At 30.8% G+C, this 72,089-nt stretch overlaps 3 protein-coding genes and 1 long non-coding RNA gene across 5 annotated transcripts; all 4 read left to right on the top strand.

The window, feature by feature from the left end:
• Positions 1 to 6,370: 6,370 nt before the first annotated feature.
• On the top strand, positions 6,371 to 11,314 carry LOC7470527 (uncharacterized). Its single transcript, XM_052447176.1, is given in 12 exon segments — positions 6,371 to 6,538; positions 6,618 to 6,737; positions 6,825 to 6,890; positions 7,002 to 7,181; positions 7,272 to 7,385; positions 9,216 to 9,287; positions 9,752 to 9,835; positions 9,957 to 10,057; positions 10,128 to 10,186; positions 10,189 to 10,240; positions 10,338 to 10,455; positions 10,661 to 11,314. Coding segments are annotated over 12 exon segments (1,419 nt in total). The 5' UTR covers positions 6,371 to 6,457; the 3' UTR covers positions 11,033 to 11,314.
• A 6,626-nt stretch (positions 11,315 to 17,940) lies between these two features.
• On the top strand, positions 17,941 to 23,196 carry LOC18094898 (uncharacterized). 2 transcript variants are annotated; one of them, XR_002981913.2, is made up of 3 exons: positions 17,941 to 18,840; positions 21,918 to 22,118; positions 22,607 to 23,196. XR_002981913.2 is itself a non-coding variant. In XM_006369282.3 (2 exons), the coding sequence occupies exons 1-2, from the start codon at positions 18,187 to 18,189 to the stop codon at positions 22,691 to 22,693; spliced, it is 741 nt and encodes a 246-aa protein (XP_006369344.3). In that variant the 5' UTR covers positions 17,944 to 18,186; the 3' UTR covers positions 22,694 to 23,196. The 2 variants fall into 2 exon arrangements, 1 of the variants encoding a protein (XP_006369344.3); XM_006369282.3 differs by lacking the exon at positions 21,918 to 22,118 and having other exon boundaries at positions 17,944 to 18,840.
• Positions 23,197 to 49,786: 26,590 nt separating this feature from the next.
• Positions 49,787 to 55,639, top strand: LOC7470529 (COP9 signalosome complex subunit 8). The gene is made up of 5 exons (XM_002298157.4): positions 49,787 to 49,991; positions 50,068 to 50,153; positions 50,237 to 50,418; positions 51,866 to 51,973; positions 55,364 to 55,639. Exons 1-5 carry the CDS (start codon positions 49,908 to 49,910, stop codon positions 55,501 to 55,503), a joined length of 600 nt encoding a protein of 199 aa, XP_002298193.1. The 5' UTR covers positions 49,787 to 49,907; the 3' UTR covers positions 55,504 to 55,639.
• Positions 51,982 to 54,139, top strand: LOC112326602 (uncharacterized). Its single transcript, XR_002980347.2, has 2 exons — positions 51,982 to 53,528; positions 53,665 to 54,139. It is a non-coding gene; the product is annotated as an uncharacterized LOC112326602 (long non-coding RNA).
• Positions 55,640 to 72,089: the final 16,450 nt, after the last annotated feature.

Raw genomic sequence — 72,089 nt, 5'->3', positions numbered from 1 at the left:
AATGTTATAGTGGGTGAAGAGAAAAAAAAAATGGGTTCTTGGATTTCCTCACCAAAATTCATCTAGATTGGAGTTGTTTTGAGGTATAAGAAGGTTTCTCCTCCTTTAATTTTATTTTTATGTTATATATTTGACTTTTTCTAATTTGTAGTAGATGTTAAGAGATAGTTAGGTTATGTGATATTGAAAATTGATGATAAAGATATTAATTAGGGCAAGATTTTGTGATGTTCTTATGAAAATGTTAATTGATGATGAAAATGTTAATTAGGTGGTGGTTGTTGTTGTTATGTGTTAATTGGAAATTAATGATGGAATTGTTAATTATGGCATTATTTTGTATTGTTGTTGTTATAGGAATTTTAATTGATGATGGAAATGTTAATTCTTAAAATAACCTAATGAAATAAATAATTTTAATACACAACTTATATTACGTCCTTTTATTCTGTAATAATTTTACCAGAAAATGATTATCTTAAAGAAGGGATTCCACTTCTGCTGTCCAAAGTGGATGAGCTTAGATCAATATCATATGCATTAGGTTTCTCTTTATGATCAACATCTAAATTTACATCACGATCACTAACACCACCAACACTACTGTTGGTTGAACCAGTAGTAGCAATACATCTATTTGAACCAACAATACCTATTTTTTATTTTTTTTCTCTACATCTCCAAAATATAACACAAGTTAATTCTCAATTTCAGTGCAATAAACTCATATGACATCTCACAATATGCAATGGTTAAATGCATGCATTTTTTCTCCTAATTAATAACAATGTAGAAATAATGAACAATATGCAATTGGTCTCATCATTAATTGACATCTCTATCATTAATTGACATTCTCATACAAACAACAACACAAAATCATGCTCTAATTAATGTTTTCATCGTCAATTTTCAATAAACACATAACAACAAACACAAATATCAAATTAATATTTTCATCATCAAATTAACATTTACATCATCAATTTCTAATTAACATATAACAACAACCAAATTAATATTTTCATAATCAATTAAAATTAATAAAAATAATTGACTTTGTGAATTTGTTTTCATTTTTACAAATATTAAAGTTGTGTGTTTTGCCACATGTGTGATGAAATCATCATTTGAGAAACTACTATTTTAATGGAGTCAGCTTCAAGATTATACTGAATAGATAAATATGGTAGATGGTTGGTGGAGACTGGTTAAGGTAAGATAAAATATATTTATTGAGTTAGTATATAGTTTTTTTTTTAAAAAAAACTAATAAATGTATGAATTGACAATGTTGGGAAAATTTTGGTGGGAAAGGGAAAACGAGGGGGTGTTCAAAAAAGTATGAGAAAACCACAACATAATTAGATAAGTATCAAACAATTAGCAAATTTTATATTTGAAATTATAATCCTAAATTTCCTAATCTTATATACATTTAATAAATTTTTGTGTACCAGACCGCGTGATTTGTGGTAATGATGCCCATAAATATACAAAAAAAGAGTCGGTTATGATGACATTGTGGTATGAAAAAAGTATAGATCAAGTCATGTCATAGAGGATAATTGGGTAAAGTTTCAAGAATTTGTGGCATAAAAAAACTTTAAAAGGTGCTTGTGACTCCGATCATAGAGTCAAAATAAAAGAGCACAAGGTTCGATGAGCAAGTACACCGATGAATCACTTTCATTTGTTAACATGCAAAACATGTGGTAATAATTTTTTTTCTTTAATTTTTAATTTATTGTTTATTTGTTAGAATTTTTTACAACTTATTTATTTTACAGGGACAACAGCTTGTATGTCAGTCTTCTCTGATAGAGTTATATAAGAAAACTTGTATAAGGAAGACAGGTAAGGGGAAAGAGGTGAAGAAGTTTATATATAGCAGAGTGGAAACATTGTAATTTTTTTTTAAATTCTCATAATTTTCTAAATTTTTTTAATTATAATTGACTTGATTTTGGTTTTTTAGAAAACATATAACGCCGTAATGATTGAAAAATACAGAGAAGACATTTCCACTCATCCTCTTTATGATTCTTAGTTGTGGTTAGAGGTAGGAGTAATTGATAGACCTGATAGAAATTAGATTTATAGAGTTTATTTATATGAGATAAATTGCCACATCAATCTTTATAAAAAAAATATGTATGATTTGTTTTATATATATATATATATATATATATATATATATATATATATATATATTGTTCTAAAAGGAAAACTAATAAAATGTTTCTTTTTTTTATTTCTTTTTTATTTTTTATTTTATGATTTTTGTACTCCCTTTTCTTGTTAATTCTAAGTTGTATTTCTTTCTCTTTAATCATTAATTTAATTTCAATTATTTTTAAGAATACAAATGTTATTTTTCATGATTCATTGAAAACAACTAAGGAAATCATCAGTTCATTTCTATTGAATTTGAAAAAAAAATAAAAATAAAAACCAACCAAAACAAATTGGAAAAAAATCTTATTTTAATTCTTAAAAACCAAATTTGAAAAAAAAGTTTTTTTTTCCAAAAATATAAATAATTACCAACTAGTTGTCAAAAGTTTTGCAAAAACAAGTAAATTGGTTTTTGAAAATTGTGATGATATTTGTTTGTGATGCTTTTTTCAATTAAAAAAACCTTACAATAATTAAGTTTTTTTGTCTAAAAATTTAAAAATCAAAATAGAAAATAAAATCCAGAAATAACACCAATAAATAATACCAAACAATTCCTAAAATTTCCTAACAAGGTTCTAGGCAAAACCCCACTAGATCCAAGCTTTTCCAAGGCTAGCAATTAAGCTAAAACTTTTAGGATAGGTCATCGAGCATATTTGTAGAGATATGCTTAAATCAGATAATTTGTAAGGAGAAAATATCTTTGAAGACTATTTGTAGTGTGTTTGTGAAAACTAAAGAAGAAATAAATTTGAATGTTGTGAAAGAATGTAGGTTTGTGTGTTGAATGAGTTATCTTGCTTACATAAATGGAAGGAAGAATATAATAAGGCATATTTAGCCTAGTTTAAGGGTAATTATACGGAATAATAACCTCTAATGAGTGATAATATTCTATTTGGGATAAAAGACCTTGTCACAATTTTCCACTAAACCTAACCATATATAATATGACAATCGTTATTGCATGGACTCACTTGTGAAGGGATGATGCATTGACCATACAGATGAGTGGCCTTTAGATGGAATTGGAGTAGGTATTCTTGGACACAAGGCTTTACGGACAAAAAAAGACTCAGACTCTCGAACCTATTTTGAGGGCACCAGGGTGCTTTGATAGATTGGTGTTCTTTGATGTTGTGTCTGCTAGACCATTTTGGGCCTTCTTGTAGACCATGTCTCCTTCTTATACCCAAACATAAGCTTATATTTGGGTAAAGGATGCTAGATAAGACGATCCATTGAGCTTATAGGTTAGGTCTTCTAATGACGCCCTCAATTTAGGCCTAATAGTGAGGTTGTTAAATTTGACATGTCATCTCCAAATAGAAGCAAATTAATCAAACATAGAATTATAAACTAATGAATTATAAGTTAATTTTATTTATTTATGTGTTTTTAGATCGAACTATAAATAATTTGTTTTCAAGGGTAACTATATACCAAATTTCTTTTTAAAAAAATGTTTAGAAATGGGCATTTTGCTATAGCCCGAGCATTGTTTAAAAAGACATAAATCGTTGTTGATTGCATTGTTTCCCTACAACACAATCTTCAAAATTTTAACTTAATCCCTGAAATTTTCATAAAATCTCAATTTGATCCTTAAAGTTTTTTTATTTTTGCATTTTCTTTATCCTTGTAGTTTTATATCTTTATGTTTCGATCTTAAAACCAAGGTTGTCAAAAATGCATTTTTGATACGGCACGAAAAATACAAAATAAACTCGGATCGTAAAATTGTAAGGAAATTTTTTTTATGATTCCTAGGAGAAAATTTTGTTTTGAGCTGGACATTTACTCTTAAAAAATGAGATACCATACATGCCTGGTTATTTCCACACCAACCAAACAGGCCCTTAGTGTTCTTGTTCCAACAACCACACCTATTCAAAGAGAAAAAAATCAAAGATCTAGAAAAGTCAAGAGTTTACAGTCTTCCTTTTCTTTTACAGCCATGTAATCTACTTTATTTTGACTGCCCCAAATCCGGGCTCTTTTGTTGACATCCATATAATTATTATCTTTCAATGATAATAATTAAAAAAAAAAAGATGAAGAAGAAGCATGCATGTCTTATTCTTTCTCAATAGTAATAGTTTTAGTGCGAAGGAAAAAAAATTGGTGATGCATATGAATTAATTATTTCTTCAATGAACATTTCTTTCCTACGCAAATGGCAACTGGTACACCTGATCAAGTGCCAACAAAAATTTGGACAAATTAGCATGGAAATTTTAAAAAATAGATGATTTAACACAACAACAAATCTTTCTTTGCCTTTGGTTACAAGATTGGCCTCCTCTATCCAGCTTAGGAGAAGAGAGAGGGAGAGAAGAACAGCACATGATGCTCTTTCTCTTCAACATGGCAGAGCAGAGCAAGTACAGAAAGCCACTGGTTTGGTATAAAAAGGTCTAAAAACCATGGGTTTGGCGACTTAAGAACCACCATTTCCACACCAACCATTACCATCCCATTATCACGAAGGAAAAAAAAAAACTCTCAAAAATCAAATCCATCAGCATCACCAAATCCCACATCATAAGATTCAGCATCAGACACCATGTTTGCAATAAAAAGCCCATTCCAAATTTATTCTTCTCTGATGATTGATGCACTTACACTGGTGGTGGGTGGGTGGCTGGGTGCCCATGAACATGTGGATTTACCATTGCCAGCTAAATCTAAAAGCTTGATAACAAGATGTAGATGGTTTTCTGCAAGTGGGATTTGGGGGCAAAATTGAAGTTGGAAATGAAAAGAGAAGAAGAAAGAGATCCAAAATAATGAAAAGATATCGTCTATCAGATTAGGACACAAACATGCAAAGATTGCAAAAACCCAATTTTGTCAATCTCGGTAAACTTGGTCGGAGTTTACCGAGTTTGACCAATTTTAACTGAATTTGACCGAGTTTGCTGATTTTTGAGTTTTTTTACCCGATTTCACACGTTATATCTGTGTTGACTCGTAAAATCGTATGATTTTACGAGTTAATTTGCGAGTTTGACAACCATGCCTAAAACTTTATTTTCTTCATGTTTTAATCACAGAATATTGAAAGAGGAAAGATAAAGTGACTAAAAAAGGATATAAAAGAGAAAGAATTAGCCGACCACATTCATGCTAAAAAAAAGATAAATCTTAATGTTAAATGATTCGTTTTGGATAAGGAAGTTCAATTTAAGTGGTTTTGACCTCTAACCATGCCATAAAAAATATATCAAGGCCTAAAAGTTTTTTTTATTTGATTTGATGTTCAATTTTTAAAGTGATTAAATGGTGTTTTAAGATTGAAAATGAGGTTATTAAAGTTATTATAACTTTTAGGGATATTTTCATATGAAAACAAGTTAAAAAATGAGTTTAAAAGGTCTGAAAACTCAATACCTGTTTTTTTCGATCACCGACGATGATAGAAAAATATACTAATAAATGGTATGTCATTTCCCCAAGTAGACAACATATGATCCATCCATTTCAAAAAATAAAGTTAGGCACGCAAGCCTAGTTTTTCATGTTCACATACATGATTTTTCTTTTTGAACCAAACCTATGAACCTATCATTCTAGGCCCAGGCACGCCTATCCTTTTTTTTTTTAAAAAAAATGGCCTTTCACCTTTTGTTTTTTATTTTTATAAATATAATAAAATGTGATTTAAATAAGATTATTAAAATGATACATAAAAAATAATTTGAATATGACATTATTTTAAAATAAGATCAGAGTTTTTTTGTAATAATATTAACAATTATTTTATAAATAATTATATATAAACCTCGAATTATTGATTTGTTTTTCATACAATCAAATAAAAATAACAACAGAGACATTATTTTTTATTTCATGGTTGAAAATTACTTTGTATATCATACATAATAAGTTTCTATATTAAGAACCAAGCTTCTAATATAAAAATCATTGTTTTATATTTCAAATTAGATGAGAACCATTATAGGATAAAAGCATTACATTTTCTCCACAAAATGGAGAAAAAATGGTTAAGTTGTTTAGAATTTTAAATAAATAAATAAAATCATTGTTGAGAATGTTTTAAATCCTTTAACTTGGAAAAAGCTGGCAACCCCTTGGGTTTTTTAAAATCATAAATTAAAAAAACAATAGTACAGGGACTAAATGTATATAAAATAAATAGTAGAGGCACGAGATTACATGAAAAGAAGAAAAAAAAACCCTCCCGAAGGCGAAACAAAGCAAGGGTTTGTAGAGGCAGGCAGCCTTCAGCTCCTTCTTTACTCTTTGAATTTCAATGGGTAGTAGCAGTGCTGTAGAGAAAACGGAGAACGAGCTCCAACGAGAGATCGATGAGCTCCATCGCCAGCAACGCCAGGTCATCTCCTTCACCTTTTCCTTTATCAAAACCACTTGTACCTTTATGTACAGCTAATTACATGCCCAAAATCTTGTAGATTTCGGAGCGCCTTCGTGATCCTCGGGGACTTCGAAGGGGAGGCTTTTCCTCCGCCGCCGCCGCCGCCCCTCGAAACTTCGCTTCTAACGGTGCTCGTCATCGCGGCTTTGTTCGACCGGTATTCTTATTCTTTCTGTTCAACGAGTTTTTTATTTGTTGGTTTTATTTATTTATTTATTTATTTTCTTGAGTGGTTGGGTTTTAGGCTGATAGGAACGAGGCAGAAGATCAACCTCCTGCGAAAAGGCGACTTTTATCTGCTGTTGTTAAGGTAGACCCGAAACCATATACATTGCCTATGTATATATTTGGTCATGTTCTTGGATTCTATCGTGTCGAAACTTTCTTAGAATTGAAACTTTCTTGCAATCCGGGATTGAAGGTGGAGGAGGATGGAGAGATCATTGAGGATCCTGCCAGAGCAGAGGATGTGAAGAAGCAGCAATTGGCTGAGGAAGGAAATGTTGACCCTGCTAAAGGGACTCTGGCTGATGGAAAGCCTGCCATGTTAAGGCAAAGTGGTTGGTCTAGGAGAGATGTCAATCAAAGAGCAGTGAAGAGGGTAAATGTGGAGTCTTGTCTTGTTGTGGAGGGTGTTTCTGTGGGTTCGACTCGTAATTCTTTCGTTTTGTTATGATTGTTTTCTTTCTAGGTGGTTGAAACTCCAGTGATTGAGCCTGTTCCAAGGGTGTTACCCAAGAATCAGGATCCAAGCTTGGTTAGCAGAAACAAAAGAATGCTGGGGCAACTCTTAGGTACTCTTGAGGTATGTGTAAGCTAGCTCCTTGCCTTCTGTTACTTCCATGGATTTTGACTGAAATGACCAGAGTGGAGCTTAATTGCGTTGTTTTTTGTTTTTTTTTTCCATGACTTGAATTTTGTTACGTAATTTTTTTTTATCAATAAAAACTTTAATCTTCCGAAAGATCTCATATCTAACTAATGGTCAAAGTGAGTAATTTTTTACTATTTGAGTAATTAATATGGGTATTGAATAAAAAATCAACTTTTGATAGCAGATAAACACTATGGTATGTGCATAGGAAAAAAGGAAAAATAACATTCTTTATGGGACTGGGAGCATCTCTGGGGATGATGTGTTTTTTCAATATAAAAGGCAAGACATCATTAGATAGATGATAGCCCACAAGAGATTACACTGGAGATGTAGGGTTTTTTGTGTTTTATACAGTACTTGTGATTGCGCTAATTTTATTGCTTGTGGGGTTGCCATAGGTTAGTGAACAGCATATATTTGCTAGAATAAGCAAGCGCTCCTAAATTTTTTCTAAACAAACTCTATCCCTAAAAATTTAAAGGTTGAGTTTGAGTTAGTGGTGGAAATTGTAGATCTTGATACTTAATCTCTTGAAAAGTTCAATCTGCTAGTTTCTCAAGTCTTTGGCCTTTAATAATACTCACATGAGTTGAATGTTAAACCAAAGGAAGAAGAGAAGGAAGCTAGGGATTTGAAAAAACCTGAAGCTGAATAAGGTAGAGGGAGTGCTGGGTTATGCACACAGTTAACTAAAATGTTGTGCGATGTTTTGTGTTGTGGTATTAGCATGGGGACGAGGTATGCACTTGCATTAATTTATGGTATGTGGGCATTGGACTTACTTTGTGTGTTGGTTTGGATTGTGATAAGCTTTGGAGCACCTATTTGGCTCATTTTTAAGTGTTGAAGTTCATACTAAACAAGTCTTTCAGATGTATTTGTGATTTTTTTTTTGAGACTTTGAGTGTGACACACAAGGCAGTGTGTCAAGTGTTTAGTTGTTGGAAGTGCAAAAGTAAGTAATGTGTGGAAGCTGCCATCAGTATTTATTTCTCCTTGCCCTTAAAAAAAGAAAAACGAAATCCAGATTGCCAATTTGGTTGATACCAAACACAAATTTACCATGAATCGATCCAGATCATGGTTTTCCCGGGGGAGCTTGATCCCAGTAACAATGGATCTAGGAATCTTATGATAGGACCAACTAAAACTCCCATAACTAGCAACCTTTTGAAGAGTTATTAGGAGATATACATCTGAAATTCTTAGCTTAAAAATGTGTTGTCTCATTGAGGAATCCCTGAAATTTAATCCTATAATATTTATAATAAATATAAACAGGAACTTGCTTGTAATGAATAGCAAAACAAGATAAAAATGAGAGTAATTTTATGGTGTTTAGGGAGTAACTAGTGGTATCATTTTAGTTACTCCCTAGGATCCACTTTAAAATAGATAGATAGATAGATAGATACAAGGAGAAGAGATAAATCTTAAGTGGAGATATTCTTATCACTTTTAATGGGTTATGAATTTTATTCTCTCCTCCTTGTATCCATCTCTTTTTTTAAAGTGGGCTCTAGAGAGTAACTAATAGGATACCACTAGTTACACCCTGCACCATAATTGTTTTCTAAAAATGACACTCTTTTATTTACCCATGTCATCAAGATTTATAATACTCTTTTAATTTTTGCCAAAATATTTTTTTAGAATGTTTGGATTAGCATATCTGTTATTATTTTCTTCTTTCTTTATGTGTGGTCCATTATTACTTATTTTCTTCTCTATTTTTGGTATTGTTTGAAACGGCTTCAGAAATTCAGGAAAGAAGATATGAAACTTTCAGGCACTGAAGCATTTATACAAAGGTCAAATGCCTTGCAAAGAGTGAGTATATCTGCTCTTATCAATCCAGCATTTCTGTTCCTTTTTGAATCATTTTTATGTAAACTAAACCTTAATCTAGATGAATACTTTCCTCTGTTATTTCATTCTCTCTTAAAAATCTGAAAGTCATTTTTGACATATTACAAGTCTTTCTTGGAGGGAAGCTCAAACAAAGAAAAGCAGATCTCATAGTTAGAGATTGTATCATGGGATACAGCTCTTTGGCACCTCATAGAATGACTATTAGGTCCATGGTTTTGTTGCTGTGAGACTCTGGAAGTTTCCAAAGTATGCATGCATGACATTTGATTTTTTCCCCTTTTTTCTAGTGTGGTAAGGCTTCTTTTTTTTTTTTTGTCGTGTTTCAAACTATATTTTTCAAAGTCCTTTTTGGTCCTGCTAGAGACAATTTTTAATATGTTGAGATTTAACTGGTTTTGTCTGATAATTGAATGTCTTCTCAGGCTGAACAAAAAGCACGTGAAGAAAGTGAAAGGCTGAGGCAACAAGAGCGTGAACAAATTGCTGAACAGAGGAAGAAAGATCTGGTTTGTTCTTATATTGATAGATTGTACCTTGTATAGGAAAAGCCTTTAATTGTTCTTCTTTTTCTCTGCATGCAGAAACAAATGATATTTTCTCTCTTTTATTGTACTTTTACTTTATCAGACTCTCAGAGCGCGTATTGCTGCAAAGGCTGAAGAAAAGAAGTTGGAATTGCTGTTTATTCGCTGGAGTGAGCACCACAAAAAACTTAGCAATTTTATAAGGTACACACACCATCCATTTGACATAAGCTCTTGTTCTCTGTTGCTAACTTCTCCCAGTTAAGCATTCTTTTTTTAATGTTTTCCTGTGTATTGTTCTTCTGCTGCAGGTTATTTTTAACTTTGGTCCAAAAGTGTCCATATTCACAATTTTATTGAGACGAAGATAAGTTTCTGTTCAAGTGCATAGTAGTAGTATTGAAGGAACTGGGCCAGCGAATCTTTACTGCATCTTTGCAGGATCTTAGGGGAATTATGTTGTAGTTTTCCGATAACTTTCAACTCACTTTGATTGCTTGTGGGATCTGTTTTTCAGGACCAAGGCAGAACCTCCGATTTATTATCTGTTTAAAAAGCCGTTGGAAAAAGATGCCACCTTACTTGACCAGCAAAGAGAACAGGTGAGTTGACTGCGACTTTCCCGGTCCCTCAGCCTATTGATTTATGGAGAAAGATTTGGATGATAATGTTACAATTCCAACAATGATCTTCTCCAAATTATACGATTATGTGATCTGTAGATCTTAAACCGGGGGTTGAGATTTGGATTTGAAATTATGGACTATTCCCTTGAGATTTGTTTGATCTGAATTCTCTGTTCATCAGGCATTTTTAGAATGGAAAGCTGCTAGGAGAGAGGAATTATCTGAATATCAGAAGCAGATTGGGGATCAGCATCTTGGCTATGTGGAAAAGGAGTTGGAGAGGTGGCAAAATGCAAGAAAAGCGAGGAGAGCGAACAATGATGCGAACTTGCAAGAAACAATGGACAAAGAACTGGATACCCACAGGCTTGAGCATGGTCCCAAGACAAGAAAGATACCTGGTGGAAGCAACAATGAAGACGAGGATGACGTGGAGGATATCAATGTCGGGGAGGATGACTTGATGGATGATGTTCTGGTGGTTGATGATAACAGCAGGAGGGTTGATGAGGTAGCCCAGCCTGAACCCAATGATACCAGCCCCCCCTCCTAATCAGTAATGATTTAAGGCATCATGTTGCGTTCCTTATATCAGGTTATTCTGTTGCTTAGTCTTTTTTGCTCTGTATTTACTTGCTTTGGACTGGCTGTCACATTGTTTATTTCTCTCGTTAATGTTAGATCGTCATGGTTTTTTTTTGTATTAGGATAGACTGGTTCTCTTGTTTCCCTTTTGATATTGTACTACCCGTGTCTCTAGAAATGGTCATTTTATTTGGTGTATTTTCTACAATCATCAATGCGAAGCTGTAGATGAATAATTGCATGCGGTAAACCTGGATTTGAATTGACTAGTTTTTTTTCCCTTCCGAAGAGCAAAGGGCTTACCTTGAAGCTTTAAAGTTATCTTTCTTTTTCCCTCCTTCCACTTTCTCCTCTCCCAAAACGTTCGTTAGAATTTTCCATGATCATCTGATATCAAAGTTGTCTGAACTGATAAGGGTCTATTTTGGTTTAATTTTCCATGATCATCTGATATCAAAGTTGTCTGAACTGATAAGGGTCTATTTTGGTTTAATTTTCCATGATCATCTGATATCAAAGTTGTCTGAACTGATATGGGTCTATTTTGGTATAGTGTTTGGATTACTAGATTGTCAGGTCAAAACAATACCATTTTGTTCTTTAAAAAATTTGTTTTTATCGACTCAGTACGGGAGACAGTTAGGATAGGATTGGTTAGACTAATATCAAAACTAGTATAGTTTAAAACCTAGAGATAGATTTCAGGGTTGTATATTTATGCCTAGAATTTAATTACTATATCTGATATTTAGTGACCAGGGCTTGGAACTAAATTGATTCCAAAAAAAAAAAAACTTAAACACAAAAATAATCATTTATAACAAGAGAGAGGATATATATATATATTTGTATTTTTGTGGCATTTCTGTTATTCTGTCAACAGTTTGAGTTGAAAATGGACAATTTGACCACGTGGATCCATGTGAACCGCCTTCTTTCGGCGTTACCCAAAACTTTTCTTGCACTTTTATGCTGCTACAGCCTAGCTTCATTCTACATGAGGGGAAGAAAAAGTCAAATCTTCTTTTCTGAAGTTTTCAGTATTTGGTCTCTTGTCAATGTGCAAGCAGGAAGCAACTAAAATACTATGACCTAGTTTAGATTATACTTGATCGGGCCAAAATTGTTTTTTGACAAAAAAGAGATACTTAGAGTTGTAAATGTGTTTTACAGAAGAAAAAGCCGTCAATCGAGGTCTGTTATAGACCTGATTAAGTTAAATAAATTGAAATTGATATTATTTAATTAGAAGATGAAAAAAAAGAAGACAATGAACCTAAATGGATTGAATTAAATTTTTTTTTTTTTTATCATAATAGCTTGAACAAAAAGAATGCTTACTAAAAGAAAAAAAAATGACATAAGTTTTTAGTCAATTCAATGTAAAATGATGGAAAAAAAAATTTACTCGATTCAACTCAAATTAACATATGAAATCTTCAAACGAAGTCATGATAGCGTAATAGAAAGCAAATAAAAAAAAAGTAAAGTCTCAGTCCCCAACAAATCAAATATAAAATAATGAAATTGAAAAAAAAAATTAATTAATAAAAAGAATAAAAAAACCCAGCAAACCCAAATAAGCATATCAAATCTAGCACTCCAGATCATGTGAATGAGATAATCCAATAGAAGACAAAAATGAAATAATTTAATAATTTAATATAAGATAAAACGAGAAAAAACTATGAAGCTCAATTGTAAAACCAACTCGATGTTGAAGGCCAAAATTAAAAAATTAAAAAAAAACCCAAAAAAACTCGAGTTAGATCGAGTTAACTCACTAAACTCATGATTTATGTTATGAGATTAGGATTATAGTTTTTTTTCTAAAATCTTCTTAAGCTACCGAGTCAACAAATTGATGTGATATTAATTAGAGTTTTTCTTAATAGCGACACACACATCTTCTCTTTTCTAGGTGAGTTAATTAGTTCTTTTCTTTTTTTTTTGCTCCGGTTAAGCTTGTGAATTGAATTATAATTTTTTTAACTAAAGAAAATGTTCATCAAGAAACAATTTAATATTGGTATTAAATTGAATCCAATAAGTCAATCTTGAATTCTCTTGACCTAACTCATTGTCCAACCCTAGTTTTAAATTAATCCTATAAGAGTTGTCCTGACATAATCCAGTAGATTTGATAGATTAAAAAACAACCCGGATGATTAGTAAAAACGTGGTTTGACTTTAAAAACCTTTTCAAGATGACACATTTGTTTTTAATATTAATATGACGATATATTGTATTGACTTAAACTTTACGGCTTAACTCATTAAACCCGCAATCTAGATCATGGACTTCATTGGGTTTCACAACTTTTTTTTTAACTATTTTTTGCTTAAAAATATGATAACAAAAACAAATACTCGTAGAATTGAGTATTAACCAAATATTATGATATTTGTTTGAGACTTCAATAATCTCATAGAAAGCAAAGCAAAAATAAATTCAAAATTAACCAAATGTTGAAAGTTGAAATTGATAAAAAAAAAAAAACATAGAGCCTAAAAGGATATAATAAAAAAAATGGAAGATAATTTTAAAAAACAAAACTATTTGACATTATTATTAAACAAGATCCAACAAGTTAACTTTAAAACCTTCCGACTCGACTTCTTGTTTAGCCCAAGTTTAAAATTAACTCGTATGAGAGTTGACTTTACATGATCTAGTTGACTTGACAAGTTTATAGGCAACTCGATCGATTGGTAAAAGCATAAAATTAGAAGAAAAAATTTGGAAGACATAAATTAAAAAAGAAAAAAATTTGAAGAATTGAAAGAAAAATTAAGGTGGTTCATTGTTCATGTAAAACAGTGAAGCACTATAATAGTATAATAATTCTCAAACATTATCTTATGGTGTGGTGTTAATTAGGCTTTCAAAAATTCAATTTCAATATGGTTACTTTTATATAACCATGAATGAGATTATTGGTTGTGATAAATAATCACAAATGAGAATATCATTTGGATTTAAAACAGTTAATGGAAAGCACAATTATGTTATTAACCAAAATTCTAAACTATCCTAACTTCAAATTTATCCTTAAATCAAACTATAAACTACCATAACTCCAACTTAACCCTAAAATAAAGCCTAAATTAATCCTAAATCAAGCTTTAAAGTACCATAACTCTAAGGTAACCACAAACAAAACCTACACACTATCTTAACTTTAAATTAACCCTAAATAAAATCTCTAATCTCAATTTCCAAACCCTAAAATCCAATCTCTAACCATAAACACTAACCCTAACCTTAAGCCTAAATTATAAAATCCAAAACTAGAAACCCGTAATTTGAGGAAATTAAACCCCAAAATCTAAAATCACAAACTCCAAACCTATAATCCCTAACCTTAAACCTCAAATTCTAAAATCTTAAATTCTAATATCTAAACCCCAGGCCTATAAACCTTAAACTTAAACCTCAAATGAGTGTAATTCAAAACTCTAAATCTCAAATTCTAAATTCTAACATCCAAATCCTAAGCTCATGTCCTAAACTTAAACTCAAATGAGTGTTGATTTAAAACCCCAAACCCATATTACAATATGGTGGTGAATAAAGTAAACGATGTAAGAGAAAATTCAATAAGAAATTCGGTAATTGATGTTGTTTTTGTTCGTTAATTATAATAGAAATTTGGTGGTAATATTTTAACATTGTTTTTGTTCATTAATTATAACAGTAATTCATGCAATATTTTAATGCTGTTTTATTTGTTAATTATAAAGATAATTGATGATGGCAATAACAGAACATAAAAATGTGTCTTTTTTAACCTGTAAATGCCTTATTTGAAATTATAAACAACTTATTTACGATGTTCACATGTTCATCTGTAAATTAACAATTTAAACTCTGCTAATCCAAATTAAATATGAAAATTCCTAATGTGTAAGACAATATTAAAAACAACATGATAATTGGCTAAAATAGTATTATGAAAGTAAGAAAAAAGAACATAACTAAATTATACACAACAAAATTCTTCTCTCAACAAATATTCGAGTCTATTTATGTCTGCGATGACGAGCGGATGGGCCAGCCTCCATATGTTTATGTGGTGTTATCCTCCGAGACAACATCATCTATATATAATGTCTTTTCTAACAGCTCAAGTGTAGTACGACATATGTTGAATAAAAAAAGACGCATAATAATAAGTAAGTCGATCATCATCTTTGAGATCATGAAGATCAATCATGAGACGTCGACCATCATATAACAACTGACCTACTTAATATTCAACAAAAATGATTATTAATCCATAAATAAAATGTTTTGGTTATCATATATTACATATACAAAGTAACAAATACTTATAGCATTTTGAATATGATGTGCATGTGGCTCGTACTCTATCTCCTTGCGTGGAGAAACCTGTGTTGGATTTAGTGTAATGGTTCAACGTGTTATACCCAGGAACTAGTCCATGTATTTCTCATTAGAAATTAAATGATGCACCTCCCTAAAGATCTCATCTCTTTATGCATCTCATATCGGTGGATCATCCAATTGTAATCTGCATGCCTGCCTAAACGACTAATGGCATGCATCTTATTGGTTGTATATATGTCATATAAAATGTGTTGCTGAAAGCTAAATTATAGCATCACACGATCTGGAAAATACATCTTAATAAGCTCAAAAAACACGAAAGGACCATTGTTGTCTATAAATACATGGCTATTGTGCATATAATAAGAGTAACTAACAGATCGTCTTCTAAATAAAGATTTCACACAATCTATTTCAACATCAATAATGTAATTATTCCCAACATCAACAATGCAATTATTTTCTAATATCAACTTATTTTAACATAAAAAATAAAATTTATCATAACATTATTATACAACAACAATGCAATTATTTTTCAACGTTTTCCAACATCAACCTATTTTAACATAAATAATGCAATTTATCTCAATATTCTCAAACATCAATAATGCAACTAAGATTTTCCAACAACAACCTATTTCACATAAACAAAGCAATTTATCATAACATTTTTAAACATCAACCTATTTTAACATTGACAATGCAATTTATCCCAACAATTTCCACAACAACCAACTTTAACATCAACAATGTCATTTTTTATAACATACCTTATTAGACTGTTGTCTATCTAACTACTATGATAAAATGACAGAATATGGGTTGTATTATTTTCAAAGTACATACTCTCACACCATCTAATAATAAAGAACCGATGAACTTATTAAATAATGTTACAATAAAAATTATTTTTAATTTGAATATTACATTATAAACAACATATTACATATATCATAATGAAAGTTTTAACTCTACCTCTAAAACCTAAATAGACATATCAGGTTTCGTCTTAATTTGGTGACACTCCAAGTGGAAATGCTCTCATGACCATAGTTGTATCACAAAAAAAATAGTGATTAGTAACTAACTCAAACATTGCTAGAAAATACAAATACAAAAGACTTTGTATATTGTTTAACTTGTAAAAGAAATAAACATCCTCCAACTTGCTTTGTTTTTCCCAAGCTTGCTTGACATAGGTACTTATATAAATATGAAATGATGCCTGAACCCCAACTATATAGTTGAATAGAGTTAAATTTCTCCATTGGTGGTAGGTAGAACAAGGGCACACATGTCCCACTGAAATCCATGAAGAGTATGTTGCCAAACCTATGAAGTATGTAGGCTCTAGCATACTTGCGTAATAGAATAAGGGCTTAAAATCCACACAAGATCAATCAATATGTAAATTGCACTATTAGGCCATATTAATATACCATCATAGGATCTCATCATCAAAATAAACAAGTAATTCAGAGAAATTATCATAAAGTTGTCTCATATATAAAGTGTTCCTCTTAAATATTTCAAGAAGGGTTGCTCGTCCAAACACACGCTCATATAGAGTGATCTTATTTTGAATACCCATGACAGTAAATGTTTGCCTATTGCTTGATCTTGTGTGGAAACAACAATGTCATGTAATATAAGTATCATCTCACCTACTTGAAGATGTAAGGTATAAGTCTCTCATCTCCATCTCTCAATAAATGCACTAAGCAAGTTATGATCCATCTTGATATGCTCCAGAAAAGTAATTTAATACAAACTCGTTTGCATGATGACCGAATCACAAGATCTGGAAGCAACATCAACTTATGGAACTGATTATACATCTTACACATATCTTGCAAAATAAAAAAAATTAAATGTATTAACACGAGTTATATGATATCAAGTGAATATGTTATTATAATTAGCATAATATTTTTAATTTGTTGTGATATAATTCTATATGGCCTCTAATTTATGCAACTCCTGTAATTATAGAATAAATTATGTGAACCTACCTAGAAACACCAGTAAAGATCCATTATATGTTCCAAATGGTCCAATGACTCAGTCTAAGACAAAAACATTGAACACATTGGTTTTGAAGATTTCAACCAAGTCAGAATTGAAAGGTCTATTGAAGTATCGAGAGAAGGCCTAATATATCTTATCTATGTGCAAAAGAAGCCTAATACAACCTTATTTGAACTAGTACACCTTAAAAACAACATAAATAACTATGTATTCTTTTATTTCTAGAATTAATGTACCGTAAGAAAAGCTATAAATATCTTGTTTGGCAAGGAAGTGCATTGAGATTGTACCGGCATTTTACAAGTAAAAACATCAGAAATAGTATTTTTATCGCGTTGCCAATCAATCGATATCTAAGAGGCCATTTGTTTTTTCTGGCCAAGCTTCACTTCATCAGAAAATGATCACAAGTTTTGACTTTTTAAAAGAAATTATTTATTTTTAGTTTTTTTTAATATAATAATATTAAAAATATCTTTTTTAAAATATAATTTCTACCGCAAGAAAGACTAATGTCGTATCTCACTCCATCTCTCTTCCCTTTCCTCAAAAGCAAAGCAGAGCAACAGCAACGAAGTGTAGAAACCATAAGCTAGAAAAAGAAGATATTTATAAAACCAGAGTAGAGAGAAGAAGATCGAGAAGAAAACTGAGCTTCTTCTTTTTCTTCTTCTTCTTATTTATTATTATTATTTTTTTATCAAAATAGCTACAAAAGAGAAGAGGAGAAGAGAAAAAGAATGCCACCCAACAGTAATCTCAGTAGTGGTGAGAACCCAACAACAAGACCACCGCCTTCAAACCAAAACCACCACCACCTATGCTACCCAACAACAACAAGAACAACGTCGTCGTCGTCCTCACCCTCCTTCAGAGGCTGCTGTTGCTGCCTCGTCCTCCTCTTCTCCCTCCTTGCCCTCCTAATTCTAGCCGTTTTCCTCGTCATAATGCTGGCAGTCAAACCCAAGAAACCCCAGTTCGATCTCCAACAGGTTGGAGTCCAGTACATGGGCATATCCGCACCCAATCCATCCGCCTCTCCGGACCCCACAAGCACCACCACACCAGCCTCCGCCTCTCTTTCTTTAACCATTAACATGCTGTTCACCGCTGTTAACCCAAATAAGGTAGGGATCAGGTACGGGGAGTCCAGTTTTACTGTCATGTACAGTGGGATTCCTTTGGGGAAGGCTTTAGTGCCTGGGTTTTATCAGGAAGCTCACAGTCAGAGACAGGTGGAGGCCACCATATCCGTTGATCGATATAGCTTGATGCAAGCTTATGCTTCTGATTTGATCAGAGATGCCTCCTTGAATGATCGTGTGGAGCTCAGAGTTCTCGGTCAAGTCGGTGCTAAGATCCGCGTTCTAGACTTCGATTCCCCTGGTGTTCAGGTCAGTCCACTTTTTATTATTAATATTTATATACCCAAAAAAAAGGAAGAAAAAAACTCCCCTCGTTTATGCATGGGTATATGAGTAATTGACTCTTTTTTAGCATTACCTGAAATAAAAAGATTGTCTGAGTATTTTTGGTAATTGAATTTTCTTAGAATTACATGAGATAAATTTTTTTTTTAAAAAAAGGATGCTGACATTATTAATTCATCTCGCGGACAATTTAGTCAGAATCCATAGGCAATCGGTGGCATGTATCCCATAACACTTGGGGATGAGACAATTTTTTGGGCTCAATATCTTAAGATTATTTACGGAATATTTTTATGTAAGAAATAGTTATCTTCTAATATCTATATTTAAGTGTATAAAAAATAAAAAATAATCTTTTTACACCCGAATGTGTATAAAAAGCTTTTTAAAAGCATATTATATTTCTATTTTATTAATATTATTTAGAAAAAATAACTTTTCAATTCCTTTATTCCATTAAAACGACAAAGTTCAAGGAGTGTTAATACTCTATAAACCACTCATGTAAAATGTTCACTTTTTTTTACTCTCCAAACTTATATATTTTAGTTTTTAGAGCATTAATCACACAAAAATAAAAACAAACACTCTAGTTCTTAGAATTTAAGGTTATTTTTTTATTTAGTAACATTCTATTTAAAATTTCTAATTTTTTTATTGAAGGGTTTTTAAGTCCTACCAATAAGGATTGTTTTTCGGGTATTAAAATTTATACTATCAGTTTCATACTTCATAGGCTATTTATACTATCAGTTTCATACTTCATAGGCTAAAGAGAAGGAAATATTGACATTGACATTTGATTAATCATTGTCCAAACATCAAATAATTACTTTCTTGAGCATATAGGTTTTGGGATATCATCACTAAGATTAATGTCATTAAACATTACCCCAATGGTATATTATGACTAATAATTAACTTTTTAGTTTTTAGAGGGAAATTTTATAAAAATTATGAAACTTTAAAGGATTGTTTATAACTCTAGGAGGAGGATGGCGCTATCTTTGAGCCCTGCCTTTATTGCCAAAGCAATTTAAAGGATCATTCAATAATTCTTGGTCCTTTGCTAGTGCGTGCTTTTTAATGGCTTAGGAAACTACTTACGTACTTGGATGCTTCTATATTATATAAAACAGTAAAGGGTATGAGTTTTTCATTGTGTACACATTATTTTTCATCTTTCACATTTTACTGTAAACTTATTGTTTAAAAATCACTTTTTTTCTTTAATTTGGTTTTCAAATTGATTTTACGCAATTGCATCTTTTTTTGGCCCAAATTCAAGGGTAATTAAGTCAAATTTATTGACTAAAAATAAAATTAAAAGACAAAGAATCAAAGTAGAAAAGACACCACAAATAGATGATGATTTCAAAGTTCACACAAAAAGTTTAATTTAGTCCTTATACTTTAAACATTATGCATATTCAGTTTAGTCTCTTAATATGTTTTCAATTCAATTTTGGTATAAAAATTTATTTTTGTTATTTTTTAGTTTCTGATTTGAGAGAGGAGAGAAAGAGGTTGTTGAATCCCACGGTAGAGAAAGAAGAATGTCGTCGACATTGATTTTAACCACCTAAACTATCGAGCTTTGCGTTAAATGGTTTCATTTGATGAGGAGAGTTCATATTAAGTGTTTTCTTTACCTTGAAAGTTCCTAAAGAAAACGTATATGAACTCTAGAAGATTTTTTGTTCCAAGTTAATTTCGGGTCTTGGAATGGCTTTTTAGGTTTCTTTAAGGTCATAGATAGGTTTATCAAGGCTTCTACGGTGTTTTCTAGATGTTTCAAGTCAAAAAAGAGTTGAGATAGTTTTTTAAGTAAAAAAAAACCTTTAGCTCTAATTCTACAGCCACCACAATGGCTAAAATCTGAACAAAATCAAACAATGTGTTGTTGGCCTCAGCAAGCGACGTGTTATTTGATTTATTTTTTTTTTCTAAAAAAAACACGTCATTCGCCCTATCTACAATAAAAAGAAATAAAGGTCCAAACATGTGGGCTCTACCAAAATGGGCAAGGTGGGACAATGCTTGATCTTTTCACTTTTATTTTCTATTTTTTTAAGTTAATGCTTTTTATATGCTTTTTGTTTTTTTAAAAATTATTTATATTTAAATTAATAACTTCTCTCTATTTTATTTTGTTTATATAACCTCTTTTAAATAATAGTTATTTTTAGTTATTTTGTATATATTTAAATTTTGAAGATATTTTTCTTATTCATCTATGTATAGATGAAATTTATTTTTGAAAATAAAAAAAATATTTATTTTTAAATAATATTTCTAATATGTTGCCTTACTTGGTATTTTTTTTCTTTTATTTTATTCAACTAATTTAATTTGTGTATTTATTTTTATTATTATTTGATTGAATAAAAAAATATTTTAATAAAAAAAATTAGCAAACACTACCAGGTAAGTGTCTCATCTTGTCAGATTAAATACTTTGATTCACACTTGTCTCTTTATTTTTTATAGTTTTATTTTTTGTTATTATTTATGACTTTTTTCTTCATTTATTAATATACATATTTCATTGATTTTTATTTAGAATTGTTTTAACTACAAAAATACATCAAAAAAGCCTATATACATAGAAAGTTTTTATAGAAAAAAATATCTGATCCGTGACAAAGCTTGGATTAAATAGCTACTATGTTGCCATTACTTGTGTTAAAAAATCAGGATGCTACCTAAATTTTTTATGGTAGGATTTAGTTACTATTTCAAAACAAGAAAAGATAAAAACAATTGGAATAAAAAGGGATATGTATTGTTTTTAAATAACAAAAATCTCATTATATAACTATCTTAAAAATGTATTTATTTTTATGTATTTGTTTTTATTAATTATTATATTCATTATGAAGCCAAAACTGGTTTAAAGTGAATAAATGCCTTGAAAAAAAATTATAAATAAGATCAAAATCATAAATTTTAAAATATTTAAAAAATATTTTTATTTTTATTTTTATTTTTTATGTACGTTTTGACAAGTGGGGTATTAAGCTATATTCATTTGTCCACAGTTAACTTCGTGCGCACGGGTGAAAGAAATTACTTTTCGGTTTCCTTTACAAGTTTAGTTCATGTTTAACTGTGGATATCACCTCCCAGCAACAATTAGCATGTGAACTTGTAATGGTTGGCTGGAATGTTTTAGGGTCCCCTTTTCTTGTCGTTTTGGAGGTATGCTGTGTGAAGAGCTCTATTATAGTGGGGCATGTCAGGTAGCAATCACATCTTCTACCTCCTCTGTTATAGTGAAACTGCTGTTGCTTCTGTTTCTGCGTTTGCTGTGGGGTATAATTACCGCGTGGATGTGTCTTGTCTGGCTTGAATTTCTGGGTTGCATTTTGGTTTTATTATACATGTCTCTTTGAAATATCAAGCTTGGCTTTTTGACAAAATGAACAAAAGCAACAGTCCAACGTGCATTGCTAGCCTCGATCATCTTTTCCCACATCATAATCACTTTTTGCTCTCCATTTTCGTAATCACTTTTTGCCGGTGGCATATTGTTCTGTTCGCCTCATTCATTAAACTCCACGGCTGATTCAGGGTGGCCGATGAAGAACTCTCGACTTAGTCAAAATCCAATTTGATTTAAAAAAAAAAACTCAACACTGTTGTTTTAATTTTTTCTTGTTTTGATTATCCCATGTTTTAGTAACTTTGATCAACAAGGTGAAGATCTAATTTGAGTTGGAATGTGCAGGTATCAGTGGATTGTGCAATAGTGATAAGTCCAAGAAAACAGTCTCTTACTTACAAGCAGTGTGGATTCGATGGATTGAATGTTTGAAGGTCCACAAAAAGATCTATTTTTTCTTTCATTTTCTCCCGCAATAAACAAGAACAGAGAGAGGAAAAAGGGGAACGCTACACTTGTGAAAATGGGAGACCAAAAGGTTTTCCCAAGATTTTGCTGAATATTATATAGTATTATTATTTTTGCTTCATTGTGAAGGAAAGATTAAGATACTGGCTGTGTGTAAAGTGCCACAACAGTTGCCCTCTTCGCACCCTCTCTTCCCCCCTGAGATATGGTGGCCGATCAAGCACTGGACATCCTCTCAGTTAATAAACTGTGTCAGGACTCCATACGTTGATGTGACACAGCACAATTCCGGCACCATTAATTCTTGCCCTAGTTGCTTGGCTTTATCTATCAATTCCTCTTGAGTGATGTGTGGTCCATTTTCATCCACTCTGTAAATTAATGTCCGATTAAGGTAGTGATAGGATGTTATTTGATTATTAGTATCCCTTTAGTCAATTTTATAGATACAAGATGACATGCCCGTGCGCTGTCGCGAGTTTATAAAACAAATATATTTGATAGTGTTATAATTGTGAACCAGCACTAGATAAGTAATAAAAACTAAAGGTATAATGGAGCCAATATTTCATGATGGGAAAAAAAGTTGTGTTGGTGATCAAAAACTTAGAGACTGAACAAAACGATTGTTTTCGCCATATTTTTTAAAAATTACAAAGCTAAATTCTCTACCGACTTAACATTAAAAAAAAACCAACAAAGATAATCTTGGAAGGAAAAAAACCCATGAGGAAAAACTTTGTAGAAATTGACAATGTTTTGTGAGGAAAACTATAGTGCTTTCTCCAATAAAATCGATAAAGACAATTTTAGAAAAAATCATAAAAAAAACTATTTAGAGAAATACTGTAGCAATTCACAGTGTTTTATGAGAAAAACTACAACGCTTTCCTCATATGATTTAGCTTTATTGTAATTATAATTCTTAACCAACTCAATATTAAAAAAAATCGACAAATATAATTTTGAAAAAAATCATAAAAAAATCATATAGGAAAACACTGCAACAATTCATAGTGTTTTAAAGAAAAAAATTACAAAGCTAAATTCTCAATAAGTTCAATATTAAAAAAATAAAATCGACAGATACAATTTTAGGAAAAACAATAACAAAAAAAACAGGGAAAAAAAACCATGTTGGAAACATTGTAGCAATTCACAATGTTTTGTGATGAAAGCTACAGTGCTTCCCACATGATTTAGCCTTATTTGCAATGACTTGTAATTGTAATTCTCAACCAGCTCAATATTAAAAAAATAAAATTGACAAAGATAATTTTGAAAAAATTATAAGAAAAAAAAAACCATGTTGAGAGACACTTTAGCAATCCATAGTGTTTTGTGAGGAAAGCTACAATGTTTTCTTTACATGATTAAGCTTTATTACAAAGTTAAATTCTAACCAGCTCAATATTAAAAAAGTAAAATCGACAAAGATAATTTTGAAAAAAAATAAAACAAAAAAAGGGGGAAAGTTGGAAAAAAGGAAAGTAATTTTGAAAAAAAAAAAGAAAAAAGGGGAAATTTGAAAAAAAAAAAAAGATGAAAAAAAAACGAAAAAAAAGAGAGGAACTCACTGTAGATTACTATTGTAATCCACAATACATTGGGTGTGCAATTCCTCACACCCTTTAGCTTATTACTTAATTGTAATTCCTAACCAGCTTAATATCAAAAAAATAAAATTGACAAAGATAATTTTTGAAAAAAACAAAAAAAAAACTATGTGGGAAAAAACATTGTAGCAATCCACAGTAATTTGCGAGGAAAGCTACAATGCTTCCCTCACATATTGTAACTGTAATTTTTAACCAGCTCAATATTAAAAAATAAAATTGAAAAAGATAATTTTGGAGAAAATCATAAAAAAACAAACAAAAAAAAAACCTTGTGGAGAAAAACTGTAGCAATCAACAATGTTTTAAATAAAAAAATTACAAAACTAAATTCTCAATCAGCTTAATATTGAAAAAATAAAATCGATAAATATAATTTTAAAAAATAAAAGAATAAAATAGAAAAATCATGTGGAAAAACACTGTAGCAATCCACAGTATTTTAAAGGAAAAAAAATTACAAAGCAAAATTTTTAACCAGCTCAATGTTAAAAAACTAAAATTGATAAAGATAATTTTGGAAAAAAAAACAAACAAGAAAAAGGGAAAAAGGGGGAAAAAGTGCAAAAAAAATAAAGTGAAAAAAAAATGAAAAAGTGCAAAAAAAAAAAAGAGAGAGAGAAAAGCATTGTGGATTATTGTTGTAATCCACAGTGATTTTGGTGTGGGGAACAGTGATTCCCCCACACCATTTAGAGTACTGTTAATAAAGTGTTGTTGAACAAGTTATTAATATATTGATAATTTTGAATAATTAAAACAAATACAAGGATAAAATGGCACTAATTTGTTTTAAGAAAAAGAAATGGTTTGTGTGTGCATTGCATTAGATTGATGGCTGGCTTGCTCGATTAAATAAAATTTATTTTTAATGTAAAAATAATGTTTAGTTGTTGTTATTGTGACTCGGGTCATAGATCTGATTGGATTCAATAAGTTGGTTTATTCAACCACGTGATTAAATTGTTAGTGAATATACCATGTAGTCAATTAATTAGTTACACGTAGCACTGATTTTATTCATGCAGAATATATTTATTATTAATAAAGACTTTCTTTATCTTTAATATTCATTTGTATTTGATTAATTGATTTAATGTTTAATTAATGAGTTTAGAGTAAAGATAAAGTCCACATGACAAAAATGCTTTGTAAAGAAAATTATAAAGTTGTTATAATTATGAGATTCTTATTGCATCAAAGCATTGTTCCTAAATGTTCTTGATCAATGTTCTATTAAGATTAGATATTAATTAGAGTTGTTGAGACCGATATATATTATATTTCTTTTTTATGAAAGGAATCGGTTACTCTCATAAACTGAAGCATGAGGGATACCTGAAACTAATATATATATGCTTGTTAGATGACATGTATACTAAATTGACCCGCAAGAAAATTCCATATGGAGGGATCACCTATGTCTATGGAAAGACTCTCATGATAGTTGTGTAAGTGATCCTTAGACTTGATATCATTAAGATATCTTATATAGGGAGTGTTATGTTTTGATCCTAATCACATGTTGTTCTAATTAAGGGTAACAAACGAGCAGATATTAGGTATAACATAAAACATGAAGGCATTTGAGTAAACAAGATATGATTCATCATCCTAGATGAATTAAAAAAAAAAACAATCCATCTATTGTTAAATAGTATTGATTGTGAAATCCTTGGCCAATGTGGAATGAGTTTTGAAAAGAGTTACAGAATCTTATTCAAAGAGTCAATGAACATAATGTTGAGAACTAAAATGAGTTAACAAAGCAGACATACTTCATGCTATAATGTTTAAATAGGAACATTCATGATGAATGGATAATAATTACACCGAAAAACTAGTCATTAAAAGTTTAAGTCAAACCACTTATGAATTTCTTAATATTTAAGGGATTATGAAAAATTACAAGACACATTGCAGGATTTGTTTGAACTAAGACCATGACTTCCATAACTTTGTCTGAATATGAGAAAAAATTTGAGATAATGCAACTAGCTGAGGGGAATTGCCCAAGGACCAAGGCCAGGGAATTACCGTACATAACTAAAGTGCATTGTTCTGTAAATAATATGAAGAAAATTGGGTCAGTTATGGGTTATATGAATGAAACTCGTTTTGAAAGGATGTATATGAGGATCGCCCATCTAATAAGGATTCTAGTATAAATTTCAGCAATCAAAGCCCTATTGTATTTCTAGGACCCAAATTACAGATGTTTCACCTTCTAAGACATTGACTATTGAGGAGTATGCTCAGATTTTGAATTTCCCAAATAGCCCTTATAAGGTTTATTTCAGACAAAGAATTGGAGACACAGCTGTTGAAATCACTAAATTGTTACATTTAAACAAAATTGGCCAATATAGAACAACTGGTGAAGTTTTAAGTGAAAGCTTATTGAAACTAGGTTGAAGAAAAATAAAGATAAGGGGAAATTATGAGATGAAAGATACCAAGCAGTTTCCTTTGCCATCTCTGGGTTAGTGTTTTTTTCGATCAGAAGATACTTGGATTACCAGTGTTGAAGCCACTAATGCTTTTATTGAATATGAGCAAACAAAAAGCAACCATACTATAACCATCTTGGCTGAGACTTTCTTGTCACTGAACCATTATAGATTATATGGAAGGTGTGCAATGAGATGTTGTATTCCTTTATTATTCATATGAGTGGTAGGCCATTTGGAAACTCTGAGAAAGGGTTTCAATAATTTCTAGTGGTTTAACATGAGGTCTTTAAAGCTTGTTGTGAGTGAAGATTGGAGTAACTTGGATGAAAAAGCATGGGTAAAGAAATATCAGGTTATCCTTCATAGTAATTTCATATGGAAATCCCATTGGGTAGGAAACTCCTCTTATATCATGAATTGCGAAGATAAAGCATAAGTCTCACTAATTGGACTATCTGGTTATATTAGTTATTCACTTTCATTGGTTGCTAGACGGTTTGGAAATAACTATTTGTCTTTATTCAACATGTATCAAAAACTTGAGGTTTAACTGAATACATTGGGTTGTTCAAGGATTCTGATTCTTTAGCTGAATTAGAAGTTATCAAACAAGATTGGAGGCAACTTATACTGGTTTACAGAGGTGAAGAAGAGGTTGAATTCCTAGTTAGTTCTAATTATTTAGTTTGGAGAAACAATGGGTTATCCATAGTATTTGATAGCTTTAAAGTACAATGCCCAATAATAGTTGACAAAGCTAGACCATCTGTCACCGAAGAACCTAAAAGAAAGAGAATTAGTAATGAAGAGGAGCTACAAGATGAACTAGATAAGCTATCAAATAATTATTAGTGAATGGCAAGACATAACCAAAAGTATAAGAAAACTAACTTATTGATGAGGATAAGATAAATGCTTTTTTGAACCAACAATTATAAGAAAATGGTGAAAAGATAGTTGTCTTAATGTAAGACCTGGAACTAGGAAAGAGCAACCAAGTAATGATTAGTGAATGGCAAGACATAACCAAGAAGTTTAAGGAGATTGCATAAGGGATCCAAAAACAGTTGAAAAAAAGGGTGACCAAAAAGGGTGACCAAGTATGATGATTTGGTGAGAAAACATGTGATGATGTAAAAAGAACTAGTTACTCTGAAAATGGCTTCCAATGGCAAAGTAAGTGCTGACAAACTGATTGCTTCTTTAACAAAATAAAAGAGATAATAGTATAAGAACAGGTTGATCAATCTCAGCATTAAAGTATAAAGATGATTATGAGCTCAGTATTTGGCTCAACCTGATGATGAAAGATAAGTTAGAAAAGCAATTGAATCAGACATGAGGATTTACCAAGATAGAACAAATTCCCTAAGAAAACGAGTTATCATGGTTCAATTTAAGTTAGAAATCCAAGATGAGGAATTAAAGAATCTGAAAGGGCAATATCTAAAGACTGAGGAAAAGCTTAGTAAACTAAGAATGACAAGATTACACCAATACATTTGATGTCTAGATGAACACAAAGATAGTTGAACTTAATATTGAGTAAGAAGAACTTCAAAGGGCTAGAGACTAAATCTAATAAATGGAAAGGGAAATTTAGATACTAAATAGAAACAACGAGTCACTAGCCACAAGCAATAGTGTGTTGCTTCAAGACAATACTTTATTCCATTGCAAAATAGAACAGACAAATAGGTTAATTGATAAGGTGGCTCGATAGGCAAATGAACTGTAAGTGAAGGCCTCTTTAATTAACAACAGTGTTAGCAGATACCAGGAATACTTGAACGATGTTTCAGCCTTAATTAGAAAACCAATATGTGTATTGCTTTTGAGGATAAATAAAAACGTATAGGAATCTTATCTCTCCGCATATAAAAAAACTCATCTCCATATGTAAGAACTATTTGTCTTTATTGAATGAAAAGGGCTTAGATTGGGCCCTTTTATATTGTACTCTCTAGCATGTATGTGATCTAACCGAGATGAGAACTTGGAAAAAGATCTCTTTAGATTTATTAGACTATGGATTTTGCATATATTCAACAAAGAAATCATGAATTAACTCTTTATACAGGCTAATCTATATTCGATGTACGTGTATATATACTCTCATTTGCATTAATATATAAGCATACATGCATACATACTTTAGGTTTTAAATTTCATGTGTGCATGTACAAGTTGAAATATAGGTCCCTGCAAAATCTACAACACTAGACTTCAATGAAGAAACATGGAAGACAAGGAACATGCCTATCATGATGCTTATTTTCAAAGGGAGTTGGACTCATTGAAACTCAACATGGTTGACATTACCGACCTACTCGAGTAGACACGTAAGAATATATTTGGTGAGTGTTCATCTAATTGACTTGTGACATTTATCCAAGCTCAGACTACAATCCAACCAGAAGAAGGGATAGGTGGCCAAGGTTAGGAACCCCACTATAATATGACATTCATACAATCGACTATACATGCACCATCCACAATAGCTATGGATGTATTTGCTAATAAGTTTCATAAGATAAAATACTTTGAGGATATTGAGTATGATAAGATAGTAGCATTAGAGGCAAAAGTGAGGGCCATTAAAAGTGTTGAATTATATGATCCTGTCCAAATTGCTAAGATGTGCCTTGTTTTAAATGTGGTCGTGCTGAAACAATTTCGCGTACCTGAATTCATGAAATATACTATAACTCAATACCCATCCACTCATCTTAAATCCTACTGTAATAAGATGACAGAGGTTGTACATGATGAAAAGCTGTTAATGCATTTCTTTCAAGATAGCTTTAGTGAAGCTGCATTAAATTGAAATATGAGGCTACACAACACGAAACTCAAAAGTTAAAGGATCTCGTAGATGCTTTTATTAAAGAATACAAATACAACATGAACATTTCTACTGACAGGTCTAGTTTTTCTCTTTTGAAAAAGAAAGATAAGAAGACTATGTGTGAACATGCTCAATGATATAGAGATTTCGCCGTCTAAATATATCTCCTACTTTTAGATAAAGATATGGTTACCTTGTTTGATAATATCATCAAAGCTCCCTACTATAAGCATGCAATGGATAGCTCAGCTTAGTAGTTTACAAATGTTATGACAGTGGATGGGCGTATTGAACAAGGAATACAAAGTGAAAGAATCACTGCACCTATAGAGAAAAAAGGTTTAAAGGAAAAAAAAAGATGTTAATAATGTCAAGGGTGGGTATAAAGGTAAAAATAAAAATTTCTAAAATTACAACACTCAAACCCCTTTGTCCCAAATAGCCAAATATCAACTTCAAACATAAAAAGAATATAAAAGTTTAACAGGTATATTTTATTGTCAATGGGTTATCCAAATTCATTTTGTCCAAACCCAAAGTAGCAAGTAATGGGAGATATAGTGCCTTGCCATATAATTATGGGTATTCTTCTAAAGCTTGCAACCAACACCTATTTTTCAAGCAGACATTGGAGGCTTGACTCGCAGTGGAAGGTGCTTTATACCTGAGGAGCTTGAGAAGCATAGAAAAACTAAGGTTAAAGAGGTAGTTGACTTATCTGAGGAAATAAACAAGCCTGTAATTGAATAAAAAAACTACTGAATTCCTGAAGTTGATAAAGCACAATGAATATAATGTTGTTGAGCAACTCAAAGGAACTCATTCTAGGATATCTATGCTATATTTGATCTTAAGCTTTGAACCACATCGAAAGGCTCTATAAAAGATGATAAATGAGGCATGTGTGTCTCAAGATATATGTCAAAAGACCATGGAGCACCTGGTAAGCAGAATTCAAGCCTTAAATTATATGTATTTTGCTGAAGATGAGTTGGACCCCGAGGGTACTAAACACAATGCATTGTTATACATCATGATATGGTGCAAAGATGTTTTGATAGGTATGGTATTGATTGATAATTACTCAACATTGAATGTGTTACCAAGACACATGCCGGAGGAGATGCTTATCGATGTATCTTAAATGAAACTGAGGACCATGATGGTAAGGGAGTATGATGGCTCACTAAGACAGATAGTTGGGACTTTGGAAATAAAGCCATATATAGGACCACAAATGTTTCTAGTAAAACTACAAGTGATGGACATCCATCTTTCTTATAGCATGTTGTTGGAAAGGCCTTGTGTAATGACCCTATTTTTTTCTACCAGGAATCTGGCAGAGTTTCCCTTATATTTTTTCTATACGAAGTTATCGACTCAACAATTTTCACAACCTGCAAACAATAATTTTAATATTTATCTCATTATCCTAGATTTCCTTAACTTGGCCATAAGATCAAGTTCCTATTTTTCTTCAATATTCGGTCAATAGAACAATTCTTATAACATTCCATATTTATGACAAATAATAGTACAATTAATTTAGTTACAACATAATTCAAGACACATGTTCTTATACATAATAAAAGGATATCTAAAGTAAAGTGCAACTAAATTATATCATACTTTATAGAGACAATTTCTTTAAATACATCATCCATAATTAGATTAGATAAGTAATTATAATTTTATATACAAAATTATATTATGAAAAATATTTGTTCTTCCAAATATATCGTTTGATTAGACAAAATATACAAATTCATTAAACTACTGTTTGGCTCAGTGCTGCGAGGTACCTGAGAAGTTATTATATATTTTTACACTCAAAGATAATTAAATATTATGACCTACGTATGCATGTGTATATGTATTTGCCACATCCTTTATCAAACAATTTATCTTTATTATTCCCTCACATTCACAAATCAATATCATTAATATCAATTCTTGCGGATATACCAAGATCATCACTAGCCTAAACTAGGCATTTATTCTATCAATAAATCATCTGGATGCTCTAATTGACCATTAACCAAGACACTAATCACATTACCCAGGGAATTAGTTTCTTTGATTGCTTTTATTTTCCTGTTTGTGGGCTAAGCCCATCCCACATGACTGGGCAGACCCATAAAACTTTAAGGCCTTGTTTGGCCCATCCTAATTTTTCAAGGGAAAAACTCATTTTTCTTCTCTCGGGACGTGTTTGGCAAACATGCCCTTAGCTCTAATCATGCATTTTTCTCCTTTGTATATCTGACCCATTACTAAACAGACCCCAAAAGAATTTTAAAAAATCTAAAAAATTCAGGGATCATTTAAAAATTATTTATAAATTGCTCGCATGTTTTTTCAACCATTTCATTTAATATTCGGGTTGTAAACTTACACTGTAGATATTGACCCAATATTAAATATACGTGCTTTTCTTTAAAATTTTAGAAAAATACAAAAAAAAATCCAAAATTCCTTATTTAAAAAATACAAAAATATAATTATATTTGTGTGCATACAACCAAATTCTAAACTTTTCATTCATATTTTATATAAAAAAAATTGCATTTTTATCATACTTTGAAAAATACAAAACTCAATTAATGTATCCTAACAAGTTTATGATTATCCATTAAGATTTAACCAAAATGTTAAAAACACCACAAAAATCAATTTATTTAATTAATATTTGGGATATGAACTTTACAATGTAATGCATATTCATGATATTAAATTAAATGAATTGAGAAAAATAAAATGTTAAGAAATAATTGTAAACTTTTATATTTAGGGGTATAAAATTATACTGTAAAGTATATCCTCGTGTATTAAAAACATAAAATTAAAATAAATACACTGTTAAAACTTAAGCCTTAGAATGGTTAAGTTTTAGCTTGATAACACAGAAACCTCCTTACTAAGGGGAATATATTTTGAGCCCATAGAGATAGAGACCTCCTTACTAAAAAGGATCTACCTCAAATCTATAAGATAAAGACCTCCTTACTGAGGAGAACCTTTTTTAAACCTTAGACAGACCAACAAATAGAAACGTAACTTAGATAAAAAAAAAAAAACAATCAATCAATATTGCAACTTACCATAGATAGGTGCACTGGGGGTGATATGTCTTTCTTATGTATAACTAGCCCCATTACTTGGACTCTTGCAGATTAGTAGGTTTCTTAGTGACCATAATATAAGGTGGAAACTCCTGAACCCTTTAAATCCTAATTTAGTGTATATATATATCTGAAACCCCATTAATCCAAAAGAAAGATTTATCATTCATCATCGTGCACGCCACGACAAGGATTTTAAAATTAAATAAAGAGACCAATTCAGCTAGAAAGGATATTTCCATGACATGGGGAATCATGACGATGTGGATAGGGACTTAAACTCTATTAAATTGAAAATTCTTAATTTCTAAGGCAGAAACAATCATGAGGCTTATTTAGAGTGGGAGAAAAAGGTTGATTAGATTTTTAATTCTGAAAAAAAAAATATGAAGTTGGTTGTCATTAAATTTATAAATTACGCATTGATTTGATGAGATCAAATTATGATTAGTAAGATGAGGAATAGGGAGCGACTTATAAAGATGGGGAGAAGATGAAAGTCTTGATAAGGAGGAGTTTTGTTCCTAATCACTATTATATGGATCTATATTTGAAGTTATAAGGTCTGACTTAGGGTTCCAAGACAGTAGATGAATATCACAAAGAGATACACATAGAAGTGATTTGAGCTAATGTTGTTGAGGATAGAGAAGCTACCATGGCTAGACTTCTTAATGGGATGAATATGGACATTGCTAATGTTTTGTAGTTACAACATTATGTGAAGTTGAAGGACATGGTATATATGGTAATGAAAATGAAAAGATAAATTAAAAGAAAAGGTAGTGTAAGACACAGATCAGTTCAACACTTTCTTCATCAGTTTAGAGGACGAATATAAAGATAGAAAGGGTTGCTCAACCGAAGTCCTTTATGTATGCTAAGGCTAAACCACCTAAGACCAAGAAGGAGATTCCTACATATGGGAAAGGTAAAACCAATTCACAAACTATATGTAATTATGATATAAATTATTTTAGATGTTTAGGGAGTGAACACATTGTTTTTTAGTGTTCAAATAAGAGAACAATGATAATAAAGCATGGTGGGTGAGATTGAATCTGAAAGTAAAAAATATGATGTTGATGAGATGTTACCTTTAAAAGATTGCAATGATATAGGGATTGTATATTCAATTGAGGAGGAGGCCTTAGTTATAAGAAAACCATTTTTCACACTAGATGACACATCCAAAACAAGGTATGTAATATGATAATTAATGGAGCCAGTTGTGCTAATGCAACTAGTATTACTCTTGTTAGAAAATTTAATTTGAATACTATGAAACATCTTAAACCTTATAGATTATGGTGGTTAAATGAATATGGTGAGGTGAAAGTCATTAAACATGTGCTGATTTCCTTTGTTATTAGTAGATATTCTGATGATGTTATATATGATGTGGTTCCAATGCATGCTAGTCATTTATTTTTAGGGCATCTATGACAGTTTGATAGGAAGGTTAATCATGATTGATTTAGAAATAGATATATTATTGTAAAATATGATAAAATTATTACTCTTGTACCTCTATCTTTAAAACAAGTGTATAATGATCAATTAAAGTTGAAAAAGAGAATGTCAGGTTCGGGAGAGTGAAAATTCATGCGAGGAAAATTATGAGAGAAGACCATCAGATTTGGTTAATTCTAAATCAATAATTAAACCAATTGAGAGTGGAGATAAGACCCAAGAATTAAAAAAGTAAGTGTGAGTGATGATCATTGTGTGGAAAAATTAAGAAAACCACCAAGTTTCTATGCAAGAGATGGTGAGATCAAATATATGTTTTATACTAACAAGCCAATGCTTTTACTTGTGTATAAGAGGCTTATTTTAATGCTAACGATCTTGATCATGTTGTTCCTAGTGTTGTTATTTCTTTATTGTAAAAGTTTGATGATGTATTTCTTGAAGACATTCCTAGTGGATTACCACTATTGAGGAGGATAGAACATCATATTGATCTTGTAGCCGGAGTTGTAACTCCTAATCGACCAGCTTATAGAAGTAATTCTGAGGAGACAAAAGAGCTTCAATGACAAGTTGATGAGCTGATGTTAAAAGGGTACATTCGTGAGAGTATAAACCCTTGTGTTATACCAGTGTTACTTGTGCTTAAAAAGGATGGAACATAAAGGATGTGTGTTGATTGCATGTATTTTGTCAACACCATAACGATAAAGTATAGACACCATATCCCTATACTTGATGAAATGCTAGATGAGTTACACGAATCATGTATTTTCTCTAAAATTGATTTGAAAAGTAGGAACCATCAGATTGGGATGAAAGAAGGGGGTGAATGGAAAATTTTATTAAGACTAAGCATGGTTTATATAAGAGGTTAGTCATGTTGTTTGGACTTACAAATATACCTAGTATGTTTATGAGGCTAATGAATCATGTGTTGTGTGTATTTATAGGTAAATTTTTTGTTGTATATTTTGATGACATCCTGATCTATATCAAGAACTTGAATGAGCATCTTAATCATTTGCATAGTGTACTTAATGTATTGCATAGTAAGAAATTGTATGTTAATCTTAAGAAGTGTACCTTTTGCATAGATAGAATTGTGTTTCTTGGATATATTATAACTGCACAGGGTATCAAGATGGATGAAGACAAGATTAAGGCCATCCGAGATTGGCCTACACCTAAATTTATGATTGAGGTAAGGAGTTTTCATGGTCTAGCTAGCTTTTATAGATGTTTTGTGAATGACTTTAGTGACATATTTGCACCATTAACTGAGATTGTGAAAAAGTCTATTGGTTTTAAATGAAGTGATGAACATGATATGGCTTTTAACCTATTAGAAGATAAATTATATACTACTCCTATTTTAGCTTCGCCAGACTTTATAAAAGCTTTCGAGATTGAATGTGATGCTTCAGGTATAAGTATTGGAACTATGTTAGTACAGGATAAGAGGCTCATTGTCTATTTCAATGAAAAGCTCAACGAGGAAGAATTGAATTACCCAACATATAACAAAAAGCTTTATTCCTTGGTGAGGACGTTGGAGATATGGTAGCATTACCTTTGGCCTAAAGAGTGCATTATTCATTCTGATCATGAATCCTTGAAGTACTTAAAAGGCAAGGTAAGTTGAGTAGGCAATATGATAAATGGATTGAATTTATTGAGATCTTTTCTTATGTGATCAAATACAAGCAAGGAAAAGAAAACATTGTGGTTGATGCACTTTCTTCACGCAGGTATGTTCTCTTATCTACATTGAATGCTAGATTACTAGGATTTGAACATATAAAAGAATTGTACATGGATGATGATTTTGGCAATATTTGTGATGCTTATAAGAATTTGACTTTTGGTAAGTTTTGTAGGCTTAATTGATCCTTGTTTAAAGAAAATCATTTATGTGTTCCATTAAGTTCTATGCGTGAATTGCTTGTACGTGAAGCACTTGGAAGCGGGTTGATGAGGCATTTTGGTGTAAGACTTTGAATGTGTTGCATGAGCATTTTTACTAGCCTAAAATAAAAAAGAATGTGCAGCGCATATGTAAACAATGTATAACTTATAGAAAAGAAAATTTTAGAATTCAACCATATGGCTTGTATACCCTTTTGCACGTACCTAAAAAAACTTGGGTAGACATTTCTATGGACTTCGTATTAGGTTTGCCTAGGTCCAAACAAGGCAGGGGTTTGATTTTTGTACTTGTTGATAGATTTTTTAAATTGGCGCATTTCATTGCTTGTCACAAAATCGATGATGCCACTAACATTGTTGATTTGTTCTATAGGGTGGTAGTATGGATTTATAGGGTCCATATGAACATTGTTTCTGATACAGATGTTAAGTTTCTTAGCTATTTTTTGAAAGTGTTATGGGGAAATTTAGGTACTAAGTTGTTGTTTTCGACTATATGGCATCCTCAAATAGATGGACAAATTGAGATAATTAATAGGACCTTAACACAACTATTACATACTATCATTCAAAAGAACTTAAAGAATTAGAAAGATTGTTTGATATTCATAAAGTTCGCATATAATTGTAGTTTGTATTCTACTACTGATATTTCACAATTTAAGATTGTGTATGGCTTTAACTCTTTAACTCTCTTGGATTTGATTTCTTTGCCTATTGATGAAAGAGTTAGTTTGGATGGTAATTGTAAAAGACAGATTATGAAAACACTCCATGAGAGTGTACAACAATAAATAGAAAAAAGGAACTGTGTGCATGCAACCAAAGCAAATAAAGGCACAAACAAGTTGTCTTTCATCCTAGAGATTAGGTTTGGGTGCATATGTGCAAGGAGAGATTTTCAACCCATGGTAAATCAAAGTTACAACCAATAGGAGATAGGTCATTTCAGATCCTTGAGATGATCAATAACAATGCTTATAAAATTGATTCACTAAGTGAGTATAGTATTAGTGCTATTTTTAATATTTTTAATTTTTCTTTGTTTGATGTAGGTTATAACTCGAGGTTGAATCCTTTTGAAAAGAGAGAGGATGATGAGTATTAGCCCAACACCATGAATAAACACACTATTAACTCTTTAGAGATAGCCAAGTGGGCCAATTACAAGGGCTAAAGCAATGAAGTTTAAGGAAGCATTATGTTGCACGTGTGCGGCGTCACAGCGATCGTCCTCCTGGAGCGGGATTAGCATGAAAGGGTGTGGTGGAAAGAACAAGAAATTTGTATCCTTTATCAACGAAACTAAAGAAATGAGAGTCGTCAACTAGTATTATGGTCACTAGAAAACCTATTGGTCTGCGAGAGTCTAGATAAGAGGCTAGATTGTGAATAGGGAGTACGTATCACCCCTAAAACATCTTACCTGGGTAAGCTGCATTGTTATTTGTCTGAAAAAACTAAGGTTGTTGTGTTTTCTAACCATTTGTGTCTCTAAGGTTTTAAAAAAATCCTTGTCAGTTAGGAGATTCTTATTTTATCAAATTAAAACCTAGCTGTTTTAAAGTCAAAACATGAAAAAGGAAAAAAATTATCTTTTTATTTAATACCGGAAATATGTCTTACGTATAAGTTCATAATTCCAAATATTAAACAAAATAAAAATTTTGGTAAAGATTTAAAACAAATAAAATAAATGATAAAAAAAACTCTTTTATTTAAAATCAGGAATATGTTTTACGAATAAGTATGTAATCCTAAATATTGAAAGAAACCAATTTTTTTGGTGAATTTGAAATATATGCCAAATTCTATGACTTTAATAAACTAGTTATTAAATCAAATAAAAATACATGCAAAGTAAAAACTATTTTTTATGATTTTTTATATAAGGAAATATGCAGATATAATCAATTTTTGAGAGACTTGGCCATATGCAACTTAAATAAACATTATATTTTTAAAAGAAAGAATTTTTTTGTAAAAGGGAAGCAATTTGTTTAATATTGAAAAAGCATCTAGCATAAAGGTCACAACTCCAAATATTAAATATGTGAGGATAAAAAAAAATGGGAAAATAAAAATCAATTGCAAAAAAACTTTTCCAAGCATTTGAAAATTTTGTTAAAGCCATGTTTGGAAAAACATAAAAATCTCAACAAAATATCAATTTAAAACAAATTATTTGTTAATCAAACTCAACTCAAAGCAAGCAAACACCAAACCTAAACATAATCCATGAATTAAAAATCTAAACTCAAATCAACATAAATTCAAACATAATCCCTAAATCAAACATTTAATGTTCAAATAGCAATACAATCTTACAAAATAAAACTCACAATCCAACACAAATTATCAAGTCATTTCAAAAGCAAAACACACATCGAACCAAATTAATAGTGTCCAAAATGTCCAAATATTATACAAACTAATGAGCATTTTGGTTCTAAAATTTCACGATTCTATAGTAATTTGTCCAAAAATGATTTGGGTTAATAGATAAACCTTCTAAGGCGTTTGAAGGGTCCAGGGACTAAAGGAATTAGGTCTAAAGTCTTTTTGAGGTACATGAATAGTACAGGAAAGCTCCTGAAAGTGGTGGAATAGTGGTGATGTGTGTAGCCATGCGTCATCACCACTGTCGGCACATGGGTTCACACACTGTCGCGGGTGAAACTAGAAACAGGTGGATCTAGAACTTTTTCTTCTTCTCTTTCTTCCTGCATTGGTGGTGGTAAACTGTTACCTGCAAAAGACAAGAAATTTTAATTTTATTTCTTTTTAAATATGATTGCTTCTTCCTTTCAGTTTATTTTTCTTCTTCTTCTTCTTCAGGTGGTTGTTGTTGCTATCACAAGTGAATGACATTAGGTATTACTAAGGAATGGCTGGCAATAGTGGCTAAAGGAGAGGTAAAGGCAACTTTTCAAGATGTCAGTGGCCACTAGTCTATAAGGACGAGAAAGTGAAGTGTGGGGGAGGATAAGAGAGTGAAGTGTGGGTTGTTGCTGGTTTGTTGGTTTTGATCGAAGAAGAGGGAAGCTTGATCTTCATATTTTTTTTAGTAAGGTCGTTTCGACCAAGAGGTTGGTAAAGAATAAGGAGATCATAGGGGAGGATGGTAACTCGTGGTATCTCTATGGTTAATAATGAGAAGGAAAGGAAATGAACGAGGAAAAGCCCATCTGGAGTTGTCTAGAGATTAAAGCTTTTGGTGCTGGGTCGCAGTGGTGATGAACGTTCTATGGGTCAATGACGGTGGGTTTTTCTGGGTCAATCAAGAGGAAGACGAAGGTGTCATATTAGTTTTAGCATTACTACAGTGGGTTCACAGTGAGAGAAAAAAGGGAAAGCTTGAAATTGGTTTGTGAAGAATGAGTGTTGTTAGTGTGGAGTGAGGTTGGCTGGTGGTCTCGGGTTTAAGGGTTGGTGTTGGAGGTGGTTTGTTGGGTATTCAAGTAGAAAGGGAAGACTGGTATTGAAGGTTGTTAGGGTTAGATCTATAGCTGGCGCTGAGTTTGTTTTGATGAAGGAGAAAATAGGGATAAGAGACTAAAATGGTGTTAGTTGTCTCTAGTTCAATGGTGGAGGCAAGGGCAACTGTGGTTAATGGTGGTTGGTCACGGTGGTGGAAAAAACCATCTGGAATAAAGGGAAGGTTGATGCAGCTTTTTGTTACTTTTAGAGAGAGAGAGAGAGAGCGCATGTGAGGGAGAAGGCGTTACGGGTGAGTTGAGATGGGAAAAAGAAACCGGTCTTTTTTTGTTATATGTGTGCTGGATAGTGTGGGAGAGAGTATTGGTGTGTGAGTGATTTTTTTTGTTCCCTGACTAATTCTCTCCTCAAATATCTCCTTTTTTGTGTGTGATATAACCACTTATTTATAGGCAAAACTAAATTGTCTTTTTCCTCTCAATTGCTTGGTGCCCAAGCAACACAAAATCACTTTGGCCTCTTATTTTTTCTTCTTTGCACTTTTGGTCTCATTATCTAAATATTTTTTGTATTTTTCATTTTTCTTATTTTTTTAAAATGCAACGCCAACATTGACTTTTTAAAAAATATCAATGTTTTTTAAATGAGCACGCTAAAAAACTAAACACATTAAAAAAAATTAAATTTTAAATTCTTTTTTTAAAAGATGCTGAAAATACCGAAAGCGAAGCAAATAAGTCAAAAATTTATTTATTTATTTATTTATTATTTGTCGCTATTTTTGAATTTTTTGAAAAAAATAAAAAATGAGGGTAAAAAATTGAGTTTTGACACATTGAAAGGTCTTGTTCAACATATTTAGGTCAAGATGGACTTAGAGGAGCAAGTGGTGCCAATAGAGCTTAAAGGACAGCTTTTGCATTTAATCCAAATGCAAAAAAGGGTTTAATCCATGTGCAACATAGACATGATGTGTTCGGCCCTATAGCAGCCTTGTTTGAGCAATCTTTCCTAATATTACAAGGATTAAGTTAGCAATTATTCTCCTTTTTATGCAAGGAAAATTCGGCCAAATCATATCCTTAATGAGAGTGGATTTTTAGCGTTCAAAAGAAGTTTTTTAGTCCACTAAGGAAACTAAAGGGCGACATATTTGTTTCTTAAGCAAGGAATGATAGTTAATGATTCTTTTAATTTATGAAGGAAACTAATAAAGTCAACAACTAAAGATGAAATAATAATTATTTTTGTCCAAGTAAAGCAAGGAAACCAAGCTCTACAAGGAAAAGCTAGAGGCGGCAGCAAAGATTTCCAAGTCAAAATTGATGCTTCTAGTCTATTTAGAATTTCTAAAGTTGATAACTGATCTTAGAGCTACAAGGAAGGATTATTTGGCTAAGGAGACTATTTAGGCTAGGAAATAAAGACTCTTTTATGTTATTTTCTTTGTTATTTATGGCAACATGCTTCAAACCTTTATTTTAATTTTTGTTTCCATGTTTTGGGCTTGATTATTAGTATTTGGGCTTGTTTAATTAAGGATTTGGGTTTGAATGTAAGTGGACCTTATACAAGTCCACATCATAGGTATTATAGGGTTTAGCTTAGGTTATTACACATATAAAAACACCTTTATAACCTAAGTTTTAGTTTCATGTTTTTGCTTGATAATAATTCATATTCTCGCATCTCTATTTGTGAGTGTGTGATGGTGAGTTTTCTATCCTATTGTGGTTCTCTCATGAATTGATCGACTTATCAAAAAACAATTATCTTCGTGGCGTCATCATATACTTCTCATTCGCAAATTGTTATTCATTGGGTGAGGGTTTCAAATTACAAAGTGTTGGTACTTAGGTTCAAGGTAATCTATGTGTCACACTTTCAAACCTGATTTCTTGGGTTTTCGGGAGTTGTATTGTTTGTGTGTGGGTTATGTGATCAAGAGCTCACGGGCTTTGCATCAACTTCTCCATATTATGTTTACCAGAAGCATAACCTTATTTCACAATTTCTTATCACCTCAATCAATAATCTTTCTTGAGACGAATTCAATTCAACTTTCCAAAGCAGAGATACATGAAACACATCATGTGTCTTTGATTGATGGGATGGCAATGTGAACCGATAACTATTAGTCTGATCCTCTCTATAACTTCAAAGAGACCGATATATCTTGGTGTCAACTTCCTTTTCTTTCCAAATCAAAGTACATTGTTCTAGGGAATGAGCTTCAGGAATACTTGATCACCTACATTAAATTTTAAAATTCTCTTTTGATTATCAGCATCATAGTTTTGAAACCCGACCTGGTGGTCGACCCGGTCTAATGATCGGATCACGGGTCAGATGGGTTGACCCGAGTCAACCCGAAAAAACACATGAGGATTTGAAAGAACACAAAGCTCTCATCTCTTATGTTCTCGCAGGGTTCTTCAGGAGCTCAGCCACTGCAAACACACGTTTGCCAGCTAAACCAGTCACCATAGGATGTGATTTCTTTCTCTCAAGAAACTTATTACCATTTTCTTCACTCTACCAGGTAAGTTTTTTTGTTATGAAATGTCTCTCTTTATTTCCTTCACCTTTTTTTTTTTTTGACAGGTCTGCTAAAACCCTTCCTCTATTTATCCTCTTTTTTCCTGCATTTCCTCCTCTTCTTCTTAGGGTTTTTTAGATATCAAACATTAGGGTTGCTTTTAAACCCTAAATTTTCTTGGTTTTGTTGTGTATTCTTCTCCTAATAGATTATTAGGTTAATGGGTCTCCCTCATTGATTACTCCTTGGCTCTTCTATCTATCAGTTCGAAGGAGATGATAGCTTTAATGGAAATGGTAGCTTAGGTGATTCTGTTGGTGTTGTTGAGAGGCCGGGTCTCAGCCGGGTTTACCCAGGTTGCCTAGGTTCTAGGTCGACCCGCCTGGTCGATCGGGTTTCGCCGGGCCAACTCCTCAGAGAGTTTTTACTTAGACCAGGACCGGTTCCAAGCTCGGGTCGACCCGTCGGGCTGGTCCGAGTTTCAAAACTATGATCAACATAACTTTTTTATCTATCTTGGGCTTTCTTTATTCTTGCTCTAGTTATCTGAACTATAGGGTTCCAAACCTCCTATCTCTAAATTTACAACAGGCTTTTCAATCCTACTCATCTTTTAAAAAAAGGTTTTTAATTGTGAAGCATACATTAGAGGTTACTTAGCCTCTTAACCTTTCACCATCAGATTGCCTTGTAAAGATGAAAACTATGTTTTATGTAACTTTAAATTTGCCTCTATAGCTTGGTAATTTGTTATCTTGAGTCCTAATTCTTTGCATAAATTTTATAATGATCATCTTCAGTCTTTTAACTCCCAAAACCTTATTTTGGACTAGTAAGCTTTCTTCGATGGTTTTTTCTAAAGCTACCGTGATTTCTGTAAATTTGTTCTGCAAGTATGCTATCATTGCAACTGTCATGTTACTTGTACTCTCAATCTATTTAAACATAGTTTGAGTTTTTATTGCAACTAATGATAACTTTTATGCTATCTTGGCATATTCTATATTATCAAGCCTTCATCGGTTCTCTATGTTGTCTGCACCATCTTCACTTGCTTCTTGAATTGAATTATGTTCAACTTTTCAAGCTTAGGAATATAGCTTAGTTCCAATAGCTCATTCTCTATTTATAAACTGCAATTCTCTTGTGACATCGGTACTAACATATAACAAAATTTTATGATCTTGTTCTAATTTTGCTATGATTTTATCATGCTTTTTTTCCTGTAGTTCCATATTCTTTATCTTTTCTTTTAAAAACTTCATGCACTCAAAAACAAAAATTCAGCATCTTTGGTTACCTTTGAATTTCTTGATTGTGTTTTAATAAATTTATCTATGAAATTTGAGAACTTTCAAGATTTTCTGCAAGACTTTTGTTTCCCACTGAAATTCTTTAACATTCTTTTTAAAATACATGGAAATGTTATCAACATCCATTTCATTCACAAGAATGTTATCATTTTACTATCTACATCATTCCAAGGTAATGATGCCAAGATTACCCCATTGAAGGCAATTATTAAAAAATCACGAAGCAAAATTCTTAATCATCTAAAATTAAAAACAGCAATAAAAAAAATAACGACCAAATTAGATATACAAATTAAATGAAATAAAATGGTGAGGCATGAAATTAAAAAAAAAACAATAAAAAGAATAAGGACTGAATATGGATAAAAAAAACTTAAATGAAATAAAATGTTTACGGATGAAATTGAAAAAAAAAATCAAGAAAAAAATAAAAATAACAATAAAAAAAATGAGGACCAAATTGAATAAAAACAACTAAATGAAATAAAACATTGAGGGACAAAATTGAAAAACAAATCAACTTTAAAAAATATTAAAATAAAAAATAGTAATAAAAAGAATAAGGATCAAAATTGATGCAAATACAAAATCACATAACACATTTGATTTCTAAAAGGGTAGCGTGAAATCCAAAGTGAAGAGAGAGAAAATGAGGAAAAGAAAAAAAAAAGTTCATTAAAGCCCAACCGCTACTCTGTCATTATTATTTTTTTAATTATATTTATATTTGTGAAAATATCAAATTGCCCCTCATTTAAATTGATGATAACTAAAAAAATCAGGATGAAAAAATAAAAATGTTCTTGGATGTCAGTTTAATTTCTTTAAGGGCAATTTAATCATTATATTGTGCAATCAAATCTCTAAATGATTGAAAAGCCCCTATACTCCAGTTTTGGTTTTTTTGCTTTTAAGGATATTTAAGTCATTTCAATGTGTATCCAAGGTGTAAAAAGATGAATTTATCCCCGATCAATATGACAATGACAAATGTACTATATGAAAAAGACTATTTTACCTCCAAGAAAAAAAATATACCCCATGGAAATATGATTTTGCCTCTAATAACAAGTTAAATGATTTTGTTCTGTGAAAGGCAAAATGGTCATTTAATTGTTCCAGCCCATAATGATTTGTGTCTCGGTGTACAATGAAAGGCTAGTGATTGTTTTTTATTATTATTTAATAAATGCTTTTCCTTTATTTTGTTAAATGAATAAGGGAAGTCGAGTAAATGACCATATGTATTGTTGTAAACTAATTCTCCAAATATTTCATCTTTAGAAGGTGTAATTTTTTTACTTATGCTTAAGCAATCATTTCTCACTAAGGGAGTTTTTAAGAGTGTTTTTACTTATGCTTTTAGGTATTTTTTTTAAAAAAAATTCGGCTTGAAAAAACATCAAATTAAAATTTTTTTTAGTGCATCTAATGATTTTAATATGCTAATATAAAAAAATTATTTTGATATATTTTCAAACAAAAAACTATTCTGAAGAGTATCATATACCACAATCTCAAACACAGTCCTACCCAACCTAATTATCTATAATTAGAATTTATGCATGCATAATTTAATTAGCAACATATTGATGTGAGATTAGCCTGAACGATGTCAAATAAACTTTTCAACATAAATGGTTGGGTTAAGTCGAAATTGTTTTAGTAATTAGCTAATGTCGAGATTATATTTAAATTGGGCTCAAAAGATGTTGCTTTAGAATTTTTATTTATTTTTAGTTATTTTATTATTCCTTTCTTATTTAGGTTTTGGGATTTTTATTTGATTTGATTTTAATTAATTAGTTAAACTTAGCTTTATGTTATTTTTCATTATAGATCATAAGATTATTATCATTGATATTCAAATTAGACTTTTCTATATAATTTAGCTCTAATTTTTAGGGTTTAAAAAATCCTACCTTTCTATCTTGCGCTATATATTACACCACATATATTAGTAAATAAGATAATAATAAAATATTGTTAATAATAGATATTTTTTAAAAAAATTAACTTGAGAAATAAAAAAATTACTATTTTCATTTATTTGTTAATATAGGTGTATTGGATATGGGAAAAAAAATGTGAACAAGAAATCACCTCAACTTTATTTTTTTCATTTAAGTCCTTTTTTATAACCAGGTCCTTTTACTTTCCATTCAAAAAATCTCAACTTTTTTTCATTTGCATTCTTTTTTATTATTATTTTTTGGGTCCTTTGAATTCTATTTAACAATTGTAATATGGTTTCACAAAATTAATTCTCGATATATCATAAAATGGTGTTGCAATCATGAACATGTTAGACAATATGAGATATAAGAAATATTTAACAAAATGATAAAATTGCAACAAAAGAGAATGACACAATCTATTATCGGTTGTAATAGTTACTTACAAAAAAAAATTATTCTTCTTTATTTTTGTTATCACTCGAATTTGTTTATTTCTAATTTAATCCTTTCACATTAAGTTTGACTTGTTATTGAATTTGATGTTTTGTTTCGATTGGCTTTATATAAGACTCTCGCAATTTTAAAAATAAGTTTTGACATTAATTTGATGCTCGAATTAACAAAATAAAATTCATTTAATATTGATTTAAATCAATTAATTGAGACCCAATTTCAAAACTAAAACAAATATTTAGTCTTTTTTTTTAATAAATAACATTTTTATCTTATCTTCCTCACTCAATATTTGGTTGTAATCAATAGATTAATTATCATTTATAGGCATATATAACCCTTGATTAATTTTATTGAACACACGTATAAAATTTTAGTTTGTAGTAAAAATTTTCTTTGTAGTAAAAAACATCTACAACGCCAGCATCTTTTTTTTGTGTTGAGAAAAAAATGTTTTATCCAACATCATAGTGCGGGTAATCAAACTAGTTAGTGTCTTTTAATATTGTAGTATCTTCTATTTTTTAAAATGTTTTTTACTTGAAAAAAACACCATTTTAGGTGTTTTTCGATAGTTTTAATATACTGATATTGCAAATAAAAACAATCTGGAAAAAATATCATTTTGATGCATTTTTAATTAAAAAGCACTTTTAAAAATTATCCTACACTACATTATCAAACACACATGTAGTATTATACAAATATAGACTTTGTATTGAGTATTAAAAAGAATTTCCATTCATATGTATAGTAAGAGATATTAACAAATAATTAAAGTGATAAAGTTTTGATAAAATTATTTGATCTTTCTTGATAAAACATGATAACAAGTAATCCATAATCCGTATATTTTCACATAAATAAATAAATAAGAAAACAACACAGATATAATGTAAGTACTATATCATTGACCCGTATTACACTATAAGTCAAATTAGTTTTATTTGTACATGAAAAAACATTCAAGCATTGCTGAAGTGTTTTATAATAAAAAAAACAATAATCATGAACTCAAATATACGATGCATATTGGACAATATTTTTTTAAAAAATATTTATTAAAAAAACATATTGGATTATATTTTTTTTCAAATATTGAGATAACGACATATTCGATTGACCCAGTTTAACCTCTTAAATCAACTATTTGGAACATGAGATTATGATAACCCTATAGAAAGTAAAACAAAAAAAATTATAAAAATCAATTTCTAATCAGCCTAATATTTAATGATAAAATTAAAAAAAAAACATTAAATTAATAAAGAAAAAAAAACTACTAAAGTCAACCAATTTAACCTACCAAACTCGTAACCCGGATCATGAGATCAAGAAAATCTTATAGAAAGAAAATTGAAAAAGAACTACGAAACCCAATGTCCAACCAACGCAATATTGCAAGATGAAATTGGAAAACAAAATTAGAAAAGGACAAAAAAAACCTAAATCAACTTGGGTTAACCTGTTAAACTCATCATCTTGATCATAAGACCGAGATAACTTTATAAAAAGCAAATAAACAAAATTACAAAGCTTCATTTCCAACAAATTCAATGTTGACGGTTGAAATCGAGAAAAAAAAATTAAATCCATGAGACCAGTATAACTCCACATAAAGCAAATTGAAAAAAAAAACATTATGAAGTCCAATACTCAAACAACCTAATATTCAAATGTAAAATTGAAAACAAAAACACTAAATAAAAAAAATAAGATTGAGTTGTTGAATGATGAAATTGAAAAAATAAATATTCAATTAAAAAATGACAAAAACTAATGAATCAAGTCATCTTGGGTCAACCTGTCAAACTTTCTACTTGAGTCAGCTAGATTGAGATAACCCCATATAAAAAAAAAAAAAAAACTATGAAGCCCAATTAAAAAAAAAACTATTCAATTAAAAACGCATCCAAAAAAATGAATGGAACCAACTCAAGTCAACCCGTCATACCAGCGACTTGGGTCATTAGATCAATATAACCTCATAAAAAGCAAAAACAAATAAAATAAAAAGCCCGATTTTCCAACCAACCCAATGATAAAAAGATGAAATCGAAAAAAAAATGATAAAAAAACAACTCAAGTTAGCATGAATTAACCTGTTAAACTTATCACCCAGGTCATGGGACGGGATAACTTCATAAAAAAACAAATAAAAAAATTTACAAAGCTTCATTTCCAACAAATTCAATATTGAAAGTTGAAATCGAAAAAAAAAATTTAAATTCATGGGATTGGAATAATTCCACATAAAGAAATTTTAAAACAATTACAATACATAATTCTCAAACAACCTAATATTAAAAAATAAAATTGAAAATAAAATAAATAAAAAGAAGAAGATTGAGTTGTTAGAGGGTGAAATTGAAAAAAAATCAATTAAAAAAGAATAAAAAATAAATGAGTCGAGTTATATTGGACCAACCTGTTAATCCCACTATCTAAGTCAATTTGATTGGGATAACCCTAAGAAAAACATATAAAAAAAATGAAGCCCAATTAAAAACTAATCAATTAAAGAAGGATAAAAAAAAAAGAGTCAGCCCGAGTAAACTTGTCAAACTCGCAATTCAAGTTATAAGATTAAGATAACCTCACAAAAAGCAAATAAAAAATATTCACAAAGCTCAATTTTCAACCAAATCAATATTAAATGATAAAATAAAAAATTAATCAATTTGAAAAGGTGTAAAAACAATGATTCAAATTTTGCTAAATTAACCTGTTAAATCTGCGACTTAAGTTATGAGATGAAGATAAATTCATAAAAAGTCATTCGAAAAAAATATAAGAAACCCAACTTCTAACAAATTTAATGTTAAAGGTTGAATCAAGGAAAAAAAAATTAATTCCATGAGACTGACATATAAACCTATAGAAAGAAAATAAAAAAAAAACTACAAAGCACAATTCTTAAAACAATCTAATATTGAAGAATAAAATTGAAAAAAAATAAATTAAAAAAAATATTGGGTTATTGAATGGTTAAATTGAAAAAAAAAATAAACAAAAAAAGCAAAATAAACACTATTCTAATAGATAGTGTTTTATCGACTTAGGTCATGAGATTGAGATAAAGTCATAAAAAAAACAAATGAAAAAAAATATGAAACCCTAATTTCAACAAATTTATGTTGAAATTAGAAAAAATAATAATTTCATGAGTTCGGTATTTAAACTAATAGAAAGGAAATTAAAAAAAAAACTAGGAAGCACAATTCTCAAAACAACTTAATATTAAAAGATAAAATTAAAAAAAAATTAAATTACAAAAAAAAAATTTAGGTTCTTGAACGTTAAATTGAAAAACCCCTAAAAAAATAGTATTACAATGAATGGTATTTTATTATATCTATGTCATGAAATTAAAATAAATTCATAAAATAAAAATTAAAAAAAATATGAATCCCCGCTTTCAACAATCTAATTTTAAAAATTGAAATAAAAAAAATTATGAGACTGTTATATAACCCAATAAAAAAAATTAAAATGTAAAATTCTTAAAATAATCTAAAATTAAATAATAAAATTGAAAAGATAACTAAATTTAAAAAAAATTATGTTGTTAAAGGGTTAAATTGAAAAAATATATTATTTCAAAAAATAATATTTTATCAATTTAAACATGAGATCAAGGTAAATTCTTTAAAAAAAATAGTAAAAAAAAAATTTCATTTCTAATAAATCTGATATTAAAAATTAAAATCAAGAAAAATTTTTTTCACAAAATTGATACATAATCTAATATAAAAAAATTGAAAACAAAACTATAAAACACTAAATTATATGAAATAGTTAAATTAAGAAAAAAACTAAATAAAAAAATTAAGTTTAAATTAAATAAAAAAACAATATTCAAATTAATAATGTTTTATGGGGAATGATATTTAATTTATGTTTAATAATTTAATTTAATTTTAGGGTTTTAGCCACCCCACCAGAATGGCTCTCTCTGCGCTCAAGTAATATTCGTGAAGAGTGGGGAAACAAAAATCCGTAGTGGTAGTTGTAGGTATCGGAAGAAGCAGCAGCAATGGATTTCAGTCCGCTCACGGACGCCTTAGCTTCCAAATCGTATGGAAAGATCGCTGATATCTGTGATGACCTCATGCTCAAGGTTTTCATTTTTAATTTTTTTTTTTTTGCTTTTCTTATTTTGTAAATTAAAATAAACTCTTAATTAAATTGAACAGGGTGCAGCAGAGATGGAGGGGGTTCCGTTTGAGGAGGAGTGGCCTTTTGCTATTCATCTTCTTGCCCATATTTATGTCAATGATACGTATGATTTTCTTTCTTTTTCTTTTTAGTTTGGATATGAAATTTAGGGTTTAATTATTAATAAATTTGATTTAAAAAAAACAGTAACAGCGCCAGATTTCTGTGGAAATCCATACCTGCTGCGGTGAAAGAGAGGCAACCAGAAGTTGTTGCAGCTTGGGGAATTGGTCAGAGGTTATGGACGCGTGACTATGCAGCCGTGCATGAGGCTATTCGTGCTTTTGATTGGTCTCAACAAATTCAACCTCTTGTTGCTGCTTTCTCAGGCAAGTTTTTTGTTTTCCGTAGTTGAATTATAATTTTTAGGAATGCTTATTTGAACTAACTAACTAACATTAGTTTAGTTATGGGGCGGGATCACCTCTCTATTATGATGAAAGGTTTAGCTTTTGGTTCTTTATATTGTTTGTTTACTTGGCCAAATTGGTATCAGAGTTCTAGGCCACCCGATATTGGAAAGGGATAGATTCTTTTTAGTTTTTAAGATTGCTGCGCAATTCTGTGAAAATAGATAGCAAGTGCTGTGTTGACTCACTAATTATCTTATGTTATAAGAGTTTGGTTGTTGATTTAGTTTCTTGTCGTTCCTTGAGAATTATTAACCTGTGGGAGAAATGATGAGAATAGGGGTGGTCGATACTGGCCTTGTGAGTTTCATTTAATTGATCATGGATTTGTCATCAACAAACACCATGAGAATAGGAAAAAAAAAAAAACCTTGTATTGGAGAAGCAAATGTGCTTGTTCAGAGCTCGCAATTGCATGTTTTAATGTTCTTTCAGTTCTTACATTTATTTGGTGTACATTGATGAACTTTGATCGGCATGATCAAAAGTTTAAACATTGTTGGATCAGCATGTTAGCTGTGGACAGGTTTCCTAACTGGAAAGGTGTGGCTAAGGATGATCTTAACATTTCAAACTAAGAATGTTATGAGATACAATTATGAAACTTTAGTATCATGTCTCGATACAGCATCTGCTGATGCGGTGTTCAATTCATGTCCTTGTCTGGCACAATGATGGCAAATTGTTGCACAAGGATTACAGCTTGTAAATTTAACTGGTCAGGATTAAAAAAAAATTAGTATAATGATTTGTCTTTGATGGAAAACATTGAAAAAACGGATGTAGTTAGTAACATGTTCCAGGAGTTGCATTTATTAGCATTAGATGCTGTACAACAAACAATTCCACAACATATGATGACATTGTTGAGCTTTCATTTTTCAGCATATTTTATCTAGGAAGCCACCAAAAAAAAAAAAAAGGTTTCCTATCGTTTAGGTGAAGAAAGAAAAGGATGCTCTTTGTTTTTCATTTTTTCTTAAATGGTTAGAAACACGGTATGTTTGGGTTCACAGGTAGTCTATGAAGTTAGTAAATTTAATTGAAATATTTGTATGCACTTGCAAATGCAAAAATATGGAACTGTAAAAGTAGTAATTACTCATACTTGTGATGTGATTTAAAAAGATGGATGCTTTGGAACAATTGTTTCTGCAATCAAACTCCCCTTTTGAATGGAAATAACATGGCCAAACTATGGAACTGGTACAATCTAGAATTCAAAATATATTCATCTTCTTTAATTCACTGTGAAAAACTGTCCTTGGATGTACTGGATTTGTTTTGTTTGGAAGTTATCAACCAGTTTATTTGCTATAGTTTTTTATGTCTGTATCATAACATGGTAAACAACTTTTGTTTGCAGAGGTTTACACCAAGAGGATGTTTCAGCTTTTGCTTTCTGCTTATTCAACTATAAGCATCCAAGATACAGCTCTCTTTCTAGGAATGAATGAAGATGATGCCACAAGTTGTAAGATTTTGATACTCCATCCTCACTCTCAATCTTGATTCTCAGGGGATTTGGTTTACACATTCTTAGTACAATTAATGAACACCAAATCTAAAAGCATTTGTTAGTCTTGGTCCAAATAAAAGTCGACAAGCATGAAACAGTGTTTGACTAGAAATGACTAGGTGAATTTTGAAGGATGACCCAGCTATCTTTAAAGCAAGTACCCCATGGGAGGTTAGTTAACGTTTGAAAAAACAGAAGATGAACTTATCCAAATCTCTGATTGGGAGACAATGGCTTTATGGTTTTTAGATTGGCATTTAATGATAGAACCCTGGGCCTCTTATAATGTCAGGAAGGGCGAGTACAACAGTAGAGTGGTTTTATTTCTAAATGGGAAGAACTGAAAACTATATACTAACTTTCTATCTGTGACCTTAATTGGAAGGTGCGGATATATTCATAATTTATTGGTGGGACACTAGTCTCGTGTTACAAATCACCCACATGTATGGTTGAAGACAACAAAGAATAGCCTAACCTGTCACTCTTTGGTTGAAAAATTGAGCACATCCTAGTCCATTTTATTGTATTTTTATTTAGGTTTTTGTTATTTGGCTTAATTTTATGTTATGTTGAACTTCATCGTATTTTAGTTGGCCTTTAGCCTAATTGTTGGCTGTGATTGAGGTTTTATTGAGACTATTTGTGACTTTTCTACATGTTAGATAACTTTGATGAATTAAGAAAACCTTGCAGCCTCCCTCTCTTCCCTTTCTTTTCTTTTGCTCATTTTCTTTTTTTCCTCTTTCTTCTTCTCCTCTTCAATTTAATGTTGTCCCACATCAATTTTGGTATTAGAACAGGCTTTTGGTTGTTTTAACAATCAAACGATTCAAACAACCCTAAACACCTTCTCTCCACCTTTGTCATTCTGTCCAGCCCCCTCTTTAACATTAAATATTCATTGAACCAAACACTGCCCAAAACTAAACCAACAATACCTCTCCAACACCCACATCAACATCAACATCAACATTGAACCTTCAACAAACCCAACACCAGCCACCACCCTGCTGCCCAACAATACAATCCCCTCCACACCCATCAATCCACCAAATCAGCAAACCTCCGGTACCATCAACTTCTTTTCACGCCATCATTGAAAACCCAACCTACTTTAAATCTATATCAAACTGCCATAACAATTGCAATACCAGAGAAATAAAATTCAATGAATCAAAGGGTTGAGTGATTTACTTACCAGGATGCTTAATAGTAGTGATAGATCAATTGGATCATGCAAGTTGTTGATGTAGTGGTGTTGTCATGGTGGTGTTTTGGCTATGATGATGTGATTTTTTTTTACCATGACCTTTTTCTTTTTATGGCACTTGTGCTACTTTGTTGGATTTTTTTTTTTAAAAATACCACTGGCTGATTCTGTTATACTTCAGCTTTTTAAAATATTTTAGTAAAAAAAATGTTAAAGAATATAGGTATGCTTAGCTTTACAAGAGAGATACGTTGGTGGGTTTGAATTAAGAATACATGGTTGACTTTAATGGACTTTGTTTTGCATATAAAATCACTTGGAAGAGAGAATGAAAGTATGGATTTCTATGTTTTTAGGGGCTCCTACTGGATTTTTGGCTTTGAAAAGATTTTTTTTAATTTAGGTGATGTGCTGTTATGGTAGTTTGGTACAGGTTTCAAATGAGTTATGTTCTTGATGGTGGTGTGAAGTGAAGTTGATGGCAACAGATGTTTGGTGGGTGTGAGCGTGGTTGTATTGTTTGGCAGAGAGGTGGTGGCTGATTTTGGGCTTGTTGATGGTGTGTGTTGGAGAAGCAGTCTTGGTTCAATGAATATTTAATGCTGGAGAGGCGGCTGGACAATATAGCAGAGGTGGATTTGGCGGGTGTGGAGGTGGTTGTATTGTTTGGCAGAAAGGTGGTGGCTGGTAGCTGATGTAGGTTTTGTTGATGGTGGTGGGTGTCGGAGAAGCAGTCTTGTTTCAATGAATATTTAATGTTGGAGAGGCGGTTGGACAATATGGTAGAGATGGAGAGAGGATGTTTAGAATTGTTTGGTTGTTAGAACAACTAAAAATCTACTATGATACCATAGTTGATGCGGGATAACATTGAATTGAAAAATAGGAGCAGAAGAAGAGAAGGGAAAGGGAGGAGAAATCTGCAAGTTTTTTTTTTAATTTATCAAAGATGTCTAACATGTAGAAAAAAAGTTACATATAAAAAGTCTCAGTAAAATCACAATCAACAATTGGGCTAAATTTCCAATAAAATAAGATGAAGTTCAACATAGAATAAAACTACGCCCAATAATAAAAACGAAATAAAAGTTCAATAAAATGAATCTAAGATGTGCTCAATTCTCTCAACAGTAATGGTTACCAACCATACACTCGTGTGATTTGTGGCATGGTTCTGTGTTGGTGATGATGATCGTAAAGCATGAATCAGTCTGTCTAGAAACACTAGGGGAGTATTGAAGGATGACCTTAAAGCAAGCACCCAACCAAGAAAGCTTTTCCACGGGAGGTTTAGTTAATGTTTGAAAAAAACAGGATGAACTTTTCCAGATCTGTGATTGGGAGCCAACTGCTTTATGGTTTTCAGATTAGCACTTAATGAAAGAACTCTGGGTCTCTTGTAAGGGCAAAAAGGGCGAGTACAGCAGAAAAGGATGAACTCTGGGTTTAGTTAATGATTAAAAAAAAGGGGATGAACTTTTCCAGATCTGTGATTGGGAGCCAGTGGCTTTATGGTTTTCAGATTAGCACTTGATGACAGAACTCTGGGTCTCTTGTAATGTCAAAAAGGGCGAGTACAGCAGAAAAGCGGTTTTATTTCGGAATGGAGAGAACTGAAAACACTATTCGAACTGTCTAACTGGGAAATTCATTGGAAGGTGTGCGGATATTCATGATTCATGGTATCTTGATATTGAGATTGATTTTAAAGTCTCATAGTGCGCTGATGGTTATGGTCGATGCTACAATGGCCCTTCCCTATATATGGTGATGGTTTAAGTTTGTGGAAACAACATTTCAAGCAAAACTTCTGTCCTGAGTAGTTTAGGAGTTAGTTGATTCTCATGTAGTTCAAACAGGAATAGAATTTGATTACTCTAACATGCTAAGAGCTTAGGATATGACATAAAAAGTTTGACCTTTTGTCTTTTACCACTGGCTTTTTGGCATAATAAACTTGAACACAGCCCAGACTCTATGTATGTATGCGTGTAGCGAGCTATCTATCTATCCATCCATCTTTTTGTCTATCGATCTAATGCATGCATGCACACTATATGTTAGATTGTTGTGTGTATCTAACACTTGTGTACATGCTGTGCTGCTAATGAGATTCTTGTTATCATATGCAGATGTATTGCAGCAAGGTTGGGTTGTGGATCCTGATTCTCGAATGCTAATTGTGAAAAAGCAGTCTGTTAAAACAGAGCAGAAACTGGATTCCAGTAAACTACAGCGCTTGACAGAGTATGTGTTTCACTTGGAGCATTAATAGAACTCAAAACGTTATCAAACTTCTACTGAAAGTCTTCTTATCAGATCTCTAGTTGTAATGAGAAAAATATTTTGAAGATGTTGAGTACTTGAATGTGCATCAAGGAAGCTAAGCGAATTGGTTTTTCTTTTAATCGGGGGTTCCTATGGATGTTTTTCTTGGAATTGCTGTAAACACCCTTTGATAGGTGAAACGGCATTAATTTAACTTGAGTGAAAAATTAGGAGGTGAGCAACATGGTTCATGGAATCAGATGGTTGAATTTGCTAATTGTTTGGCAAAACATCTATCCCTTGCAGACTACAAACGCACCAAAATCCACGTACAGCTCCATCTTTCCTTTAAACCCAGATCGAAAAAGACTTCCTTTCCTTCAAAACTCTCCATGAAAACCCCCAGTTCCTTCATAGAACAAACAACCCACAATTGGATTCAGTTAGTGTTTTTCTAGCAAACTTGATCACGTCTCCGCACTCCTCCAGTCCCTCCTCTCCATTCAGGTGGTGGAGTCATAAAGTGGTCGAGTTGATGTGGGTTTTGGGTTGGTCGAATGGGTGGACTTGTTCCTCAAAGAGTTTGTGCTAGATGAGTGTCTGGTGGTTGGTAAATTGTTGTGACCATGGATTGCAGTGGTGAGAATTGCTTGATTGAATTTTCCTCTCTTAAAAAAAAATGATAATTGTGGAAACTCATGAATCTTGGTTTGGATCTGTAAATTCAAATCTGGTTCAACAATTGTGGTTTTCTTGTCAGTATGGTGGTTTTGATTCCAGTATCTGCATACTTTTGTGAGCACAACTGTTAGCAATTTATTGAAAAGATATTGAGACCTCTGTTTCAAGCAACAGCTAGTTCTTCATGTGTTGAGTCAAGTTCAATATCTGGAATAGCAGCTCTCTTGCTGAAAAATAAATTGAATATTTAGTGTTGGGTTTTCATGTTTTGTATTTAAAAAAAAAAATATTAAGAGCTTAAAAAAAAAACGATTTCAAATCATCAACAATATGTCATTTCTGTTAAATATCGACACATGATGCGACACATCACCTTTATCGAATAGAGATGGCTAGAATTTAGTTTTTTTAACTTTTTTAAAAAATATTTTTTTATGTTTTTTAATTGTTTTAATGTATTAATATTAAAAATAAAAAATATTATTTTAATATATTTCTAAATAAAAAATATTTTAAAAAATAAAAATTACAAACTCTTAATCACCCATAAACAATCATATTTCCTTTCACTTTAGCCCAGCAGCAAAATCATTTTTCTTAGCCAATTTACACTACAATTACATTTAAAATTAAAACAATAAGTATAATAGTTGTTAACTAAGAATCATATTGCTAAACCATTGTCCACATGTGGCAAAGAATAATAGTTGTTAACTAAAAATTAAAGGAAAGGAAATCATTGTTCCTCTTCATTTTTTTTTAATTTTAAATTTAATATTTTTTTATAATTTCATCCTTTAATATTTAGATTTATTAAGGATTGAGATTCATGATTTATTTTGATTTGCTTTCCATGAGGTTATTTCAGTCTCATGATCTGAATTACTGGTTTTGCAGGTTAACCTGATTGATTTTTTTTTATCTTTTTTTTTATTGATTTTTTTTTCAATTTTATCCTTCAATATTTTATGAGGTTATCTTAATCCTATTACCCAAGTCAAGAGTTTGGCGGGTTAACTCAGATTTTTTTTTCTATTTTTTAATTGAATTTTTTTAATTTCATCATTCAACATTAAATTATTTGAGAATTGAGTTTCATAATTTGTTTTGATTTGTTTTCTATTGGGTTATCCTGGTCTCATAATCCAGATTTGACAAGTTAATTTGAGTTGACTCAAGTCTTTTTTTATATCTTTTTTAATTGAATTTTTCAATTTTATTCTTTTATATTGGGTTGATTAAGAATTGAGCTTTAATATGTTTTATTTTTATTTGCTTTTTTATGAGTTATCATAGTCTTATGATTTAGATCATAGATTTTACATGTTAATCTAAGTTGATATAGGTCGTTGATTTTACATGTTAACTTTAGGTTGACTCAAGTCGATCTCATATGTTGTCGTCTCAATATTTTTTTAAAAAAAATATCGTCTCAAAATATTTTTGGTCAAATTATTTTTTTTTCTAGTTGTCCAAGTTATTTTTGGCCTTGTCAAGTTGATTGGGTCGTATCAGGTAAATCCCACATGATTTTAATTTTTTATCTTCTTGAAAACACGGTACAATGCTTAAATATTTTTTTTTAAAAAAATTAATTTGTCTGCAATGTAGCACTAATAAATGATAAAATATTTTTTTATAAACTAACTAGTTAGATTATCCGCACTACATTGCAGGTATAAGAGCTGAACTCAGACCTTTTCTGATATAATTACTTGGAGTTTAGGTCAATAGACAGATAATCACTTTTAATATGATGATACTTCACATGTAAAGAACATTAACGAATAATAGTGAAAAAACAACATCTTCTAAGATTGAAGTAATTAATAGGCTTTGTTAATTCTAAAATAAGATTTATCATTTTCATTGCATGATACAAGGTTTGACATAATTAGAAGATAAAATATATAGAGCAGTAATGCTTGCTATTAGAGCACATCAACAGACCCAGCTATTAACACAGAAGCCTCATGGTTCAACATATGGAAATGGATAAGTTCTTTTAAATTTCTTTTTATATAAAAGAGATGAAAAGATGTAGCATTTCTAGCAGCTGCATCAACATGCATGATGCCATAAACCTAGCAATTTTGTAAAATAAAAAAGGTGAATGTCATGGTCCTGAAAATTTTTGCAAAGACAATGTTGTCATATTGGTGGTTATGTCATAAATTATCATAGTTTAGAAAAACTATGTGATAAATATGATCCAATTAATTTAAAATATTTCTGGAAGTGATGACATGAAAAAAAAAAACCATAACATGTAATTCAGTAATTAGAAACTTAAAGCTTGATTAATTTAGGAAAGACAATTGTAATATTCTATCGAAATCAAAACTAATGAAAAGTAACAATGACATGCCATATTCATACCAATTCAAGGCACTTTTATTAGCAACGGATAAACAAATAAAAGGGAAGACATATTCATGCCAATCCAAACACATGCATAAAAATATATGCTTGCAACCAAATCATAAACCAATTTTAAAAACAACAAACCAAATATCTAGGCAATCAGATACCAAGCTAGGAGTAAGGAATCTGACACAAACAAAACTAATAACAAAAACTAAATTTTATATAGCATGCAAAACAAACAAAACCAAGTTATCTAGCAGGAAAAAAATAAAGAAAATGTGTCTAAGATAAAAAAAAAAAATTAAAACCTCTAAACAGCAATAAAGCACACTACATTTCCCAGCAAAGATGCATAACATAAAATATGTCGACAAACACAAATAAAAACAGAACAATAGACCAAACAAACATCAAAACAAAACATATGCAGCAACCTTCAACCATTCTCAAATTAAATTCATTCCAACCATTATCCTCCTCGACATAAAAATACAATGATGGACTAAGTGGTAAATTCTGGAGCAAACAAAGCCACAAAACAACCTAGTTTTCAAGAAACCCAACACCCAAATATATATATAAGAAAAATTAAAAACATGGACAAGAAAGCTAATATCTACGGTACTAATTATTAACTTCCTCCGCAATCAAACAAAACATTAATCCTTCAATTTTCTTGACTAACGAAAGCAACAAATCATCCATCAAAGGCATATGAAACAAAGACTAATATCTGAACTACCAAACATGACCAAAACTCTCAACTAAAAAAAGATAGATTCAATTTTCAAGGCAGAAACAAATGACTAGATGCAATGATCTACACAAAACTCACTTTGACTCACCTTAACCATCTTCAAAACCAAAAAGATAACATATAATTCCATTGACTATGATGAAAAACAAATCTTTCATATACACATATAACGATGAATCAAGTGTCAAATTATAGAGCAAACATAACCATAAAACCACCAACTATTTCAAGAAAACCATCACTCATATATAACAACAGAAAAAATCTAAAACATGATCAAGGGAACTCACATCCATAGAACCAACTATTTACTTCCATCAACAATCAAACCAAACACCAATCCTTTTATTTTTAGTGATTTCAAGGCAAAATCATCTAACAAAAGCACATAAGCAACAAATGATCAAAGAAGTAAACATTTGAATCACTAAATATTGGCAACAATATTAAAAAAAAATACGCTAAATTTTTAAATTAGCAAAAAATGATCTGTCGCAATGACCAATACAATATCCACCATCATTAACCTCAACTCACATTAAAATTAAAAAGAAAACAAATGGTTCTGTTGACTATGATCAACACCCACAACTTTTCAAAAAAAAAAAGATCTACTTATATCACAAAAAAAAAAGCAAGTGGAAAAGGATAAAAAGAGCTCCAAACCCCTAAAAAAGACCACAAACCCAACACGAGAATGTAACCAAACTGAAAAACGGTTTCAACAATTTCACGGCAAAAAAGTACCACAAATAGTATACAAAAAGTAGGCAGTGACATAAAAACCTAGAAGACACTCATACAATCACAAAAGGCAATTATAAAATCTGCAAAAGTAGACTTAACATGCAACAACATCATAAAATTTTCAAGTAATAAAAAAATCCAAACAGAACAAAACATTGCCCTGCAGACACAAAAAGAACTCCCAACAGTAGCAAAAAAGTAAGCCAAATTGTCCAAACAAAGGCAAACAACATTAGGTATGCAAAGTAATGATAAGCTAAAAAATAAAATAAAAAGCATGTAACCAACTAAAAAAAAGGTCATATGTAGCTACCTCCAACAAATACTAAATTAAGTTTCCCAACGCTCTTTCGCTCTCTGATGTTCAAACATGATATTCAATTAAAATCGAACCTAAGAAGTGAAGAAATCCATGAGATAAACCATTGTTTCCACAATTCCTTGAACCAAACATAACAACAGAAAAATCAAGATTTATGAACAAGGAAACTCATTTCCAAAGAACTTATTATTTATTTCCATTAACAACACCCCTCCTAAAAAAAACAATAATCTAATTCTTTTATACTAACATCAACGTAGAATTATCCAAATAAAACACTTAAAACAACAACCATCTACTGAATTAGATATCATTATCAGTAGCCTTAGAAAAAAAGACAGTCAATACATTGAAATCAACAACTAATTATGAGAAACATTAACCGACACAATAAACATCATCACTCAACCTAATAATTTTGAAAACTAAAAAATAAATAACAAAACCCAATCAACTAAAATCAACAGCAACACAAAATGAACTACACACACACACATACCTTGAGAACAAACAAAGAAGGCAAACACCTTAAAATCAAAACACTTCAAAACCCATGTAAAAAAAATACAAAACACAACCAAGAACAGAAATTATAAATCAGCCCAACAAATCAAGTCGAAGACAAAGCAATGCAAAATAATAAAAAAAACAATAAAATGGTGACCAAGTTGTGAACATATAATGTCTATTTGCGCCGAAAAGAAAGACATAAATAACAAGCAAAGTTCAAGAACTACACGCTAACCTAAAACCCACTAATTCGAATCTAATAAAAAACAATAAAAATTTCAAGATTTTATATAACATGCAACCCAAATTACACCTAACCTTATAGAGAGAAAAATAAAATATGTACACTGAACAAAAAATATCATGTAGTAACAAAAGTCATTATAACAGTACAAAAGGTCTGACACAACAAGAAGAAAACGTCCCAATATTTTACCAATTACATTGCAAAGAAGCAAAAAACAGTAAGCAAATCTTGTAAAAAATAGTAAACTTATTTCACAGCTTTATCCAAAATAAGACAACATGCAACAAACACAGATCGACAACAAATCCAGATAATGTAAAAAAATCAATCATACATACATCAAATCCATAACTGCACAGGACATGGTAAGTAACCCTCACATGCATCCTTCGAAATAACAGAGACTGGGCATGCTCAAACAGCGACTGTGCTAGGACATGGCAAGTAAATTGTGCATTTAACGCAAATTGTTGCATATAAACCAACTCTTCTAGAAAACAGACAATCAATCACACCAGCTTGTTGCCACGCTGAAACACCCCTCTACTGCCTAGATACCCAGGTGACAAACCCATAAAATTAAGTTGAACAACCAAACACATCAGCTTTCATCCACTCCAAAGCAAGCCTCCATTGCTAAGAAATCAAAGAGATAAATTCATGAAAGTTGATGCACAAGCCAATCCCAAGAACCAAACACAAAAGGATTGTGAGAGCTCAAGAAAATAGACGTTAGCTGCAATCCACAACAACCAAGAAAAAATAACGGTTGAATCCAAACGGTAATGCCTCACAACCCATAATTATATAATATTTTTCCCGAAATACTCTGCACTTACTCCTTTCGGTCAATTGATATGGCTCACAAAAGGAAGATGTGAGTAGGAAAAAACCAGAACCAAAGTGGCAAAAATGAAAAAAAAAACATAAAAAAAGAAGATGTGGCAGAGAAGCCACCACGTGCATGAAGAGAAAAAGAAAATCACTTCCATAAACCCATAATTAAGCAACAAAAAAACCCTAAATACCCTCTCTAAAGCATCCAGTACCCCACACAAACCAAGGGCTAAACAACTTTTTAATAATTTAAATTTATTGAACAATCAGAAACCATATGTGAAAGCTCTCATATACCAAAAGCTGAACACCTGATCTTATACACTACAACAGCCTTCAACCAACCAAAATAAAAGGTAGAACAACCATTCAACTATTGAAATCCACAGTCAAAAGTTCTCATGTGCTATAGTGCAAAGCTGATCTTTTTTAGTATATTGTATAATATTCTTGATAGTAACTTCTTGTTCCTTTGATTGTCGAGCCTTACCTAGAGAGTAGAAAAGCAATGACATGTAGATACAAATTAGCAAATAATTTATGTTATGTAATAGTGCGTTCTAAGTTATTTTTTAATGTAAGAGAAAAATGTATTGATATTATGAACATATTTTCTTGCATCTTGAAAAATTTTATTTAGAAAATAAAATGTTAATAATTGTGTTTAATGAAATATAATAATAATTAAAGAAAGTAATAAACTGCAAAAAGAGTTATTAACATTAACTAAAGCAAAAAATCAAAAGATAAATGCATGTGACAATATTTAATCTCATGACACGGGGTGCTTTTTGAGTTTTTTTATTTAATTATATGGAAATGAAAATGAATTTTCATCATAAATATAATAATTTAATTTTTATAGAAAAAATATAATTGTTAGTACATTCTCTTTTTTTTACAAATGTATTTTTTTTAAAAAATATATTTCTTTAGCTATGTTGTTTATTGTATAAAAACTATAAGCAATAAAAATCAATATAAAAATAATTGTAACAATTTAAAATAAGTCTAAAAATGTATTTCTTTAACCCAATCATGTTTCCCTTTATGATGCATTTTTTATAAATATTTTCTTATCATAAGTTTTCTTTTTAAACAAAAATCTCATCATAATCTTAAAAGCAAGTTTTAATATAAGAAAACAAGTGATTTATTGATAGTTTTGATGCGAATGTATTTAAAAAGCATAAAAAATTAATATTGAGAAAAGTTATATAAAAATTTTACAAAAAAAAGTTTTTTAAATAGATATTTCTTATGCATTTAGAAAATTATGCATATTAAATTCAAAAATACATATTATATAAAGACTCTTAATTTATATTCTCACTTTAGACAAGCATTGATTCAGAATCATGACAATAACATGTAAAGATAATTTTATTAATTCGCTATATGAATTTATCATAATTGAAATGACCGGATAATTACAAAATTTATCAGTTCATTATATGAATTGTGGCAATACCATTTTCTCTATATGAAACACCACCGAAGAATTTTCTTGTATTAAATCCTGTAGAAAAACATGGTATATATATTTCTTTCAAATCATTCAATGTGGCCTTAGGCTCACCTCCCATCAAAATACATACTTAAATCTCAATCTTTTCTTAACACACTCCACACAATTCATACAATACATTAGCATTACATAACTAATAATAAAGGAAAATCAAAAGAGTATTTTAAGGATCAATTTACTTAAAGGATTACATTAATTAATTATAACATTTCAAAAATTTACTTGCCAAAACTCTTCATTTCCTAGACTATTTATATAAGAAAATGAAGATATGATAATCTAAGGGCTACTGAGGAGGTGCATTTAAAGTACTTATAAAATACAATTAAATTATAAAATACAAGTATGCATGTACTATTACAATTAAACCTTTAAGACATTTTAATCTCCTTTACTTCTAGTTTTTATATCTACGATTGTATTTATTTCTCCTTACCATTCACAATATACAACCTTTATTTCAACTTGTTACCCTATGTTTCTTTTAAACACCAAAAATAAATATCATTTCAAAAAATATTGGATTCGATTTATATAACTATATCCTTACTCTAATGACATATATTACTGGTTTTCCAACATTCTCAATAATCTTTTTGCAGACAATTAATCCTTAAAATCTTAATGTCTTACCCTAAAGGTGAATGAATCCTTATAATACATTATCTCGCCCTGAAGGCAATTCCAATCTCGAAATATATTATCCCACCCTAATGGCGAATCAATTTTTGAATTTCACTATTATGCCCTATAGACAAACCAATTCTTGAAATTTATTGTCTTGCCTTAAAGGAAAATTCAAATATTGAAGTTTACTATCTCGACCCAAAGCCAGTATATATCATGAAATGCATTACCCCGCCCTGAAGGCAATTCAATTCTTAAAATTTACTATCTCGTCCCAAAGGCTATTCAATTTTCAAATTTATTATCCCACCTCAAAGGCAATTCAATACTCAAAATATGTTATCTCTCCCCAAAGGCAATTCGGTTCTTTCGATATCAACTTGTGTTGTTTTAGAACTAACAATTAATATTTAAACAATAACCTTCCATCAATTTGAAAAATAATAGCATTCAAGTAGTAGGGACGAGCCCTTACCTGAAGCTCCTAAAACATGAGCTCCCGAGAGTATCAGCTCCACTCCAGATGAACCTCTTAACAATATCAACATTTCACTAGTCAAATTTTCATTTTCCTCAATAAACCTCTCCTTGAATTTAAGCATTCATTTAAACATAATTCACAATAACTTCTCTTACAACATAACCAAAATATTTGCGCTAATCTACTCATTGTAAATCAAACTCCAGTTTACTTGCATACATTTGTATTTACACTATTCTTTCTTGCAACATAACAAAGCATTAGCTTTAATTAAATCTCATTGTGACAAATCTTTATTAAAATACTTTTAAAATTTATAAAACACTATAAACCAACCCAATCTTTTTTACTGAGACAATTAAATCAACAATATTAACATCATTTAGTTTAAATCACGACCCCACTATTTTCTCTACCCTTGGTTGGCCACTAAAACATATAAAATACCACATTCCACTTGAATTTTATTTCATTTTTATCCTTAATTACATGATTTAAACCTACATAAATTTATTGATACACAACTCTTCTCTTTCAACACTGTTTCAACATAAACCCTACTTTATATAATATTGAGGATTTTTAATTCTTATGAAAAATTGACAACATAAATGAAATCAAAGCAAGAAAAACACTTTACTAACACCAATTAATCAAGTTTGCCTTGTTCCTTTCACAATCTCTTCCAAAGATTTCTTCTTTCACTCTCCAAATCACCTTTTCTCTCTACCTACACTGTTTGCGTCCTTCTCTCTCATCTTTAGACTCACTTGGTTGCTCAAATCCTAGCTCAACACTTTCCTAAATCAACTTAGCCCTTTTTTATTTGGAAGAACAAGATAAAAATGAGAAGAAATGAAGAACTCCTCTTCCTCTTTTTTTCTAACTTCCAACCAGCCAGTTCCTAAAAAGAGGGAGGGGTTGTTTATGTTTTATTTACAAAAATTTCCCTCTCTCTTATTTGTTTAAGGCTTAATGCAGATGATTTTTTAATTACGGGTATTTTTACTTATTGTTTTTCATCGTAATTCCTCTATTTTTGCAAGCAATGTATTTTGAGATTTACATGACCTTACATTAGATTTATTCTTAAATTTAATTAGATTTTTATTTTATTTTATTTATTTATTACTAGTGTTTATATTTTAAGAAATTAATTGCTAATGTTATCATAAGAGAAACTAATATTATTTAAAAATAATGGCATAATTGGATAATTATTTCAATATCATTTAAAAAGAATTAAATAAGAAAATAAGAAAAGGGAAAAAACAATGAGAAAAAGAAATTAAAGGGTCATGCCCACATAGGCTGGACATACGCACCTAACCTAATATGAAAACTCAGGCATGCTCAGGTCTAGAAACCTAGCGCCACGTGTTTGTTTCTTCTTCTTCTTCTTTTCCTTGAGAAATGGACAACATGTCATTTGCCCAAATTTTTTTTTTTTAAAAAAAAATTTGGTGAACCATACGTCGCTCTCCTAGAAAAACAATGAGTAGTTCATCAGCCTCTTCTTCGGTCATCAAAGGTGGTTCCGGTGACCAAAAAATCAGGGTCCAAGTTTTTTTAGCCAAAATACTCAGTTTTTTTTCACTTAAAAATATAGAATACAAAATTTTATGAACTAGTATAACCTTGATTCTAAAAACAAAACATATTTTAATAGACCTAAAATGCAAAATCAAATCAAATAGAAAAAACTTTTCGAGCTCTGGTCTACTTTTTATGGTATAATTAAAGGTGGGAACTACTTCCATTAAATCTCACTCTAAAAAAATCTATAAAAACCAAAATCAAAGTTATTAGTGGTTAAAATCATGCCACCCGAAAGCTTTCTCTTTATAAAAGTTTTTGATAACCTTTTTTATTCTCTCTCAAGTTCTACGAATGAAACTTAAAACAATTGAACTTTAGACCTAAATGAACACTAAAAAACAGTTAGGGACCAAACCTAAAAAGTAAAATTGAGGGATTAAACAATAAATTTAGGTGCCTTGTGACAATAAACATGGAAAAAGGCTGTCATTTTTTTGCTAAATGTCAATTTTGATTGTTATTTTTTTTATTATTATTTTTTCTAATAATTTAAGGTTTCCATGTAAAATTGACATGTCATTTAACATTAAAACAACATCAAGCACTTAGAAAACATGATAAAAGGCTATCTAAAAAAGAATGAAAAAATCTAGGATGAAAATTAAGGAACTTTTAAGGACCAAATTGAAAGGAACTGAAATTGGATAACCAAAACAAATCAGAGAATTTGCACAAAGTATAGTGTTTTGTAAAGGATGGATATGGTTTTACACTGTAGAACCTCGACCTCTATTAGTTTCTTTTAATTCGTGTAAATATGATATTGTTTTATTAACATTAACATAACATCTTACTTGCATTAGTTCTCGAGTAAGTTGCATTGTATATTTTGTTGTTCATGAAAAATAATTTTATAATTTAATTGTTTATTAGATTTTTGTAATTTCTAAATTTTATATTTCTATAATAAAATTTTATTTTTATCATATTGTAATCTTTGAAAGTTCGAGAATCAAATTTCATTTTTTTCAAAACTATAAGCTCCCAATTTTCCAATTATCGAAGGTGTTAAAAAATGATGACATAAAATAGACATATCATCTGCTCAAACGTACAATGTATGGTTCACTACAAGTTTCTTTTTGAAGGTTAGACACACTTGGCCCTTTCTCTTTTTATTTTTTATTTAGTTGTTTTAGTTTTCGATATTCTAGAACAAAATTCTCTTGAAATAAGATAATTGCAATGATATTTTAAAATCACCAGATAATATCATATTTTTCAAATATGATTAAGACTTTTCTATTGTAATATAATATTAGGGTTTTCAAAACACATAAACGTAGTGAAAACAATAACTTTAAAATTTATTTGGATTCATAAGGATCCCATTAGACACTTTAAAGTTGTTTAGGGTGCAAACATTACCTACATAACAATTCTTATTTCTTGGGTTAGATCAATTCTTATAAGCTATGTTGTCGTAAATTACAAACTGTACATCTGTCCGACCTCTAATAATAATTCATATAAACTACCATATTAGAAATATCATAAAACCCTTTAGGAGAGAGGAATTGTTATGCCTTAAGTGCTAACTTTTTATTTTTATGTTTACTTGTGTTTCTATATCATATGTTCTTTACAAATAAATATGAGTCATATCATTGTATTTATAGAGAAACACTTTGTCCCTAAATAATATCATATATATTATTTCATAATAATTTTATAAATTTATGAAATCAATGCTCTACTTCGTTTTTCTAGGTATAGAATTATAATTCATTGTATTAATTACATTCTAGTATTCAATTTCTAAAATTTATTTACAATGAAATCATACTAAATTAATCATCCCAATTTAATTTCTTACCAATGGTGCTTTATGTGTGTGACTTATTAGGTTTTTTAATATGTTAGCCCAAAAATAAATCACAATCCTATTCAAAATAAGATTAAATAAGTTAAACAATTTTACTTACTTATTATCAATTCAAAAAATTAATTGATTTATATTCGAAGATCAAGTGCAACATATAACAAAATATCATGATCCTTATAATATTAAGAAAGTTATAAGTGATTTGATTTAATCTTCCAGTAATAATTTTGCTTAGTGTAATTAATATCTCTTTATAAAAAATGTTTTTATTTAGATATTTAATAATGAAATATGTTTGCTCTGTCAAATTATATTTGTACTCAACATTATAATCATTGATTTTTTAAATAAGATTTGAAACACGCAATGATTTCACAGTCAATACCATTTGGGAATAGATAAAATATTTTCTCTAATTCACCTAGAGGGATAAATCATATATTGATCACTCAAATATCTTAATATAGTTTATTGTATACCCACTATATGTTCATTTGTTACCCTTAATTAAGACAACGTATAGTTAGAATCAAAGCATATCATTCCCTATAAAATAACTTGGTGATTTTAAGTTTAAAAATCACTTACACAACTATAACGTGAGTCTTTCCATAGATACGGGTGATCTCTTCATGTATAATTCTCATGCATGTCAATTCAATGTACATGTCATCTAACAAGCACCTATATATTAATTCTAAGTATCTTGCATACCTCAGCTGACTTCCTTTTATAAATGAAAGAGGATAATATGTATTAGTCTCAATAGCCTTAATTATATCCAACCTTAATATTTCATTTACTAAGAACATTAATACTTTGACATAATAAGAATCTTATATATTATAAATATTTTATAATTTTTTTTGAAAAACATTTTTATCTAAAAGATTTTATTTTTACTCTAAACTCACTAATCAAAGATAAATGAATATTAAAGATAAAGAATGTCTTTATTAATAATAAATACGTTTTGCATGAGTAAAGTTAATGTCATATGTAATCAACCGATTAACTACACGGTATATATACTAACATGTAAAAAATTACTTTATGAATAATTATATGTCAACCTAACATGCATAACTTTTAAAAACTTTCTCATAAATATTTAATAAAAATAAAATATCTTTTTTATATTTTTAATTATGATTTTTTAATTAATTATTTCTTTATAAGAATATAATTGCATAAATATCATGACATATATTTTTATTGAAACATATTTTGACAATCATAATAAATTTTTATTCAAAAAAACATGTTACAAATAAAACTACATGTTTTTTTTGTAAAATTATATATAAATAAATAAGAAAGTAACAAGTAGGCAAAAATTCATAAAATAAAATAAAAAAACTTCTTCACTTCAATTCAATATGTTTTGTATAAATTGGCAGCAATGCAAAGTCCATCAAACTAATATATCACTAAAATCCTTTTTTATATATATAAAATTCCAAGAAATACTACCATAAAAAATAAAGAAAATACTAGCACAAACTTGAAATCTCTTTGGTTAGAAGAAATCATCATCAATGATTTTAGCGTGATAAAATCAAGTTTAATGAGTCCAAAAAGCTCCCTAAAAGGCCCAAAAAAACCTTTATGGGCTCAAGCTATCATGCTCGATCCCAACTTTTATCAAGATGCATGGGCTCGAGCATAGTAGCCCGAGACCATTCTGGGCACGCGCCTAAGCCAAGCCTGCTGCCTAGCACCCTTAGTGGTGGGCCTGCACCTGAGCACCCACATGGGCTTAGGCTACCATGTCCGAGCCCAAAATGCTTGGGCCTATGCAACATGTCTAGATCTATTTTTCACCTCTAATGGGCTTATACACTTTGTCAAGACCTGACATTTCTCGGTATTTTATATTGATCTTATACGTATTATTTTGAGTAGAATACAACTCAAAATATCATAGGGATGAAGTTACTCTGCAACCCCTCCTCTATATAAAAGGATAAGACTCATGAGCTATGAATATATCATGAATCATTCAAACTCCAAGTTCATAATCTTTTTATTCTTTATATTTTTAGCACATATATTTTTAGAGTTTATCTCTCTAAAATATCATTTACTTTATTTCTCTAAAAGATACTTACTTAAACATTTGAAAGTCCTCAAATCTATATAAAAAAAAAAGACATTTTGCATTACCTACCACCTTGACCTACCAGACATCAGCCACCTTGGTCAGGAAGAATGCATCAAATTACTAGAACCAAGAAATTAATTGATTATCTAACACATAAGCCTTGCTCCTAAGCTACTTGGATTTTTTGGAACCTCATTATTGGTGTCGTCCATGAGAAACTAAACAAAAAGTCATTGCCTTCATGTTTCTCAACAAGTCTTTTTCATGATTGATGAAGCTCCAACACAATGGTAACTATGCAAGTGGTTTTGTATACGAATACACTAACGACACACCAACAGCTAAGCCAGTGGTTACACCCACGACTATGCTCCAAATGGCTACGCTAGAGGCTACACCCGCGATGACACCCATGACCACATCTATGGCTATGCCCCAAAGCTACGTCTATAATTTTATGGCGACTTGTCCACGTCAAAAGGTGTCACCAGGACTTGGAAGGCTCTAATGATACACAAAAGGATGAGTTCCACCTACCAGGTAAGCTTCACCTACGAGGCGAGCTCCACTTACTGGACGAGTATAACTCTCATTGAGAGGGATTGATTTGGTCTCTCTAGAGCAATATCTCCATCATTACCAAGGAAGGGATTGATTTATTCTCACTAGTGCAATAACTCTACTCTCCTTGAAGGAAATTGACTTGGTCTTCCTAGGGCAATAACCCCACAATTATCAAGCAATGAATTGACTTGGTCTCTCTATCTCCTTAAAGGGGATTGACTTGGTCTTATTAAGGTCAAAGCTCTACAATTATCAAGGAAGGGATTGACTTGGTTTCTCTAGTGCAATAGTATCACTCTACTTGAAGGGGATTGACTTAGTCTCCCTAGGTAAATAGCCCCATAATTACCGTGAAGGGGATTGACTTAGTTTTCCTAGGACAATAGCCTTATAATTACCAAGGAAGGGATTAGTATGAGGTCTCCCCTAGTGCAATAACATCATTCTCTTTTAAGGGGATTAACTTGGTCTCCCTAAAGCAATGTTGGCGTAGTCGTAAGCACAACTATCGTTACGTTAGGGCTTTGTTAACCATGAAAAGAGCTTTTGAGAAACAGGAATGAATTGACTTTTTGTTCAATTTTCCTACAAACGACGTCTATAATGAGGTCCAAAAAAATCCAAGTAGCTTAGAAGCAAGGTTTATGTGTTGGATTATTGATTAATCTCTTAATTCTAGCAATTCGATCTATTCTTCCTAACTAAGATGATTGTTGTTTGGTGCCTGGTAAGTTAAGGTAGTTGGTATTCTTAAAAAGTTACCTTTGGTAGATTTTGGGACTCTCAAATGCTTAAGTATCTTTTTAGAGAAATAGACTCTGAAAACATATACGCTAAAAATGTTAAGAATGAAGAGATTGTGAACATGGAGCTTGAAGGACTCACGGGGTATTTATAGCTCACGAATCTTATTCTTTTATGAAGAGGAGGGGCTGAAGAGTCACTCCATCCCTGTGGTATTTTGAGTTGTATTCTACTCAAAATAATACGTATTTGATCAGTATAAAATATTAAGGGATCCACGTAGGGTCTTGGAATAATTTCAAAGGGAGTGTTTAGCCCGGGCAAGGTGCTTGAGCCTATTAGAGGTGAAAAATGAGTATAGACACACTACTTGGATCCAATCAGGTTGGGCTCGGGCATGGTAGCCGAGCCCATGTGGGCGCTAGGCAGCACACCAAAATATGTGTACGCCCAGCATCGGCTCCGACTACTATGCCCGAGTCCATACACCTTGGTAAAAGTTGGGCTCAAACATGGTAACCCAATCCCATAGAGATTTTTTTGGGCCTATTAAAGGGCTTTTTGGGCTCATTAAATTTAGATTTATCACAAAGAAACCACTTCAATTAGTATTTATCATGGACTACAAAACTAAAAAAAGACCCAAATAT

This window comes from Populus trichocarpa, chromosome 1 (assembly GCF_000002775.5).
Source record: "Populus trichocarpa isolate Nisqually-1 chromosome 1, P.trichocarpa_v4.1, whole genome shotgun sequence".
NCBI classification, from domain to species: Eukaryota; Viridiplantae; Streptophyta; class Magnoliopsida; order Malpighiales; family Salicaceae; genus Populus; species Populus trichocarpa.
Note: the sequence above shows the minus strand (reverse complement) of the source record. Positions and strands in the feature narration are given on the sequence as shown.

Coding starts and splice junctions, on each gene's coding strand:
- LOC18094898 (XM_006369282.3), top strand. CDS start 18,187: ATGCCACCCAACAGTAATCTCAGTAGTGGTGAGAACCCAACAACAAGA. Junction 18,841..22,606: donor TCGATTCCCCTGGTGTTCAG/GTCAGTCCACTT, acceptor TGGAATGTGCAG/GTATCAGTGGATTGTGCAAT.
- LOC7470529 (XM_002298157.4), top strand. CDS start 49,908: ATGGATTTCAGTCCGCTCACGGACGCCTTAGCTTCCAAATCGTATGGA. Junction 49,992..50,067: donor GTGATGACCTCATGCTCAAG/GTTTTCATTTTT, acceptor TAAATTGAACAG/GGTGCAGCAGAGATGGAGGG. Junction 50,419..51,865: donor TCTTGTTGCTGCTTTCTCAG/GCAAGTTTTTTG, acceptor TTTTGTTTGCAG/AGGTTTACACCAAGAGGATG.